A 72,089-nucleotide genomic window follows, 5' to 3' on the forward strand; every position below is an offset into this window, starting at 1 on the left:
TGGGAGTCCCCCTTCTCAGCCATTTGGGGAGCACACTCATATTCCTCGGTCGGGTAATCAGACAGCTCGGCGGCCTGCAGGACGTTCCCGCTGAGGCGGACCGCCTACCTTTCCGCATCCAGTGGGCCGATTCCACATCCACGGCCCCCGCAAGATTCCTGTAGATCTGAGAGATTCGCCGCCAACGGGACGCTTGCGTCATACAGCGTCTGTACTTCCCCGAACATCCCACCGACGACGAGCGAGTCTTCGCCGCCACCTCAGCATACGTGGCTCGATTCTACACACGGGGATTAGCATCGCCGCAACCGTCCCATGCCGCTCCGACTCCCCGCGCTACATCCACCCTCGCCCCCAAAACCGAGAGCTCCATCCAAGCGGCCATGCACGCGGAGCTAAGAGCCATTAGGGAGGAACGGGATATGCTCCGTTGCGAGCTTGTCGACTCCCGTGCAGAGGTCGCGGACTACAGGGAGGTTCAGACACAGCTGACTCGAGCACGCGCCCGGGTCGCACACTTAGATCGGGAGATGGCCCGCTTGAGCGCGGAGTTGGATCGAGTGCACAAGAGGGCGCGCAACCTCGCCCATCCTTAGGATTAGTAGGCGCCCTCATTTTGGCCCTCGCTCGGACCCACGCCACTTTCGAGCGGCCACCAAGCGCAAAGCGATGTCGACTTTACGTTTATGTTCCTTTCTTTTCTTCCGAATGTTCTATTTTGTAAAACCATGGAACTTGGAGCTAATCAATGTAATGACATTAGTGTTTTGAAAGCTCATGCATCTCATACATTTTGTCATTTTACTTAATTCCGCACTTATCATTCGAGTTATCGGTGTCTATCCTTATGCACCCTTGGAATGCAGGTGATTACCACTGGCGTCCCACCGCTACCCGACTCGTCAACGTCTCAGGATGGCAGAAGGAGATCACGTTGATGTTTCGGAAGAGGTCAACCCTTCGGTCCCGACCCTTTCTCAACCACCGCAGACACACGCCCCGCCGCCTCTCACTCCTCCAGGCGTACTCCCGGTGTATTCCAGTGCCCTTCCAACACATCTCCCGCCCCCAGCGTCGTCGGGAGCGCCTCTGCCACCGGCCTCACCAACTTCCACCGCCACGAATGACCAAGCCCGCATCGCGGCCCTCGAGGGTACGGTCAACCAAATGGCCACTAACATGGCAGAGCTGCTCGCTCTGCTCAGAGGACCGAACCGGGTCTCTTCGAGCTCCACACCCCCACCGGGACCGGGGCCAACAGTCGATCCAACCCCGGGGGCTCCACCAACCCAAGCCCCGGAGAATGTCGTGGCTCCCGCACCGCCAACGCTGTATACGTCCACGATTCACCCCTTTACCAGTCAACTCCCGCCGCCACCGGCCCCTTCTGTAGTCCCTCTTCCGCCGGCTACCTTCCTAACCTCGGAGCACATCTTGTCTGCACCTCCACCAGTTTCCATACCGGCTCCGACTATGACCTATGCGGTACCCCCACCGACGGTTTTCCCGACACCCACCGCACCTGCTCCGACGCACCTTCAAGCCACTGAGCTTCCTCCCTATCCACCTCTACAGCCTCACGCCGGCCTCTCCTACCAGGCGCCGCCTCCTATAAACACCGCCTTCCACGAACCGGGTACGCCGACCCACGCGGCCCAATTCGCTTCACCGACACACTTCTTCCCTGAGGCCGACGCCGAACAGGAGCGTTGGTTGAAGCGAATGGAGGAAACGATACGGGCCCTCCAAGCGAACGATGTTCGTCCCGACGCCCGCTATGGCGACTGTAGCCTATTCCCGGGTATGCGCCTACCCCCGAAGTTCAAGGTTCCAGAGTTCAAGACCTATGAAGGCACGACGGATCCACGCCACCACCTCCGCCATTACTGAGGGAAGATGCTGCAGTATTGGGAATACGAGGAATTTGTCATCCACTCCTTCTAGGATAGCCTGTCGGGATCGGCCCTCGATTGGTTCATGTCACTGAAGGCTGAGGACATCCCGACGTGGGAGGATCTCTCCCGGAAGTTCACCGACCAATACCGATATTGCGCGGAGACGCCTCCTACTCTTCTAGAGTTGAGCACGAAAGAAATGGCGCGGGGCCAAAAGTTCGAGGAGTATGCCGCCAAGTGGCGTGCCCAAGCCGCAAAGCACATTCCTCCGATTAACGAGGCGCAGCAGATCCAGTTGTTCCACTCCACGCTGAGAGGAGTGTACTATTCACACCTATTGGCGCACACTTCATCGTTCTCCGACCTCATCGAGGCTGGGAAAAAGCTGGATTTAGGAATCAAACTAGGAAGAATGGAGGACCCCGCTAACAAAGAAGAGGAATCATCAAAGAAGGCTCCCGCAGCGTCGTCGTCGTCCAGCGGAAGGAGAGCGAAAGAGGTTACCGTCAACGCCGTCAATACGGTGCACCAGGCGCCACAACAATATTCGGTGAATCTCACGACCACACCGACCACCGCTCCTGCTTACTTTCCCCCGCCTCCACAGCACCAACTTCAGTCGATCTATTATTCAGCCCCACCGGTCCCGCCACCGACGACCTCACAGTCATACGACCACTTTACGCCTGCCCCCGCTCAACCCTCTCAACCCAGGCCCCCGGTGTCGAGAACTCCTCCGCCGGCGCAACAGAACCCCGCTTCGCAGGGTCAACAGGCCGGCGGCGCACCGAGCCGACCCCGCAAGCAATACTCGCCGCTGCCTGCTCCTCTCTCTCACATATATCGGCAACTCTTGGCGGGAGATCAAATTCAACCGATATCCCCGGGTCCGAACTTCGACCCGTCCGTACAGGACCAATCCAAACGCTGCGAATACCATCAGGGCGCACCGGGGCACACTCTCGACAATTATTGGAGGTTAAGGGACAAAATTCAGAGGAGGATCGACAGCAACCGACTCACTTTCAACGCCGTCAGACCTCCAAACTTGCAGGCCAACCCCCTCCCGGACCATAGGCCGAACTCGGGACCATCCATCAACATGATCTCTGTGTGCGTTTCGGAGAGAGACGAAGAAGTGCAGGAGAACCCCCCTCCCTTTGTAATCAATTACACTCCCGAGGAACTCACGGTCGGGTTCACGGGACACGTGGCCTCACCGGCCCCATTCGTCGTTGACGTCCCCGCTCGGGAGCCTTATTCGGACAGCAAGGTCCCCTGGACCTACGAAGGAAGCATCGGGAGCGTTGAACGGCAATTCAGTGTCATGGGGTTGACACACTCGGGACGGGTATATGAGAACCCAACGGCCAAGGACAAAGGGAAAGCGCCCGCTATTGAAGAAGGGGCGACGCCCGAAAGGTCACCTTTCCCGTCCAAGAAGGTGACCGAGGAGGAAGCCGAAGCTTTCATGAAGATCGTGAAGGCGAGCGAATACAAGGTGGTCGAGCGAATGGCCAAATCCCCGGCCCACATCTCATTGCTTGCCCTCCTCCTCGGCTCGGAACCTCACCGAGAGGCCCTCCTCCGAGTACTGACCGCGACACAAGTGCCGAAGGAAACGCCCCCTAACAGGATAGAGGAGACTATCGGGTCCATCTTCTCCAACACTATCTCGTTCTCGGACGACGAGCTCCCGTCCAAGGGTTGGTCACATTCACGGGCGTTGCACATCGTTTGCAAGTGCAACAATTACATCATCGGTTGGGTCATGATTGACAACGGGTCCGCCCTCAATGTCTGCCCGGTGACCACCCTCAAACAGATGAACGTGGATCTTAACCGAGTCCGCCCAAGCAAGACGGCGGTCCGAGCCTTCGATGGCTCTCGCAGGGAGGTGAACGGGGAGATCGACCTCCTCATAGACGTTGGCCCGTGCTCGTTTAGCATCACGTTCCAGGTGCTCGACATCCCGAACGCGTTCAGCCTGTTGCTTGGGAGGCCTTGGATCCACTCGGCCGGCGCCGTCCCCTCTTCTCTGCACCAACGGCTAAAGTTTATCGTCGAAGAGAAGCTCATCACGGTGAAAAGAGAGGAGGATTACGCCATCTACAAGGAGACGGCGGTGCCCTACATCAGCATTGGAGACGATGAAAACCTCCCGTTCCACTCATTCGAAACCATCTCTGTCATCCGAGACTACGGAGAGAGTGGACCGTCCCGCGCCGACCGCATGATAGGGAAGTTTCTCTTGCGCAACAACTATATTCTCGACACCGGCCTTGGGGCACGCGGACAAGGGATCAACCGCCCCATTGAGATCGAGGAGTACAAACACAGAGGGGGCTCGGCTTTCGCCCCTCCTGTCATGAGATCATTGAGGCCCGCAAAGGCAACCATCTTCATCGCCTCGCCGCATACTACGGGGGGCTCAACAGGGGCACTTCAGTCCCCCCACTATCTCATTTCTTCCCCGGGCCTTCACGCTGTACGGACCCGAATGTTGACTCTCGTCGGGGCCCGCATGCGCGCTTTTGGATTGCGCGGCTTGGGAGTGTCCACCTTCCCGTGGGGACGCGTGACGGACACGCGTGAGAGAAGGAGTCGCCACTTATCATTTTACGACCCGAAGGTCGAGGGCGGATAAGTTACCTCCGGGTCTAGGGGTATGGAACACCTAGTTTGTCGTTAAGGCATTGGTCTGTACGGAACCGGAAAATCCGTGTTCGGGGGTTCATGTTACGTGCGGGCCTATATCCCGCATGCCCTTTCGGTACTCTGGTTTGCTAGGCTTGCATTTTTGTTTTATTTATCGCATGAATTAGGGTGCACTCGACTCACACGTTTTGACACCGTAACTTCGATGAATTAAACGATGTCGGTGGAGAAGCCGAGAGAGAAGTAAACCCGTGTGTCGGGGAATTGATTCACAATCTTACGTTACAGATCATCGAACCATGGAGTTTGAATCCCTACGTGAACCAGAACCGCGAGTTCTTGGATTTACTTGTATCTGGGCAAGCATTAGACCGATTCGATTAATTCGACTCTCGGACTGTTCGCTCACCGACTGGAATTCTTACAGAATAAATGTACAAAATAAAATCCTTACAATGCTCTCGAAAACAATAAATACAAATTACAAAGGGGTCGAATTCCAGTCGTTTCGCATTCGATTATTATTCCACTCTAACTCACCGTGAGTTTAGGGAAAAGACCGAAGAACTGAAATTCAATGGACGCTCTCACTGAATAGGGCGTTGGACCCTGTGAGTGTTAATTAGGGCGTTGAACCCTGTGCTTGATGATTAGGGCGTTGAACCCTAATATTATTCGACCTAGGGATCAGGCTCGACCCGCATGGCAAACAGGTGCGGAAAGATAACACGCAGCAGGTAAATAACAGACAAGGTGTTTGTTATTATCGAGTGTACGTGTTTTAACAAGTTGTTAATCCGGGGTATTTTGGCATGCAAATCCTACCCTATACAAACAAGCACGTGCCAATGTTTTAGCATTCGGGTTTGTTTTGAGAACTCGACAAAGAGAGTCAAATCTCATGTGTGTGGATTGCTTTTACAGTTGTTCTGTATTGTGACACTGAATTTCCATTGAATTAGCCAAACTCGTGTTTTGACTCTAGATTTGGAATCTAGAATTCCTCCTAACCATTATCTAGTGTTTGGTTAGGTCGAGTGAAAGGTTAATCAGCATTTCGCATGTTTTCTGACAGAGATAACCGTTCTAGTTACCCGAGTCTATGTTAGGATAACAGAAACTCATCAGTTAGATAAGAAAATGCTATGCAGATGAACCTGCACCTGAACAGGTAGCCCATTCTTATCCCGTACTGTAGTGTTTCTGTCATGCTAACCCTAAGGGTGTCGCTGAATTGTGAAAAGACGATTTTGCCCTTTATTTGAAGATTGTTTTCAGAAAAGGGGAAATATCGTAGTGCGGGCCACCTCGGCCTGTAGCCGGTGTCGACCAATTCCCTGGATTTTCCAGGGTTGTGCAAGAACCCCGAAAAAGCCAAAGAACCGGTCGATCTGCCCGGAAGTGATCTAGAAAGATCTTTTGTACCCTCACTTGAGTTACCTAGAATCAGGTAAAAACTCAAGTTGAGACACAGAAGCCCTTTTCAAACGTCCATGCTACATCGGACCGCGCGTTTCGGGTTTTGAAATTGATAAGTTTGAAAAGGGCACCAACGTCATTTGACAACTCATCGACGCGAGTTATCAATTAATGGCCAATTCGTGTAAACTTTATCAGTGTGAAGTGGGTTTAATCATGTCAGAGTTCCGATTAACCCGTTTGTGGAATTAATGCTTAAGGGTTGTGCCGAATGCATTAATTGTGAAAACGATTCGCGACTCGACGACCAAGACGATTCCATAAGGATCAAGGATAATTTGGTCCAATGACCGAAACTACCCTCGTAACTGAATGGACCCGAATGAGTCATCGATACCCGAATCCATGCATGCTTTGTTTTGAAAAGACATTTTCATGCGATATTGCGACGATAATGTAAATTGTAAATTACACGAAAGCCGAGAATGGACTCAAAACGGGAAGAGGAAGCCTCATGCAACCCATACGAGTCTAAGAGGCTCTCGGTTACTTCTCCTTGGAGATAGCCGAGAGGTCCCATGGCCCGAATGGGGTTCCACGAGGTTTCCCTGTCTCATTTCGAATCATTTCTCGCATGCTTAAACGACAAACATTATAAATGGCACGATTAAAACGAAAGTCGGTATTGCCATGATTTGAATAACGCATTCGAACATGGAAACATGCACAAACAAGTTATTTAAGGAATCTATAAAACAATACCGACTTCATGCACATGAGAAAATACGATGAAACTCGGGAATCGAACTTGGATCGGGTCAAGAAGATCGTTCCTTGCCTGAAAGGAGCCAGAGAGCATTCGGTCACCTCCCTTGGAGGGAAACCCGTGAGCTCTTTGCCTTTCCTGGGTCGGGATGTTCTTCTCGACTACGATCCAAGTGTTTCCCGACATGCTAGCATATAAATCAAGGATAAATATGCATGATGTAATAAGGAAATTGCATAAAATTAAAGTTCGGAATTAAAATCATGCTTAAAACCCCTTAAAACTCCATAAACACAACAATAATATAAAAGTCCTAGCTCCTCTAAGTCGGGAATGGTCATACCTAGTCCCGAGATGCGGGATGGTACCTTCAAGAGTCGGGTTGAACCGTTGATGGGTCGGGTTTGGGCTGTTTTCCGTTGAACAGACCCGAATGGCACCCAACAGACTCGGATGGAATACTGGACAGACCCGACTGGTACAAGTCGGGTCGGACGTCGCCACGGAGGTTCCCGATGGAATTTTGAGGCAAGGTCGGCGGCCTTGGGTAGCCAAGGGACCCCTCTAGGTGACCGTGATGGTCGTTTGTTCCCAGAGTTGTCGGGTCGACCCGTACAGTCCTGCAAAAATCACCCAAAACAGAGCACGTCTGGAATTTCGGACCCGACTGGCACAAGTCGGGTCGGACGTCGCCACGGAGGCTCCCGATGGAATATTTGAGCAAGGCCAACGGCCCCCGACTGCTAACTCACCTCCGGAGGTGGCTGTGGTGATCGTTTTCCGAAAAGAGTTCTGGATCGACCCGATCTGCAAGAAAACCGAACAGACAGTCAGAAACGCCGGCCCAACTGAGCAGTTTTTGGGTCGGAATTCATAACGGTGGATTCCGATGGAATTTTTGAGCAAGGTCGGTGGCTCCCGACTCCTAACGAACCCCCGGAGGTGTTTGATGGGTTTTGAAAGTTCAGACCGACTCGAAAAGGTGAGAAAACAGGGCTGGAAGTTTTGACCCGGCTGGGCCAAAACTGTGCTCGATTCTGTACTGAGCTGATTCTCTAACTTAGAGGTTTCAAACTTGAAATCTAAGCTCGGAAATGGATAGAGGGGGTCGAAAACATGTTGGATATGAAGTTTGGTGAAGTTTGGATTTAAGTCGGGATGGATTCCGACTTAAGTCTTGTGTGTTTTGCTTGGTTTTTGGGTGGTTCGTGCTTGCTGCGATTTTGCTGAAGTTCTTGGGAGGTTGAGAGCATTTGTTTGAGTGAGAAATGCTAGAGAGAGAGTGCTTGAAGGTCCCCCCTTAAGTTAATGACATTTGGACAATATATAGAAAAGCTTAAATGCAAGATTAGTGAAGAAAAGTGCAATTAGGGCCATGGATTAGTGGAATCCGAATTTCTTAAGGAAATATCAAGCTCAATCCTCATCCATTGCATTAATGGAGAAGAGATAAAAGCATTGATGGCTTGGATGGGAAGTTGGAGTGTTGAATTGAAAAACTTAGATATTTTGCAAAAGGAAGACAAAGGCAAGTTGTCTTCTTGGCTTGAAGAAGAAGATGACAAGAGAGGGGTGGTTCTTCTTGTCTTTGGCAAGGGGAAGAAGGTCCCGTGGGTCCCACACGGGATTGGAGGTGAATCGGGAATGCTCGGATGTCGATCGGTTACGTGTTCGAGTCCCGTGACTTGAAAGAACGTTGTATCGACAATGTGTGCGAGAAAACGATCCCGATAAGCCCAAGATTGTCAATTTTTGTGGAAGAATGCTTCGGGTGCGTACGAGGCTCGGAAGCCGTTTTTGCCCGTTCCGGGTGACCAGAGCGAAGTTAACCGCTTCTAACAGCATATCTTGTATCTGCATCCCACGTTGGTCATTTTGACATGAATTGTCAGACAACGTGAACAATTGACCCTTAAGCCGGTAATGCAAATGTGAAGCCGGAGACGTCCTACGAGTCCGAAGTTGGATTTCTCAGATTGCTGTCTGAGTTGCTTGGGCGTTCCGGAAATCAATGTGATCTCCGTTTGTCAAGACTGGATCTCTAAGGACTTGAAAAGTGTATCTGAGACCTTTAAAGCAATGCTCAGGAGGCCTAGACACATTGTGCAGTTCAGTCCGACGATTTCACATTAAGCCTTGGAGTGTGTACCACTGTGTAGCGTAGGCTTCCGGCGTCAAGTTTCCATAAAAAGGACCTCCGGATATGCCTTTCCACTGAAAATGGCTATTTCTGCTCCGCGGAGGTTACTCGGGAAACTGAGAAGGGTTTTGCTGTCTGTTTTGCCCAATTGTGAATGTCCGCTGGAGTTTTTAGGGCAATGTAGTGTGAACTTCGTTTGCTGTAATTCCATCAGATCAGTCTCCGGTTATGCTCCTCTGAAGAGGGGTTTGCCCGTTTTGTCGCTCGGAAGTCATTTAGGGTGTCTGTATGGCTTCCAAAAGACAATCTGAAGCACTGCTCGTGATCTGTATGATTGTGGGGCATGGCCGCATCTGATATTTGAAATTAACTTTTCTCCGAGAAACCGGCATTTTTAGACTTCCACTGAAAAGTTGTCTGTATACAGAAAGTTATTCTGTATAGAGCAGATGATTTGCGAAATGCGTTTGAAGACACTTTTCATTTGTTTGGCATCGATGTAGATTTTTGAAGTCCAATGTTGGCTATCTTTCGACGGTCGAGCGAACTATCGGAAAATAGGACTGTCCATGTGGTAAACTGGAAATGCCGATTTTGGATATTGCTGAGCTCTCTAGTCACTCTATTACCCTTTGGTGACCCCTGGAGTCCTTCTGTCATATGCATGTGTCATTTGCTCGATTTTGCTAACTTGAGGATGAATAGTGATTTTCTGCTTTGTTAAGTCGTTTTTCTGTATTCTGCTCAAGTCATGGCTTGGATCAGTGCTGATGATGTAATTTAAGTCGGTGAGCCAAAATGGGGTGCTGACAGCTTGCCCCTCTTTGACTGCGTGCTCGAGTAGAGGATGCAGCCAAAGACTTCAGAAGCACCCCAGTTTGATAGCAATGATCGATATGGAAATTCCTATAATGGTCTTCCCCTTCTTGCTTTGGATATATGGGATATTGTGCCTAATTGAAAAATAAAGGAAGTGAGGTGAGATGTGCATAAGTTTGGCAGCAACAAGCATGGTGCATGCATAAAGGAAATTGCAGTTAATGGGAAATTCCTTGTTTAATTAAAAAAACGATATGCCAAGTTTAATGAAAACTGCTGAGCTTAATAAAATGTGTGTTACTTAGGTAAGTGTGGAATCCGAAAGTAATAAATGTAGGGTATATAACCCGAAAACCGTAAATGATGGGTGTGCATCCGAAAAGCAGTAAATGTAGGGTGTATAACCCGAAAGTAGTAAATGTGTGGGTGTGAAACCCGAAAGCAGTAAATGTTGGGTGTGTAACCCGAAAGCAGTAAATGTTGGGTGTGAAACCCGTGTGGGTGTAAAATCCAAAAGCAGTAAATGTTGGGTGTCTAACCCGAAAGCAGTAAATGTTGGATGTAAAACCCGTGTGGGTGTGAAACCCGAAAGCGGTAAATGTTGGGTGTGTAACCCGAAAGCAGTAAATGTTGGGTGTGAAACCCGTAAGCAGTAAATGTTGGGTGTGAAACCCGTGTGGGTGTGAAACCCGAAAGCAGTAAATGTGTGGGTGTGTAACCCGAAAGCAGTAAATGTGTGGGTGTGTAACCCGAAAGCAGTAAATGTGAGGGTGTGTAACCCGAAAGCAGTAAATGTGAGGGTGTGTAACCCGAAAGCAATAAATGTGTGGGTGTGTAACCCGAAAGCAGTAAATGTGTGGGTGTGAAACCCGAAAGCAGTAAATGTGTGGGTGTGAAACCCGAAAGCAGTAAATGTGTGGGTGTGAAACCCGAAAGCAGTAAATGTGTGGGTGTGTAACCCGAAAGCAGTAAATGTGTGGGTGTGAAACCCGAAAGCAGTAAATGTGTGGGTGTGTAACCCGAAAGCAGTAAATGTGTGGGTGTGTAACCCGAAAGCAGTAAATGTGTGGGTGTGTAACCCGAAAGCAGTAAATGTGTGGGTGTGTAACCCGAAAGCAGTAAATGTGTGGGTGTGTAACCCGAAAGCAGTAAACGTGTGGGTGTGTAACCCGAAAGCAGTAAACGTGTGGGTGTGTAACCCGAAAGCAGTAAACGTGTGGGTGTGTAACCCGAAAGCAGTAAACGTGTGGGTGTGTAACCCGAAAGCAGTAAATGTGTGGGTGTGAAACCCGAAAGCAGTAAATGTGTGGGTGTGTAACCCGAAAGCAGTAAATGTGTGGGTGTGAAACCCGAAAGCAGTAAATGTGTGGGTGTGAAACCCGAAAGCAGTAAATGTGTGGGTGTGAAACCCGAAAGCAGTAAATGTGTGGGTGTGTAACCCGAAAGCAGTAAATGTTGGGTGTGTAACCCGAAAGCAGTAAATGTTGGGTGTGTAACTCGAAAGCAGTAAATGTTGGGTGTGAAACCCGTGTGGGTGTGAAACCCGAAAGCAGTAAATGTGTGGGTGTGTAACCCGAAAGCAGTAAATGTGTGGGTGTGTAACCCGAAAGCAATAAATGTGAGGGTGTGTAACCCGAAAGCAGTAAATGTGTGGGTGTGTAACCCGAAAGCAGTAAATGTGTGGGTGTGTAACCCGAAAGCAGTAAATGTGTGGGTGTGTAACCCGAAAGCAGTAAATGTGTGGGTGTGTAACCCCAAAGCAGTAAATGTGTGGGTGTGAAACCCGAAAGCAGTAAATGTGTGGGTGTGTAACCCGAAAGCAGTAAATGTGTGGGTGTGTAACCCGAAAGCAGTAAATGTGTGGGTGTGTAACCCGAAAGCAGTAAATGTGTGGGTGTGAAACCCGAAAGCAGTAAATGTGTGGGTGTGTAACCCGAAAGCAGTAAATGTGTGGGTGTGTAACCCGAAAGCAGTAAATGTGTGGGTGTGTAACCCGAAAGTAGTAAATGTGTGGGTGTGTAACCCGAAAGCAGTAAATGTTGGGTGTGAAACCCGTGTGGGTGTGAAACCCGAAAGCAGTAAATGTGTGGGTGTGTAACCCGAAAGCAGTAAATGTTGGGTGTAAAACCCGTGTGGGTGTGAAACTCGAAAGCTGTAGAACAGTGGTGGTGTGGCTGTGTGGGGCGGATGCTGCCCCGAAAGTGCTGATCCGTCAAAGGCACGTATTGCTGGAATGGTTACGCTTTGCGGAAGACCGATTTTACTGGCTTCGGCAATCGTACTTTGACCTGCTGGAAGTTCGCCAGGATTCGGCATCTTGTCCTGCGAGACTCGAGCTCTTGGGAAGGTGCGCCTACGTATCCCATGTGGTCGGGAATCAGAGTCCGCCGTAGTTCTTGCGATGCTTGTGATACCTGTGATCCTGGCATTACTAGTAAATCATAAGAGAAATACTAATAAGTGATGGATACAGGTAAGCATGAAAATGTTGTTGCAACACGCAGATCTTCAGTTTTGGGTCACCTAAGTGACTCGTGAAGAATTTTGCTTTAACAGTGCGGATGGGTCTCGTTCTCGGAGGCCTAGATGCGAGGCCTCCAGGGGCTCCCGTTAGCTATATATTGGGCATATGGAGACATCCATGACAATGCCCTAGCAGCTCTATCGGTTGTTCGACGTGCCCGTCGATTTTGAACCCTTCTCAATAGGGTACCGTAGGGCGGCTACATTTGCAACTTGTTTGGAGATTTCTAAGACGATTCTCTCGAATTTCCAGGCTTCACTCGAATCCAAATCCTCGACGCTTCGGTTCGAACCTATCCCGAGAGCAACTCGGTGGGCCCCAACCCGTATACTTTGGGGAAGGGCTCCCCGAGGACGGTCAAGTGCCTGAGATAGAAGAGAGTTTGTGTCGCCTCGAAGATCATCAAATCACCTCGGTTGAGCCAACGGAAGAGATCAACGTGGGCACCGAAGAAGAGCCCCGCACCGTGAAGATTGGGACAGCTCTTGGCCCCACGCAGCGAACTCGGATGATCGACTTCCTGAAGGAATATCAAGAGGTCTTCGCCTGGTCTTACGCCGACATGCCTGGCCTAGACCCTTCAATAGTCGAGCATTTTCTCCCACTCGACACCGAGAAATTCCCGCCCAAGCGGCAACAGTTACGACGGCAACGGGCTAGCCTTCTTCTCCGCATCAAGGAGGAAGTCGTCAAACAGATCAACGCAGGGTTCCTAGAGGTCTGTAATTATTCTGAATGGGTGGCGAACATTGTGCCAGTGGAAAAGAAGGATGGAAGGGTCCGAGTCTGCGTCGACTACCGAGATCTCAATAAGGCCAGCCCTAAAGACAACTTCCCCTTGCCGCACATCGACGTCCTAGTCGACAATACGGCGCGCCATGCCCAGTTCTCTTTCATGGACGGCTTCTCCGGGTACAATCAGATCCGGATGGCCGAGAAGGACAAACTCAAGACGACATTCACTACGATGTGGGGAACCTTTTGCTGCTGCATTATGCCTTTCGGCCTCAAGAATGCGGGGGCAACTTATCAGAGGGCCATGGTCACACTATTCCACGACATGATGCACAAGGAAGTCGAGGTGTATGTCGACGACATGATCGCCAAGTCCAAAGAAGGGGAAGATCACCTCGTTAACCTGAAACGCCTTTTCGACTGCCTAAAGGAATATAAACTCCGGCTCAATCGGGCAAAGTGCACGTTCGGTGCCCGGTCAGGAAAATTACTGGGATTCGTGGTCAGTGAGCGCGGTATCGAGGTAGACCCGGATAAAGTCAAGGCGATCAAAGAGCTTCCCCCGCCGTCAACGGTCCGAGAGGTGCGCGGCTTCTTGGGGCGACTGAATTACATTGCACGCTTCATTGCGAACCTAACGGATAAGTGCCAACCGCTCTTTCGCTTGCTCCGCAAAAACGCAGCGATGGAATGGGACCACGAGTGCCAAAGGGCTTTTGACACCATCAAGGCCTATCTAATTCAGCCGCCGATATTGGTACCACCCGTGCCGGGCCGGCCTCTCATTTTGTACCTCACAGTGCGCCAACAGTCCTTGGGGTGCATGCTGGGGCAAGAAGACGAGTCCACGCACACGGAAAGGGCGATATACTACTTGAGCAAAAAGTTCACCGAAAGGGAATCCAATTACCCTGAGATCGAAAAGATGTGTTGCGCGTTAGTATGGGTCATGCAAAGGCTCCGACAGTACACGCTCTACCACACAATTCGCTTATTGTCAAAAGCGGACTCCTTACGGTATTTGCTTGATAGCCCCTCATCCATGAGGAACATCGCAAAATGGCGTTGTCAGTTGACGGAGTACGACATAGAATACGTGCCTCGCACATCAGTCAAGGGGCAAGCAATTGCCGACCATCTAGCAGAATTCCCGGTCGATGACGACACGCCGATCAACATGGACTTCCCGGACGAAGGAATCCTTCAGGTGGATGAAGAGAAAGAGGAACCGACGTGGAAGATGTACTTTGACGGTGCCGTCAATTCCGTGGGGTCAGGTATCGGCGCAGTACTGATATCCCCGGAAGGGCATTATTACCCGGTAGCGGCAAAGATCGATTTCCCGTGCACCAACAATGTGGCCGAGTATGAAGCATGTATCCTTGGCCTGCAAGCGGCGATCGATTTCAAGGTAAAAGAGCTCGAAGTGTTCGGCGATTCTATGCTCACTATCTTCCAGACACTGGGGCAATGGAAGACGAAGGACGCGAAGCTAGTGCCATATCACGAATATCTCGAGAAGTTAGCCGAGAACTTCGAGGACGTTTCGTTCACCTATACCCCGCGCATGACAAATCAATTCGCGGATGCACTTGCAACGCTCGCCTCCATGGTGAGCATCACGAGGGAAAACCTTGTCGAACCCCTCGAGATCGAGATAGCCGAAAGACCGGAATATTGCAACGCGATTGAAGCATCTGAGGCAAGGCCGTGGTACGAAGACATCAAGAACCTTTTGCAAACCGGCCAATACCCCCCATTCGCCGATCGCCGCGATCGGAAGACTCTCAGACGCCTCGCGATACATTATTTCTTGAGCGGCGAGATACTCTACCGCCGTTCCTTCGACTCCACGCTCCTCCGGTGCATCGACGAACACGAATCACGACGTCTCATGGAGGAAGTGCACGGGGGAAACTGTGGGCCCCACATGAATGGCCTTATGCTCGCCAAGAAGATCATGCGCTTGGGCTATTATTGGTCCACCATGGAGACTGACTGCGTGAAGCACGTCAGACACTGCCACCGATGCCAAGTCTACGCCGATTTGGTCAAAGCACCGCCTAACGAACTGCGCCCCATGACTGCGCCATGGCCTTTTTCAATGTGGGGATGGACGTGATTGGCCCGATCAATCCCAAAGCGTCAAACGGGCATATGTTCATTTTGGTGGCGATCGATTACTTCACTAAATGGATCGAGGCCATCACCCTGGCGTCAGTCACCGCAAAGGCCGTGGCCCGCTTTCTCAGACGCGACGTCATCGCCTGGTACGGGGTCCCTGCGACAATCATCACAGACAACGCCAAGAACCTGAACAACAAGGTCATCGACGTGCTCTGTGCACAATTCAAAATCCGATACCGCAACTCCACCCCGTACCGTCCCAAATGAACGGTGCGGTGGAAGCGGCGAATAAGAACATCAAAAAGATCATTGAGAAAATGACGGTGAACTACAAGGATTGGCACGAGATGCTCCCCTATGCACTCCTGGCGTACCGGACATCCATATGGACCTCCACCGGGGCAACCCCGTACTCCCTAGTCCATGGCATGGAGGCCGTCCTCCCAATCGAAGTGGAGATCCCCTCCATGAGGATTCTCGCCGAGGCCGAACTTGCAGAAGCGGAGTGGGCAAAACAGCGATACGAGCAACTGAACCTCATCGATGAAAAGAGGCTGAAAGCGCTATGCCACGGACAGTTCTACCAACAGAGAATGGCTCGAGCCTTTAACACAAGAGTCCGCCACCGCGACTTCAAACCCGGCGACCTTGTTTTGAGGAAAGTCCTACACGTCACGCCGGACTCTCGAGGGAAGTTCTCGTACAAATACGACGGCCCCTTCATCATCAAAGAGGTCTTCTCCGGAGGAGCGGTCATTCTGAGCGACATGGACGGCGCTGAAAACGCCCTCCCCGTCAACGCTGATGCCATCGAGAAGTACTATCCGTGAGCGACTGTATATTCTTTGTCCACCGGGCTCCGTGCCCGTTCCTATTGTAGGACAATTCTGTTTCTGTAAATGAACATCAACTCCCACCATTTGTCCAATATTGAGCTCTCTTGAGAGAAAAAAAATAAATTTTCCCGCTAGGTCGAAAACCTCTTTGAGGCGGCCTAGGCAAAAGCTAGGGAACGAGTGGCACGACTTAAAATCCCGCAAAGGGGAGTCGCGGCAAAAGGAGAGCATAAATCATTTCCTCGCTAGGTCGAAAACCTCTTTGAGGCGACCTAGGCAAAAGTTAGAGGGCCCGAGGGGTGCGGTCTCACCCGAACACGGGAACCGCAGCAAAAGGTGAGCATTCATGTGGGAAAGATTAAATAAAACACCCCGCTAGGTCATCATGCATTTTGCAGCCTAGGCAAAAGTTAGGGGACAATGTCGGCTCGACCACGAAAGAACAGCAACGCTTTCCCTGTGAAGCTACATCGAGTAGTGGTTCGGCACTTTTCAACAGAAGCAAACTCTCTTCGACTCTCCAGGCTCGAGACTCGCCCTGGGATGGGGTCGAATCGACGTATCCTTGATTTGGAGGATCCCAGGAGATCCCTCCCATTACCTTTATGCACATAATTCTACGGTTATCCGTCTCAGAAAAGCTATTCTTCGATAGGGACGCGGCCGCCCTCCAAATGGCCATCAACGTCATGTCCCCATCACATCTTTACATAGATTCCTTTACGCGTCGCAGTCTAAACGATTTCACGCGGCTGACCTCCTTTGTAGGCTTCTCTTTCCCCTGTACAGGTGCGATCAGGAACCCCAGGGGACGCTCCCCGCCGACGGACTCGCGTCTGCCTCACGTGGCGGACCGTGTTCTCGAAGACTTGGAAATCGTCGAGGGATGCGCCGCACCACCCAAACCAATGACGTTCAGAGAAGGACGAGCGATAAGAGATCATCGTTAATCGCCACGCACGGAGTAATCCGCATCCAAACGCCAAGCAAGCCGTCACACAGCGCTTTGCGCAAATTCCAAATTTCAAATTCCTGTCTCGGGTCCATCCCGGCTTTTAAATTTCTGTTCAGGTCTATCCTGGCCCCTCGGGTCCATCCCGGCTTTTAAATTTCTGTTCAGGTCTATCCTGGCCCCTCGGGTCCATCCCGGCTTTTAAATTCCAGTTCAGGTCTATCCTGGCCCCTCGGGTCCATCCCAGCTTTTAAATTCCAGTTCAGGTCTATCTTGGCCCCTCGGGTCCATCCCGGCTTTTAAATTCCAGTTCAGGTCTATCCTGGCCCCTCGGGTCCATCCCGGCTTTTAAATTTCTGTTCAGGTCTATCCTGGCCCCTCGGGTCCATCCCGGCTTTTAAATTCCAGTTCAGGTCTATCCTGGCCCCTCGGGTCCATCCCGGCTTTTAAATTCCAGTTCAGGTCTATCCTGGCCCCTCGGGTCCATCCCGGCTTTTAAATTCCTGTTCAAGTCTGTCCTGGCCCCTCGGGTCCATCCCGGCTTTTAAATTGTTCAGGTCTATCTTGGCCCCTCGGGTCCATCCCGGCTTTTAAATTTTTGTTCAGGTCTATCTTGGCCCCTCGGGTCCATCCCGGCTTTTAAATTCCAATTCAGGTCTATCCTGGCCACTCGGGTCCATCCCGGCTTTTAAATTCATGTTCAGGTCTATCCTGGCCCCTCGGGTCCATCCCGGCTTTTAAATTTCTGTTTAGGTCTATCTTGGCCCCTCGGGTCCATCCCGGCTTTTAAATTCCAGTTCAGGTCTATCCTGGCCCCTCGGGTCCATCCCGGCTTTTAAATTCCAGTTCAGGTCTATCCTGGTCCCTCGGGTCCATCCCGGCTTTTAAATTCCAGTTCAGGTCTATCCTGGCCCCTTCGGGTTCGTCCCGGTCTTAATTTCCAGCAATATCCCTATACATCCAAGCAGGCCGTGAGCAGCCACAGTGAAGCTACAACGGAGCGGTCGCCGGGACCAAAAATGGGATGCTTGTTATGGTCTTTGACTACACCCTCTAACCGAGCATGCAACCAAAGAGGGGCAAGCTGTCAGCACCCCATTTTGGCCTACCGGCTTCTTACACGAGAATCCCCGATCAAAACCCGAGTTACTATTCATGACCCGGCAATCAGAGGCAAATAGGCGAGCACGGAGTCATGAACGATGAGAGAAGAGCACGGTCCACTGAGAAAGGCGGAAGAGAGCAGCTAGAAGAATGAACGGACAAGGAACCCCGAAAGCAGCGGAACTGGCACTGTGGCACTATTCATCACTGAGTCACCGAAGCACCGAAAGGTGCCCAATATGGGGCTCCAAAAATCCCTCTCAGTGCTAAAGTGACCAACGACACGTCCGGGCGCATTTCCGGGGCATCCCGCTTAAGCCGGGACACCCCGACCCCTCACGAACGCCTTTTCTAACAGAGCTCCCGGGGTTCGCTCCACTAACAAGCAAACGGCCCCTCAAAACGGGCCTACAGGCACCCAGGGACCACCAGGGTCGGGGAACAAGTTTCAGACAACCTTTCGGAACTCGGCTCGGTTTCCCGAAGTACGTTTCAGTGGTCACGAACGTCTCCCGGCGAGCCTTCGGGGCATTTCCACGGAAAGCAGAGACCACAGCGATCTCTGAGCACCTCACAATAATCCCCAAGCACCTCAAGGCATTCAGGGCACACTGAGAAAATCCCGGTCAAAATCCCCAGGTCTTCCCGGGCCAACGGTCCCCGACCAAGGACGACGGGCCAACGATCCCCCACGGGGCAAAAGGATCGCCAAAACGAATGCATGGATGCACAAAGAACAATCGGGGATCGAGGGACGCTAAACTCCACTCCGAACGTCCGAACAGGGCAAAACCGACTCCCGAAGCGCCGAGTCGCCCGAACGTTCGTCCACACGACGCATGGCGATATTAGGCTCATTCAAATCCTCGTCATTCAAGCACTCCAAATCCATAAATTAATTGGACATCGGAGATCGGACGAGCGCTCAATCAAGTCTCAAGCATTTTCCGGCTTTTCTCTCAACCGAATGGGACCCACAACTCAGCCAAGCCAAGCCTACAAGCCGCGGCTCAACCCCAAGCCACGGCTCGCCCACAATCAGCCACGGCTCCAATTGGACAGCCCCAAGCCGCGGCTTCTCCCTCCATGGCCGGCGGCTCCAAGCATCCCCCACCACACAATTCAAATTTCCCTCACATCCATCACCTCCCTCCATCCATCCATCACACCCATCACCCCTCTTGCTTCCTCTACACTCTACAAGACACAAACCCCTCCCTAATCTTCCCTCCAATTTTCGGCAGCCCTAGCTTAGGCCACAAAATCGCAATCAACTCCCCTTAATCAAGCCATTAGCACATCCTATAAGTTCCCATTGATCATTAGACTTAATCATTTCTCCATTCTCACTCTCTCTCAAGCCAATCTCTCTCAAGAATCCTCTCAAGCTCCAGCCCTCTCCCTCATTTCCGTTCAGCCCGTGCCAAGGCCAAAACCGACCGAAACCGCTTGAAAACCACCCGGTATTCCGGTAACCACCCGACCCGACTAAAGCCAAAAATCACCAAACTCCCTAGCCTACATATTTTCCACCCCCTAAGTCCATTTCCGGGCTTAGATTTTCGATTTGGAGCTTTCTACACCCCGTTCCAGCCGAAAATATAATCAGGTCCCGAAACCTCCCTAGCCGCGCATACCGAGCAAGTCACGTGCCATTTCTCCTCACGACTTCGGCGAGTCGTGCCATCACGTTCCAAGGGTTCCTCACAACCCTCACCCTCCCCCGTGAAGAGGTGGTCACGGTCCGAGGGCCGACCGACCGTGCACGAGTTCCTTTTCCTCCGGTTCCTCTCTAGCGGGCTATTATTTTTCTTACCGGACTTTATCTCATTATTTCGGGTTTGTCTAGGCTTCGGCACGTTCGGGATCTTTCATGAACGACTAGATCCGTCTCTTAGGAGTCCAACGAGCTTGACCTTGCACCGTGCCGTGCCCGGAGCTCGCGTGCCGACCCATTTTTCCACGGACTGCCGCAGCTGCCAACATTCGGGTCACCCACCCGTAGCCCCCTATCCGAGTCTTGCGACTCCCACGGCCACTTCCCCGACTCCTTTCCTCGTGCATCGAGGCTAGGTAACATCCCTCTACAACTTAGGAGGGCTAGGATCTTCGATCTTTACGTATATGAAGTGTTTATGCACTTTAGAGGTTCGGAATGCATGAAAGGTTGCGTTTTTTTTTTGATCCGGGTCCCCCATGCATTCCCATGCACGTACACGTCTATCATGCTCATTATATTACACATCATGCATATATTCCGGTGGGAAGAGGCTGGAATCGAGGTAGGAGAGGCCCCTTAGCCACGGTGGAGCCATGGGAGCCCACGGTCTAGCCCTCAAGGGAGGACCCGTGAGCCCTTTGACTTAGCCGAGACTAAGAGGGTCTCCTCTCCCTCGAAATTTGGTCGGTTCCCACGTTTTACCGTTGTCTATCATGCGTAATACGTTAACGTGACGGGAAAGGGCTTGAATCGGAAGGCGAGAATCCCCTTAGACTCGAGAGTCCTCTTGGACCACACGGGTCCATGGAAGCTTCTCTCTTGCCGAAGTGGGTCGGTTCCCGTGTTCCTCCGTTTCATTATCACATGGGTCAATGTTATTCTCCATTGCTCCTATGAATGCCGCGTTTGTGTATGTTGGCGTGTTCGTTTGCGTATTTATGATTGCGGCTATTTTGATTCGGTTGAAATTTGTAATGTTATCCTATTTGACGTATTATGCATGTAAGAAATAATTAGGATCGGTGTGGGAGATCGTCCATAACTCGAGTCGGGTTGGGGAGACCACTCGGTTTGTCCCTTCGGGGATTGGCCGAATGCTCCCGGACCTTCTTCGAGTCTAGGGTGATCTCCTAAGCCGTTTCGGGATTGTCTCTTGGAATTGAGTGCGTTGATATTTTTATTTTATCGTTGGTTACGTGAGGATCACATGATGGATGCGACGGTTTTGGATCACTATCCGTTAAATCTATAATACCCACGATATGAGGTAACCTTCATCGAATAATTTCACAAACGGGAAAACGGGACGCGTTACTCGGTTAATTCAATCATTCGGACTAAATAATTGGGTAAATTGATTATTAACTTGTAAACGCATCGATGATTCACGGAACGACGTGAATGCCCTTTTCCCTTAAAAATTCACAATTTCAAAATACCGAGTCGTGTAACACGAATAGAATTGATGTCTAGGGAATACTCATGTGCCATGACTCGAGTCCGGGCCCAATTTGAGGCGGCCCGAGTCGGGGCACGAGAGTCCTTCTTAGACTCCTTTGTGTGACACGATCTCCGATTTATACACGAACATTGCAATTTCATTATCCAAGGGCATAATCGTCATTCCGTGATTCACCGATACCCTAGGCGTTAGGGAGCCGGAAACGCCTCGATCTATGGACTGAAAGGGGCAACCCATCCGGGTACGAGTCTCATTCGTATGGCCCATTCCGTCCATTTTCAGTGTTCCTATCTTCCTATCATAGATTCGGTGGGGAGCATTTTACTTCAGTTACAAAACACGAACAACCGGATTAATCGTACATTTCGACTTAATCAAACACTAGATAACGGATAGGTGGAACGATAGGTTCCATTTTAGAGTCAAGACACGAGTTTGGCTAATTCGGTGAAGCCACAGTGACACTTAACTGAATAAGCGTCTTAAAACGAACACACACATGTAATCGGCTTAGAACCCCATTCTAATCCGCCACTTATGCTTGCCTAGGATAGATACATTGCTTGCTAATCAACCTTGGCTAATAACTGATTAAATCACGTACACTCGGCCTAATACACAATTCGTTTGTATTCACTGACACTTATCAGTTGTTGTCAGTTGCTTTCTGTATTGTGTCAGTTATATCAGTTTTCTTCTGTTTTATTCTTGCTTTTGATGATTTATTGCAGTTCGGGCCCGAACCCATAGGTTACGTGTTGCACGCGGTCCAACGCCCCAAATCACCGAACACGAGGTCCAACGCCTCTTAATTCATCGAGTGCGTGCAACCCGAGTGCGGAATGGGATCTAGCCTCGAGTCACCATCACACGTCAAATATGGCCTATGTGGAAGGCAATTTGGATTGAATGCGTGAAACGTGTTTAGATATCACCCGGGAGCTCGATCGGTCCAACGATTACAGGGGGAACTAATTGGTTCTCCTGCAAACCGTCGGCTCGATTGGACCCGACCCCCGGCTCTTTGAGCCCGCGTTGCCTTAATCTATTTGTCGGTCATTTCAAAACACACGGTGAGCCGGAGCGGAATATTGGCCCAATGCAAACCGATCGGCCCAACTTGATCAGTTCATCGAATTTATGGTGTCAAAACGGGCGAGTCGAGTACAACTCTAAATCACGCGGTAAATAAACAAATGGCAAGCCTAGCAAGCTAGAGTACCGAAAGGGCGTGCGGGATATAGGCCCGCACGTAATGGAACCCCCGAATTCGGAATTTCCGGTTCCGTATGACCATTGCCTTAGCATTTAGGTGTACCCCGTACCCCTAGACCCGGGTAACTTGCCGGCCCTTGACCTTCGAGTCGAAAAATGGCAAGTGGCGACTCCTTCTCACGCGCGTCCGACGCGCGTCCCCGGGAAGGTGGACACTCCCAAGCCGCGTTTGCTTAGGCGCGCGCATGCGTGCCCCAACGAGATTAAATTCGGGTGCGCACAAACGTCACTCGGGAGATCGGTATGATTTGCTTGGTCCGAACCGAAATGATTTCCTAGCCCCTGGGGGTTGTTGGGAGTGGGTGGTGCAAAGCTCGGACTTCAACATTTTCCCAAATGAGCTCTCAGCACAAGATTCCCAGTGAAAGGGGCCCTTTTGTTACCGAAATGGTACTCGGGAAACCTAAATGGATTATACAATGCGATCGGGGTTTATCTCCCAAGCCCTTGAGGTCCCTGGGATTGATTGGAGCAAATTTCGTGCACTAGCGATTTGTTAAAAGAGTCTCCGGCTATGTCTTTCTGTAGAAAAATAGCCTATTTTTCCCGGGTTGGGATCCACTCGGGAGACCAAGATGAACTCCGAAACGCAGTCTGAATCCTGTCCCATGGTCCTGGTGGTCCTTGGGTGTGTGTAGGCCTGTTTCCGGGTGTTGTTTACTTGTCTGTGGATCGAGCGTTCCGGGAGCCTAGTTAGGAAGGCGTCTGCAAATGTTCGGGAGTGCCCTGGCTTAAGCAGGAGGCTTCTGAAATGCGCTTGGAGGTGCCATTGGTCATTTTGGTACCAAGAGGGATTTTTAAAGTCCCATATTGGATATCTTCTGACGCTCCGGTGATCCGGCGATGAATAGTGCCATAGTGCCGACTTTTGTTATTTTGGGGTTCGTTGTTTATCTTCCCTTTTGATTGCCCTTCTGAGCCTTTTGGAGGACCCTGCTTCTCTTCTGTAGTCTATGCTCCCGCGTCCGTGCGTTCGCCTCCAATTGTTGTGTCATGAATAGTAATCTGAGCTTCGGTTGGGAGTCCTTTGTTGGAGCCGGTGGACCAAAATAGGGTGCTGACAGCTTGCCCCTCTTTGGTTGCATGCTCGATTAGAGGATGTAGCCAAAGATTGTAAGAAGCAACCCTTTTTGGGTCTGGCGACTGCTCTAGTACTATCCCCCATGGCCGCTTACACTTTGCTTGGATTTATCGGGATGTTGTGCCTGAAACAAAAATTCACAAGTCGGAGGGACCCGAACAAGAATTTGAATATCGGGATGGACCCGAACAGGAATTTTAAATCGAGATGGACCCGAACAGGAATTTTTAATCGGGATGGACCCGAACAGGAATTTAAACCGGGATGGACCCGAACAGGAATTTTAAACCGGGATGGACCCGAACAGGAATTTTAAACCGGGATGGATCCGAACAGGAATTTAAACAGGGATGGACCCGAACAGGAAATTAAACCGGGATGGACCCGAACAGGAAATTTAAACCGGGATGGACCCGAAACAGGAATTTTAAACCGGGATGGACTGGAACAGAATTTTAAACCGGGATGGACCCGAATAAGAATTTTAAACCGGGATGGACCCGAACAGAAATTTAAACCGGGATGGACCCGAAACAGGAATTTTAAACCGGGATGGACCCGAAACAGGAATTTTAAACCGGGATGGACCCGAAACAGGAATTTAAATCGGGATGGACCAGAAACAGGAATTTTAAACCGGAATGGACCCGAAATAGGAATTTTAAACCAGGATGGACCCGAAACAGGAATTTTAAACCGGGATGGACTCGAAACATGAATTTTAAACCGGGATGGACCCGAACAGGAATTTAAACCGAGATGGACCCGAAACAGAAATTTTAAACCGGGATGGACCCGAAACAGGAATTTAAACCGGGATGGACCCAAACTGGAATTTAAATCGGGATGGACCCGAACATGAATATAAACCGGGATGGACCCGAAACAAGAATTTAAACCGGGATGGGCCCGAAACAAGAATTTTAAACCGGGATGGACCCGAACAGAAATTTGAATCGGGATGGACTCGAAAACAGGAATTTTGAACAGGGATGGACCTGAACATGAATTTTAAACTGGGATGGACCCGAAAACTAGTTTGGGAATTGCGCAAAGCGCCGTGTGGTGTGGTTCGCTTGGCATTGGGCCTGGATTGCATTGTGTGCGACGACCGATAATGATTTCCTATCGCTGCTCGCCCTTCTTTGGACGTTTGTTGTTTGGTAGGGTGGAGCATCCCTGGACAGTCTTCGGCGTATCGAGAGCACGACCTGTCGCGTGAGGTAGATATGAGTCCGTCAGCGGGGAGCATCCTTTGGGATTCCCGATTGCGCCTGTTGGAGGGCATTGACTTGCCGAAGACTGGTCTTGCTGTTAGGGCAGTTGCCTGGTTGTTGGGGATGGCCCAGTCTTGTGATGTAGGACTCGAGCTCTAGGGTGGAGCGCCTACATATCCCGAGGGGTCGGAAATCAGAGTCTGCCATAGTTTTTGTGGCTTGTAATACCTGTGATCCTAACATCATTAGTAAGTCATGGGATTACTAGTGGTGTGTAAGCACAGGTAAAAGGAAGTGTTTGTGATGCATGCTCTTCAGTTTCGGGTCGCCTGGCAACCCGTGGAGAGTTTTTGCTTTGGCAATGCAAATGGGATCCCGTTTTCGAAGGCCTCGATGCGAGGCCTCCAGAGGTCCTGTTGGCCATGCATGGGCATATCGAGACATTCTCAATGATGCCCTAGCGGCTCTGTCGGTTATTCAACACACCTGTCGGCTTAGGACCCTTCGCGTCAGAGTACCGTAAGGCGGCTCCATTTGTGACTCGCATGGGGGATTTCTGTGCAAATTTGGTCAGACCTCGGTCTAGTCATTTCTAGAGTGTTATGACTAGACTCCCGGAAAGAAATGTCTAGGGTTTTGGCTTTATGGTAGCCGATTGAAGGGTGGCCGTGACCCGTTAGAGTTATGTAAATGAAAAAGGGAAAAGAGAAAGCTTGGGGAGCACGTTGCCCCAGGCTAAAAGGATACATGGGTTCACGTCTGTAGTGAGATGTGCCCCCTTCTCTTCCATCCTTCGGTTGGTGTTAGCTGTCTTGAACTGTTTGGATTGCGTGCTTGGTCGCCCGCTGTGCTTGAAGAAGAATCCGCCTTGGACGGTTGAGTTCGGTAGAAGAGCCGATCGGGGATCGTGTTGGAGTAGATAGCCTGGCCATTCCCTTGGGGATCCCTGGTCCGCGCAATGTGCGAGAACCTAGGGTGATTGTTTTGTCTATCTCTCGTTTTACTCTCCTTTTACTACGGTCACCCACCTCGGGGCCATACCTCTCAACCTAAAGGGGATGAACTCTCATTTTGCCACGACTGCCTGCCTTGGGATTTTCCGTCGTGCCTCTCTTTTTCCCTAGCTTTTGCCTAGGTCGCCCCGAGGGGTTTTCGACTTAGCAGGCTCGATTCTTTTGTTTCTCGAGTTTGCAAGGGCAAAGTGTTCGAAGGATTCGACCTCCTAGTGCGTTGCGTTCTGTCTCCATCGAGGAGTTGCGTCTGCCGCTCCCCTTTTTGTCGGGGTTTATCAATCTCTTCTTCGAATTGGCAGTGCCGGAGTTTTATATCTCGACGGTGCCTTCTTTTGTTCATTGGCGGGTTTTTCCCGCTTCTTTTCGCTCTCTCTTCTCTTCTTTGTTGGTGGATTTTTCCCGCGTCTTTTCGCTCAGTTTTTTTTCTTGTAGCTGGGGTTTGTTTTGCGCCCCGTGTCTTTGTTTGAAACTCCTCGACTTTGTATTGCTGAGATGCTTTAGTGTGGTTCGCCTCGTGGAGACTTGTTGCTTGTTGCTGCCCTAGCCCTATTTTGTGAGGGCCAGTTTTTCTTGAAATTTTGACTCTTGTGCACTCGAAAGTCAAACTTTACGTCATTTGTGCTTGCAAACTTTACAAATGGTTTTCCCCTATTGTCTAAAATGAAAACAAAATTACCCTAGGAGTGTGGGTGACCGAAGTTGCTCTGCGTGAATGTTGGACGGGGATGCCCTGGTCTTTGTGATCTGTGTCGGGCGTCTTGTGCGATCGCCGCTCCCGATCGTGCATTGTCGCTCCCGTGGAAGGTGCCCCTTGGATGATAGGCACTCTTGAAGCCGAATGTGTCATGACCCGGGACTTGTTGTTGCATGTTGTCGGTGATGAGTCTTTGCAGTGGGGAAGGCCCAATTTGCCCCGGGGTGTCGCTCGATCTCGGTGGAGGTGCATGCGTCGAGGTTGAATGGTTTGTTTGATTGTCTCTGTCTACATATTCGTCGGAAACCTCTCTCGTCGAAGTATGAGGAAAGGGTCCGAGAGGAATTCTCAGGGAGATGTGAACCTATGTATCGTTCTTCGCTTGTGACCGTCGTGTCCTCGTGAGAGATGACAAAGAAGATGATGCATTAGGTGATTGATCGGTGGAATATGCGATAATAAATGTGGAGTGGACCCATAGGAAAATCCCCTCGTCCAACGTGCGACCCATGGGGTGCCGCTTATGGGGGACACTCAATTCCGAGATCTAGTCATCGCCACCCTGGAGTGGGCAGACCGTGGCTAGGGGCCACATAGGTGTACTTTCCCTGATTGCGGGTTGGCATGCGTAGCCGTCCTAGAAAAGGCTCGAGGAGCCGGATCCCATGAGGACAGACGAATCGAACAATTCCGACAGAATCAACAGGGCATCTTCGAGGCTGTCCTAGTGCCCCTGTGAAGGGTTCGTTCATGCCGGGAGCTCATTTGGGAATTCATATAAATAAGGGTAAATTGCACTGGTGGTCCAAAATGTTTTACAAATGTTACATGATGGTCCAAAAAGTTTTTTTCGTTACATGATGGTACAAAATGTTTCAAAGTTGTTTCATGATGGTACAAACCGTCAATTGGCCCTGACGCCGTTAACATTTTGCTGACATGGCGAGTCCTATGTGTCACTTCTGTTACGTGGAACCAATCATAGTGCGCCACGTCATTTAGGAGAAAATAAAATTTTAAAAAGTCCAAAAAAATACAAAAAATAATTAAAAAATACAAAAAAAGAGTAAAAATTTTCAAAAAAATAAAAAATACATTTTAAAATTTTAAAAATTTTGAAAATTATTTTTTAAAATATAAAAAATTTTAAATTTTTTTAAAAAAATATAAAAAATACAAAAAATAGTAAAAATTTAGAAAAAAAAAAAAAAAAAATTAACTTTAAAATTTTGAAAATTTTGAAAATTTTGAAAATTATTTTGAAAAAATTTAAATTTTTAAAATTATTTTAAAAAATTTAAATTATCTTTTAAAATTTTTTAAAATTTTCTTAAAAATTTTTTAAATATTTTTTTTTTAAATTAAAAGTTTAATATTATTTTAATTTTTTTTAAAATTTAAAATTATTTTTAAAAGTTTTTAAAATTTTAAAATTTTTCGGCCACGTCAGCAAGGAGGTGACACGTAGTAGCCACGTCAGCATCGGCTTGACGGCGTTAAGCTCGAGTTGACGGTTTGTACCATCATGAAACAGCTTTGAAACATTTTGTACCATCATGTAACGAAAAAAACTTTTTGGACCATCATGTAACATTTGTAAAACATTTTGGACCACCAGTGCAATTTACCCTATAAATAAATGTAAAAGAGAGTTTAGGGAAGAGTGCATGTTGCCCTAGTGGCTGGTCGATGGCCATAGCGGAAGGTGGGCAGGGATCCTTCTCTAGTCGGAGATGTGACCGTGCTAGTGACTTTCGCGGTGGGTGGGCAGGGCCATGCTCTGTTAGTCGGAGTTGTTGCCTGTGATCTTTTGCGGAGGGAGGGTTAGGATTCGATGTCGAAGTTCTAAGGTGCTGGACGGGAAGTGTTCATTGTCCTGATTGTGGTCGTTCAAGGTTCAAGTTGCCTTCTTGTCGGTTATTTCCTGCAATGGGAAGAGGAAAAGCAATGAAGGAGTAAGAACTATTCGTAATTTGAATGCAACTGCGTAGGGGAGCGAACTAGCCTGGTAGGCCTCATGCAAGCACACTAAGAGACATGCACAAGGTGTGTCGAGGATGCGTGCATGGGCAAGGTAGGGGTGTGCTCGCACGACGTGGAAAGGGCACGCTCAGTTGTGCTGATGGAAGCACTTGTTGCATGGAGGGACGTGTGCTCAACCATGCTATGACATAATCGATTGCGCGGGATTAATGGGGAGTTAGTGTTGCTTGGATGGTTGGCCCTTGAGCTACTAATCGTCTTGCCGTGGAGGAAGGGTGAGGACCACGAGAGGTCCACCTGCAAAGGCGGTCACAACTTTGTCTACCGTGTGGTAGTGTTAATTGTCGTGTAAAATTGTAAATGGATAGGATGCATGCAATGCGTGAGTTTTCAAAAGCTAATGTTGTCGTTCACATTGACTCGAAAGGTTCAAAGTACAATGCAAAATTTGTAAAATAGAGCCTTAAACTGATTTGCCACCACACTCGGGGTTTGAGCGAGCGCGGCCTCGGAAAGCACCGGTTCTAGGCGAGGGCCTTGCGGAGATATCTATCCTAGAGTGCATGTGTGGGCCTCCTCGAGCCCTCTTCCTAGACCTCTCCACGGTGGCGTTTGCTCAAGCGAGCTCCTGACCACATCTCTGCATCTTGGCACGGGTTTGGGAGAGCTCCCTCTAAGGTGGTTGGCCGGCAAGTCCCTCATCTCTCAGCGACCTCTCGGTGATCGAACCTAGTGTTGATGAGGTCGATCATGTTGTCCTGGAATATACACCATTCGCATTCTGTGGCGAGTCGGTGAGGTCCTCGTGTGTTAGCGGACTCTGTCGAGGCGCGGGCAGGAGGCTGAGCAAGGCGTCCCTTACCAAGACGATAGGAAAATCCGCTTAGGACTCGTCAACATGAATGACATCCTAATTTTTGAAAATTGCATGATGCATGTGTGCGAAGAGAGTAAATGCCCACGGCTTAATAGAAATTACATGTACTCTTGAAATGGAAAAGACTCAAATGGCTCGCAGGCCGACTCGATGGACTGTTATCGGAGTCGGGTTGAAGGCTTGCATGGAGGCATAACACGATGCATGGTTCGGTGCTACAGGGACCGTGCTATCTATGGATGGGGGCTCCCGACTCAAGGGTGTGAATTCCTTGAAATCGAGCGAGGATCTTTGGGGGCTAATTCGGTGGCATAGCCGACTCAATCCGTTCCCTTACTCGGAACCTCTAACAAACCTAGCCTCCTATTTTGGCGCTCGTGGGATTTCGGACGAGGTACCTAGAAAACCGCTAGAATGATGCGATGCAAGTGCGTAAAATAAATGTGCACGAAATAAATGTGATTAACATAAATGTACGGAAAGAGATAAATAAACATGCAAGCAAGCAAACGGATTTGATCCCGAACCCACTAAGTATGTCCCCAGTAGAGTCGCCAAGCTGTGCGCCCCCGAATTTTATCTCGTCGGGGCACGCATGCGCGAAACCTATGCAACGCGGCTTGGGAGTGTCCACCTTCCCGGGGACGCATGACGGACACCCGCGAGAAGGAGTCGCCACTTACTGTTTATGACCCGTAGGTCGAGGGCCGTTGAGTCGCTCGAGTCTAGGGGTACAAGGTACACCTAAATGCTAAGGCAATGGTCATACGGAACCGGAAATTCTGAATTCGGGGGTTCTATTACGTGCGGGCCTATATCCCGCACGCCCTTTTGGTACTGTAGTTTGCTAGGCTTGCCGTTTTGTTTATTTACCGCGTGACTTAGGGTTGCACTTGACTCGCCCGTTTTGACACCGTAAAGTCGATGAATTGATCAAGTTGGGCCAAGGCCCCGAGAGAAAAGTAGGCTTACGTCTCGAGAAATCGGTTCACTATCTTCGCGTTACAGTTCGTCGAACCATGATGGTCGATTCCCTACGCAAACCGAGACCACGAGTGTTCGAGCTTACTCATCTCTTGGTAACAATAGACCAACTTAACCGATTCGACACTCGAACCTCTCGCTCGCCGATCGGGGATCCTTACAAATGAATATACAAATAAAGTTCCTTACAATGTTCTCTCAAAGAAATACAAATTACAATTGAATAAATGAATCCCTGATCAGCTCGCATTGGGTCAATATTCTGCTCCGGCTCACCGTGTGTTTTGAATGACCGATAAATAAATTAAAGCAACACAGGCTCAAAGAGCCGGGTGTCGGGTCCGATCATACCGACGGGTGATAGAAGAATTGATTGATTCTTACTGAAATCGTCGGACCGATCGAGCTCCCGGGTGATATCTAACCGCGATTCACACATCCAATCCAAATCGCCTTCCACATAAGCCATACTTGGAGTGTGATGGTGACTCGAGGCTAGATTTCATTCCGCACTCGGATTGCACGCGCTCAGTGAGTTCGGAGGCGTTGGACCTCGTGTTCGGTGATTTGGGGCGTTGGACCCCGTGTATTAAGTAACCTGAGGGTTCGGACCCGAGCCGTGACAAATCAGCAAAAGCAAATGGAAAATAGAAGAAAACTGATAAAACGGATGAAAAACGGACGAAAACAGACAAATACGGACAATTACAGACAAGTTCTGTATTAGGCCGAATGTACGTGATTTAATCAGTTATTAACCGGGGTTGATTATCAAACAATGTATCTAACTTAGGCAAGCAAAGAGATGGGCTAGGATATGGTTCTAGGCCAATTACATGTGTGAGTTTGTTTTTAAGATTTCATTTCGTGAATGTCACTGCGGCTTCACTGAATATGCCAAACTCGTATTTTGACTCTATATTTGGAACCTAGTGTTCCGCCTAGCCATTATCTATTGTTTGATTAAGTCAAATGCATGATTAATCCGATTTTATATGTTTTGTGACAGAAATAATAATGCTAACTACCAAATTTACGGTAAGAGGATAGAAACACCGAAAGTGGATGAAATGGGCCATGCGAATGAAACTCGCACCCGAACGGGCTGCCCCTTTCTATCCATAGATCGTGGTGTTTCGGTCTCCTTAACGCCTAGGATATCGGCGGATCACGAAATGATGGTTATGCCCTTGGGCAGTAAAATGTGTGAAGTGCACGTGTAAAATGGAGATCGCGTGACACGAAGAGGTCCAAAGAGAACTCACATATTTCGACTTGAGCCACCTCAAATTGGGCCCGGGCTCGAGTCGTAGTACGCGAGTGCTCCCTGGACACTGATTCTATTCGTGTTATGCGTCTCGATTTTATGAAATTGTGGATTTTGAAAAGGGCATTTCCACAGTTTCGTAATCCGTCGATGCGTTTACAAATTGATATTCGATTTGTCCAATTATTTAGGCCAAATGGTTTAATTAGTCAAATGACACGTCCCATTTCCTTGTATGTGGGATTATTTAGTGATTATGTCTTTGAGTCACAAATGTTATGGAGTCGATGGGTGATCGTCCAAAACTAACGCGCCTAACATGGGAGCTAACGCGTAATCAACGATTAAACGGAAAAGAAATTACACTCAATTCCATGAGCCGATTTCGAAGCGACAAAAGAGGCCAACTTAAACTCAAAGAGGGTCACGGGGAATTCGATCATTCCATAATGGAGATGACCGAATATTTCCTTGACTCGATTTGAATTCCGGATGGTCTCTCGTATCGGTTCTAATCGTTTCTTGCATGCATAAAACGTCAAACATGATAATAACACACATTCTATAAAGCCGATGCCGCCATGATATTGGGTGTGCAAACAAGCACGTAATGCAAATACAAATATCGTATTTAAAGGGAATCGATAAAACGACGTCGGCTCATGCAACAACATATGCGTGGAGGGAAGACAATACGGGAACCATCTTATTTCGGGGAGGGAAAGGCCATGGTGGCCTTGGATGAGCCAAGGGGAACTCACAGGTCCCTCCTTTGGGACTAGGCCGTGAGTTTCCATGGTTCAACCATGGCCAAGACGGTCTCTCCCACCTCGACTTTAGCCGTTTCCCGTCATGCTAACGTGTAATATGTGATGAGCGAACATAAAATGCATGAACCAACCAATTTCGGGGAAAGGGAGGTCACGTTGGCCTCGGATGAACCACGGAGGCTCTCGGATCCCTTCCTAGGGGATTAGCCGTGAGCTTCGATGGTTCGAACGAGGCTAAGGTGGTCTCTCTTACCTCGCCTTAGGTTATTTCGTGCCATGATATACATGCTAGAACAATATTCGAGTGTAACAAACGACATAAATATGCATGGAAACGAATAAAGGTTGGAACTTGCATGCAAACGAGTGTTATTCATCTTATCACTCCATAACAAGCAAATATCAAGAACCTAATTTCCCTAAGTTGTAGAGGAGTGTTACCTAGCCTCGGAACAAGAGGAAAGAGTCAGAGAAGTGGCAGAGGGAGTCGGGAGACTCGGCTGGAACGAACAGACCCGACCCGGTGCAATCGGGTCGACTGGCAGACCCGACTGGCAGTCTGGCTTGTCGGGGCTGTACCGGTTGATCGGGATGGAATTTTCGCACGGGGCCAGTTTCGTTTGATTCCCAAGAGACTAAGGATCGTACCTGTGGTGGTTTCGGGAGGAGAGCATGCGTAGATTTTTCGGAAATCAAAAACAAAATCAGGTTAGTAAAAAATGACAGACCCAGTCGGGACGAAACAGACCCGACTGGCACCCGATGAAGAAACGAGTCTACAGGAGGTTCCCGGTGGTCTTTTTGTGCAAGATTGGTGGCATTAGACTCCTAACTGAGTGAAGATCACGGTGATAGGTGCTTCGTAGTGAGATTCAACCTGAGCTAACCTGTACATTCCTTCAAAGTTCGGGTTAGAAAAGAAAACCAGAGGAACAGACCCGACTAGCACCCGATGAACAAACGACTCTACGGGAGGCTCCCGGTGGTCTTTTGATGCAAGGTCGGTGGCATTGGACTCCTAACTGAGTGAGGATCATGCCTGTAGTGGTTTCATGAGGATTGGACATGTCGATTTTCCTGAAAGATGCAAAGAAAACCGGTAAAAAACTGGAAAAATCTGTGAAGGGAGAAAAGAGGGAAAAGGCGGTGGTGCACGGTTGGACGGCTCTCGGCACGCAACCACCTCGTCACGGGGGAGAGTGAGGGTTGTAAGGAACCCTTAAAAAGTGATGGCACGACTCGCCATAGCCGTGAGGTAGTGGAAATGTCGAGGAAGCCCGGGAAGCCGTGAAAATGCCTACGGAACCCGGTTCTGAACAGAGCTGGTTCGGACTGCTGGAAGCTTCGAATCGCAAAACTAACACCGGAAATGGACTCGGGAGGTCAAATACATGTGGGGTATGTAGTTTGTTTGAGGCTCGGATAAGTCGGGAAGGAAGAACTCGCCTAAAAACCAGGAAACTCCCTAGAGACCGGAATCTGGATTGGGCTGAAACGGGACCTAGATGATTTCAAATGGAAAAACTAACACCGTGAATGGACTCGGGAGGTCGAATACATGTGTGATATGAAGTTTGGTCGAAGTTGGTTTAGGTTGGGTGGCAGTCGCCGGAAAACGGTTGAGTTTTCGGGCAATTTTGCCTTGTAACCGGGCTGAGGTGAGACTATGCGATTTTTCTGGAAAATGCTGAACTCTAAGGGGCTTGAGAGGATTTCCTAGAGTGAGAGAGCTTGAGAGAGAATGGATAGTGAGTTGTGATTAAGTTAATGACCCAATGGGCTTATAAAGGTGTCTTTAATGGCTCAATTAGTGAAAACAAAGCACAATTAAGGAGAGGGTTAGGGGGATCCGAATTTTTTAAGATGGATTAAGGAGGGAAAGTTGTCTTGAAAGGTGATGGGAAGTGATGGATGGAAGAGTGGAGTTGATGGGTGTAAGAGATATTTTGAAAGATGGGTGGATGAGGCTCATTTGGCTTGTCTTTAGAGGAGAGCCATGGCTCGCGGCTTGGCTCGGCTCGGCTCGGCCTGGCTAGCTCAAGGGTCCCACTTAATTAGGAAGAAAGCCGAAAGAAGCTCGGGGCTTGATTGATCATGCATTCGATTTCCGTGGTTCGCTTGAACGACGAATTATCGATGTATGCGCGAATACGGTTTTAATGAGCTTAATATTGACATTCTTCGTATGGGTGAATGCTCGGGCGTCTCGGGGACTCGAAAGCCGGTTTTGCTCCGTTTGGATGATCGGGGTGAAGTTGTCCGTTTCTGTCGCTTGTTCGCGCCTCTGCGTGATGTACCGCTCATGTCGGCGTGCTTTGTGCTTTGTGCAGAACGGTTTACTTGTCGGCCCCCGCTGGAGATCGATATTTGGAGGCGTCCTAGGAATCCACGAACGGGGCTTTCTCGGTGTTTCCCGAGTGTTCTGATGTGTTCGGAGACCACTGTGATCTCCGTTTGTAAAAAACGAGTCCTGAAAGCTTGTCGTAAGGCGTTCGTGACCATTGAAACGTCATTCGGGAGATCGGTATGATTTGCTTGGTCCGAACCGAAATGATTTCCTAGCCCCTGGGGGTTGTTGGGAGTGGGTGGTGCAAAGCTCGGACTTCAACATTTTCCCAAATGAGCTCTCAGCACAAGATTCCCCGTGAAAGGGGCCCTTTTGTTACCGGAATGGTACTCGGGAAACCTAAATGGATTATGCAATGCGATCGGGGTTTATCTCCCAAGCCCTTGAGGTCTCTGGGATTGATTGGCGCAAATTTCGTGCACTAGCGATTTGTTAAAAGGGTCTCCAGCTATGTCTTTCTGTAGAAAAATAGCCTATTTTTCCCGGGTCGGGGTCCACTCGGGAGACCAAGATGAACTCCGAAACGCAGTCTGAATCCTGTCCCATGGTCCTGGTGGTCCTTGGGTGTGTGTAGGCCTGTTTCCGGGTGCCGTTTACTTGTCTGTGGATCGGGTGTCCCGGGAGCCCCGTTAGGAAGGCGTCTGCAAATGTTCGGGAGTGCCCCGGCTTAAGCAGGAGGCTTCTGAAATGCGCTCGGAGGTGTCATTGGTCATTTTGATACTAAGAGGGATTTTTAAAGTCCCATATTGGATATCTTCTGACGCTCCGGTGATCCGACGATGAATAGTGCCATAGTGCCCGGCTTCTGTTATTTTGGGTGTTAGCACCCCATTTTGGTCCACCGGCTCTGACAGAGAACTTCCGACCAAAGCCCGGGACACTATTCACGATTGGAAAACCGGAGTCAAACGTGCGGGCACAGAGTCATGAATGACAAGAGAAAAGCAGGGTCCACTAGTAGAGCATGAGAGGGCAATCAGAAGAATAAACAAACGACGAGCCCCGAAGCAACAGTAGCTGGCACTGTGGCACTATTCATCACTGAATCACCGAAGTATCGAAAGGTGCCCAATGTGGGACTCTAAAAATCCCTCTCGGTGCCAAAGTGGCCAATGACACGCCCGGGCGCGTTTCGGAGGCATCCTGCTTAAGCCGGGACGCTCCCGAACTCTCACGGACGCCTTTTCTAACGGGGCTCCCGAGCGCCCGATCCACAGACAAGTAAACGGCACCCGAAAACGGGCCTACACACACCCAGGGACCACCGGGATCACAGAAAAAGCTTCACATGACCTTTCGGAACTCGACTTGGTTTCCCGAGGGACGTTTCAATGGTCACAAACGCCTCCCGGCGAGTCTTCGGGGCACATTCATGGAAAACAGAGATCACAGCGATCCCCGAACACCTCGAGACATTCGGGAAACACAGAGAAAGCCTCGATCACAAGTCCCTAGGTCTCCTCCTGCTAATGGTCTTCGGTCAGGGACGGCGAGCCAACGATCCTGCGCGGGACAAAGAGCTCACCGAAACGGGCACTACAATGCACAAAAGAGCAATTGGAGAACGGGGATGGTCAATTCCACTCTGAATATCCAAACGGGGCAAAACCGACTCTCGAGGCGCCGAGTCACCCGAACATTCGTTCACACGATATATGGCGATATTAGGCTCATTCAAATTCTCTTCGTGCAAACATTCTAAATCTATTAATTAATCAGACATCGGGGATCGGACGCGCGTTCAATCAAGTCTCGAGCTTCTCCCGGCTTTTCTCCTAATCGAATGGGACCCACAGCTCAGCCAAGCCAAGCCACCAAGCCACGGCTCAAACCCAAGATCTCGGCTCAATCTCCAAGCCACGGCTCGACCACCCAAACCTCGGCTAGAACCCAAATTCGGTGGCTCAACCCCCCAAGAAGCTCCCCCCTCCACACATTTCAAATTTATTCTTACACCTATCACTTCCCATCACTTCCCATCACTTCTCCCTTACTTCCCCCACACTCTAAGTGACAGAAACCCCTCCCTAATCCTCTTCAAAAATTCGGCAGCCCCTTAATTCCCCCAAAACCGCAATTAGTTTGCCTCAATCACTCCATTAAGCTCCCATATAAATCTTCTAGCATCATTAGTTCTAATCACTTCTTCATTCCCACTCTCTCTCAAGCCAACTTCTCTCTAGAAAGCTCTCAATCCCCAGCCCTTTCCCTCATCCTCGCACAGCCCATCCCAAGACCGAAACCGGCCGAAACTGACGGAAAACCACCCGGTATTCCGATAACCACCCGACCCGACTTAAGCCAAAAATCACCAAACTCCCTAGCCTACATATTTCCCACCCCCCTAAGTCCATTTCCGGGCTTAGATTTCTCATTTGAGGCCCCCAACACCACGTTCCAGTCGAAAACATCATCAGGTCCCGAAAGTCCCTAGCCGGGTGCACCCGGACCTCTACGTGTGCCATTTCCTCCCATGACTTTGCCGAGTCGTGCCATCACGTTCAAAGGGTCCCTCATAACCCTCACTCTCCCCCGTGAAGAGGTGGTCACGGTCAGAGAGCCATACCACCGTGCACAACCTCCGTTTCATCCGTTTTCTCTTTACTGGGTTCTTTGATTTTTACCAGATTTTCTCTCACTATTTCGGGTTTGTCTAGGCCTTGGCACGTTTGGGACCTTTCACGAACGCCTAGATCTGTCCCTTAAGAGTCCAAGGAGCCCGATCTTGCACCGTGTCGTGGTCGGAGCTAGCGTGCCGACTCCATTTTCTCCAAGCTGCCGCTGCCGCCACCTTACGGGTGCTCACTGCCCGTAGAATCCAGCCGAGTCTTGCGACTCCCAAGGCCACTTCCCCGACTCTTTCCCTCGTGCATCGAGGCTAGGTAACATCCCCCTACGACTTAGAGAAGCTAGGATCCTCGATGTTTGCTTGTATGAAGTGTTAATGTGATTTAAAGAACCCGAATGCATGAAAGTTGATATTTTTCTTCTAGATCCGGGTTTCCCATGCAACCCATGCATTGTTATACGTTTCATTTTCTTTGTTATGCCCATGTGCCGTATAAATATGCATGCATAACGTGAAATGGCCCGAATCGAAGAGGATGAGACCGACATAGACTCAAGAGAGTCATGGAGCCTCTCGGCCGAACCTCATGAGGTTCCGTGAGCCCCCTTTGACTCTCTAGGGTCCATGACCGTCTCATCCTTCGGGATTTAGCCATTCCCACGGTCGTGACGCACCTAATCATGATTACAATGTGATGGCTCGACGGAAAAGGCTCGGAACCTAGGTGTGAGAGATCCAATGGGGTCGGATGTATCAAGGGAGACCCACGGCCGTCCCCTTGCAAAGGGGGTCGAGAGGTCCCTTGAGCCCTCCGAAGCCTTAGATCTCTCCGTTTCATGATGCCGTGCGTTTCCCGTGTTTTACTTTCGAGTTTACCATTAAATGAATCGATGTCGTTTTTATTGATTCCTTGCACATGGTGTTTTGAGTGTCTCACGTGTTTATTTGTGTAAATCGGGATCGTGTTGATATTGATTTAGTGAAATGTGTGTTATTCTCACGTGTATGTTGCTTGATGTATGCAAGGAACAATTAGGAATGACGTGAGAGACCCACCGAGACCCGAGTCGGGTCAAGGAGCATTCGGCCAATCATCCTTTGGGGATGGCTGACTCCTTCGTGACCTCTTTTGGAGTTCCGGTTGGCCTCTCCATCATTCCGAAGTTGATCCTTGGAATTGTTCGTAATTACGCTTCCTTTTAATTGTTGTCTACATGTTAATTACTTGTTAGGCACGTTGGTTTCGGACAATCACTCGTTAAATCCATAATACCCATAATACAAGGTCACCGTCACCGAATAATTTCACAAATGGGAGATACGGGACGTATCATTCGGCTAATTAAATCACTTGGACTAAATAATTGGACAAATTGATTATTAATTCGTAAACGCATCGATGGTTCACGGAACGGCGGGAATGCCCTTTTCCTTAAAAGATCACAATTTCAAAACACCGAGACACGTAACACGAATAGGATCGGTGTCTAGCGAGTACTCGCGTGCTATGACTCGAGTCCGGGCTCAATTTGAGGCAGCTCGAGTCGAGACGCGCGAGTCCTTTTTTAGACCCCTTCGTGTGACGCGATCTTCAATATGCATACGAACATCACAATTTTATTATCCAAGGGCATAACCGTCATTCCGTGATCCACTGATACCCCAGGCATTAGGGAATTGGAAACACCTCGATCTATGGGCGAGAAAGGGCAATCCGTTCGGGTGCGAGTTTCATTCGCACGGCCCATTCCGTTCACTTTCGGTGTTTCTATCTTCCTGTCGTAGATTCGGTGGTGAACATTCTATCTCAGTTACGAAACATGAAGAACCGGATTAACTATGTATTTGACTTAAACAAACATTAGATAATGGATAGGTGGAATACTAGATTCCAATCTAGAGTCAAAACACGAGTTTGGCCAATTCGGTGAAACCGCAATGTCACCTCACTGAATAAGAATTCTAAAACAAATTCACACATGTAATTGACTTAGAACCATATTCTAGCCCCCCATCTATGTTTGCCTAGGTTAGATACATTGTTTGTTAATTAACCCCGGTTAATAACTGATTAAATCACGTACACTAGACTTAATACACCACTTGTCTGTATTCACCGGTATTTGTCAGTTATTGCCTGTTTTTCGTCAGTTTTATCATTTTTCTTCTGTTTTCCATTTGTCTTTACTAGTTTGTTGCGGTTCGGGCCCGAGCCCATAGGTTATGTGTTGCGCGGGGTCCAACGCCCCGAAACCACCGAACACGAGGTCCAACGCCTCCTAACTCACTGTACGCGTGCAACCCGAGTGCGGAATGGGATCTAGCCTCAACTCACCATCATACTCCAAATATGGCCTATGTGGAAGGCAATTTGGATTGGATGTGTGAAACGTGTTTAGATATCACCCGGGAACTCGATCGGTCCAACGGTTACAATGGGAATCAACCGGCTCTCCTGCAGACCGTTGGTTCGATCGGACCCGACCCCCAGCTCCTCGAGCCGCGTTGCCTTAATTTATTTATCCGTTGTTCAAAACACACGGTGAGCCGGAGCGGAATATTGGCCCAATGGAAACCGATCGGGATCCATTTTCTTATTCAGTTGTATTTTGTAATTATTCGAGAGAACATTGCGAGGATTTGTTTGTACATTCATTCATCCATTTGTAAGGATCCCCGATCGGCGAGTGAGAGGTCCGAGTGTCGAACGGTTAAGTTGGTCTATCGTCACCAAGAGATGAGTATGCTCGAATACTCGCGGTCTCGGTTCGCGCAGGGAATCGACCATCACGGTCCGATGAACTGTAACGATAAGATAGTGAACCGATTCCTCGACGCACAAGCCTACTCATCTTTCGGATTCTTGGCCCAACTTAATCAATTCACTGACTTTACGGTGTCAAAACGGGCGAGTCGAGTGCAACTCTAAATCACGCGGTAGATAAACAAAATGGCAAGCCTAGCAAGTTAGAGTACCGAAAGGGCGTGCAGGATATAGGCCCGCACGTAATAGAACCCCCGAATTCGAAATTTTCGGTTCCGTATGACCATTGCCTTAGTATTTAGGTGTACCTTGTACCCCTAGACCCGGATAACTTGCCGGCCCTCGACCTTCGGATCGTAAAATGCAAGTGGCGACTCCTTCTCACGCATGTCCGTCGCGCGTCCCCGGGAAGGTGGATATTCCCAAGCCGCGTTGCATAGGCGCGCGCACGCGCACCCCGAGGAGATGAAATTCAGGTGCGCACATTGGGGTTCGTTGTTTATCTTCCCTTTCGATTGCCCTTCTGAGCCTTTTGGAGGACCCTGCTTCTCTTCTGTAGTCTGTGCTCCCACGTCCGTGCGTTCGCCTCCGATTGTCGGGTCATGAATAGTAATCTGAGCTTCGGCTGGGAGTCCTTTGTTGGAGCCGGTGGACCAAAATAGGGTGCTGATAACGTACACTCGACTTAATATACAACTTATCTGTATTTAACTATACTTGTCGGTTATTGTCTGTTTTCATCAGTTTCATATGTTTTCTTCTGCTTTCCATTTACTCTTGCTAATTTGTTGCGGTTCGGGTCTGAGCCCATAGGTTACGTGTTGCACGGGGTCCAACGCCCCAAATCACCGGACACGAGGTCCAACGCCTCCTAACTCACTGAGCGCGTGCAACCCGAGTGCGGAATGTGATCTAGCCTCGACTCACCGTCACATTCCAAGTATGGCCTATGTGGAAGGCAATTTGGATTGGATGTGTGAAACGTGTTTAGATATCACCCGGGAGCTCGATTGGTCCAACGGTTGCAGTGGGAACTAATCGGTTCTCCTGCAAACCGTCGGTTCGATCGGACCCGACCCCCGGCTCTTTGAGCCTGTGTTGCCTTAATTTATTTATCGGTCATTCAAACACACGGTGAGCTGGAGTGGAATATTGGCTCAATGCAAACCGATCGGGATCCATTTACTTATTCAGTTGTAATTTGTAATTATATGAGAGAACATTGCAAGGATTTTGTTTGTACATTCACTCATTCATTTGTAAGGATCCCCGATCGGCGAGCGAGAGGTCCGAGTGTCGAACCGGTCAAGTTGGTCTATTATTACTAAGAGATGAGTAAGCTCGAATACTCGTGGTCTCGGTTTGTGCAGGGAATCGACCATCACGGTTCGATGAACTGTAACGCTAAGATAGTGAACTGATTCTTCGACGCACAAGTCTACTCATCTTTCGGATTCTTGGCCCTACTCGATTAATTCATCGACTTTACAGTGTCAAAACGGGCGAGTCAAGTGCAACCCTAAATCACGCGGTAAATAAAACAAAACGGCAAGCATAACAAACTAGAGTACCGAAAGGGCGTGCGGGATATAGGCCCGCACGTAATAGAACCCCCGAATTCGGAATTTTTGGCTCCGTATGACCATTGCCTTAGCATTTAGGTGTACCCCGTACCCCTAAACCCGGGCGACTCAACGGCCCTCGACCTATAGGTCGTAAACAGTAAGTGGCGACTCCTTCTCACACGTGTCCGTCACGCGTCCCCGGGAAGGTGGACACTCCCAAGCCGCGTTGCATAGGCTTCGCGCATGCGTGCCCCGACGAGATGAAATTCGAGTGCGCACAGCTTGGCGACTCCACTGAGGACATACTTAGTGGGTTCGGGCTCGATTCCGTTTGGTTTCTTACATGTTTATTTATCGCTTTCTGTACATTTATTTTAGGCATATTTATTTCGCGCATATTTATTTTGCGCACTTGCATCGCATCATTCTAGCAGGTTTCTAGGTACCTCGTCCGAAATCCCACGGGCGCCAAAATAGGAAGCTAGGTTAGTCAGAGGTTCCGAGTAAGGGAACGGATCGAGTCGGCTATGCCACCGAACCGGCCCCCAAAGATCCTCGCTCGATTTCAAGGAATTCACACCCTTGTATCGAGAGCCCCCATCCCTAGTTAGCGGTTCTCCCAGTAGCACCGGAAACCATGCATACACAAGGACCGTCATGCTGGACCAATCTTTGCCTCCATACCGCCAACCAACCCCAAATTTAGGTCGTTGAGTCGGCCCGTAGTTTCTTTTTTTTAGGACGGGCTTTTTTGTTGTTTTCTTTGAGAAAGAGTGATGTATACTGTAAAGAACACAGTTATAGTTTATCTTTCCGCACCGCATGCATTATTTCCAAAACGACTTAGGACATTACATTGGTTTGATTCTTAAGACGTTAAGTCGGCATCTCCTCCATTTAGGTAAGGATGGACCGCTCGGCTCCTGGCCTCAGGCTTGAAGCAATCACACCGCCTAGACAAGAAATCATGCGCATTTGGAGGACACTCCGACCAGTGGATCGCGCCTTCATTCAAGGCATCATCGGAGACGTGGTTATGCTCACTGAAACTCTGGTGGATTGGATCTTCCTAAGGACCGCCGCCGAATTCTAGGACCCTCAACATGCAGTGTTCAACTTCCAAGGAACAGAGTTGACACCCACAATTGAGGAGTATACGGCGCTCATCCAGAGGCCCACGCTTACCACCCAAGGCATCTTTGTGCCTAACCCATTCGTTGTAATTCGAAGCCAACTCTCCGCCCTCCTCAGCATACCCGTCCAAGAGGTCCACCAAGAGCTTCATCAAGGATGGGATCACGGCGTCGTGATCGCATGGCTTTCAGACTGGACGCTTCTTCGTGCATTGACACCCTCGACGGAGTCCTACCAGCGAGACGCATGTCACGGTTCCTACTCTTGATCTTCGGCACCCTCCTGTTCCATACGCGCCATACCTCATTGACGGGGCTATAGCCCAAGTCGTCCTCCAAGCGATGGGAGACCATAGTTATGTGGAGGCTTTACTAGCCGAGACCATTCGGTCTTTAGACTATGTTAGAGAGGTTCGGCGTGGCAGGATGAGAGGATCCCCGCATCTTCTGCAAGTTTGGCTCCTCGCGCATATTCGCCCCTTCTGCTCATCACACCCTTTCTCCTACATTGCGAACAAGCGTTCGCTGATTGAGTGCCTGGTTCCAGTCTTCCCACCTCCCGAGCGCAGTTTCTCAGAATGGAGTTACTTTTGGCGCGAGTTGACACCCGCGCGGTTCCTATGGGTCGCTCGTTGGAATCTCGGCGGCCCCATGATCACGGGGTGTCCCGAAATAGTGGGAGTCCCTCTTCTCAGCCACTTGGGAAGCACCTTCATATTCCCCGGCCGGGTAATCAGACAACTCGGCGGCCTACAGGATATTCCCGCCGAGGTAGACCGCCTACCCAACCACATCCAGTGGGCCGACTCCACATCCACGGCCCCTGCAAGATTCCTACAGATCCGAGAGATTCACCGACAACGGGACGCTAGCACCATACAATGACTCTACTTCCCCGACCATCCCACCGACGAAGAGCGTGCACTCTCCGCCACGTCAGCATACGTGGCTCAGTTTTATTCACAAGCACCGACGTCGCCACAACGGTCCCAGACCGATCCGATCCCACGAGCCGTCCCTACATCCGCCCCGGAAGCCGAGAGCTCCACCCAAGCGGCCATGCGCGCAGAGCTACATTTCATCAGGGAGGAGCGAGATAGACTCCGTTGCGAGCTTGTTGACTCTCGTGCGGAGGTCGCGGATTACAGGGAGCTCCAGACAGAGTTAGCTCGAGCACGCGCCCGGATCGCAACCTTAGACCGGGAGATGGCCCGCCTGAGCGCTACGTTAGACCGAGTGCGGGCAAGGGCGCGCGGAGACCCCCACCCCTAGGATTAGCGGACGCACTCATTTTGCCCTCGCTCGGACCTACTCTACTTTCAGCCGGCCACTGAGCGCAAAGGGATGTCGGCTTACGTTTATGTTCCTTTTTTTCTTCCGTGTGCTGTACTTTATAAAACTATCCCGCTTACACGCTCTTAAAATTTAGGTAATCGTAACTGGCGTCACACCGATACCCAACTCGTCAACGTATCAGGATGACGGAAGAGGACCGAGTCGATATCTCCGAGGAAGTCAACCCACCGGTCCCGGCTCATTCTCAGCCACCCCCGACGCATGCTCCGCCGCCTCCAACTCCCACGGGCGTACCACCGGCGTATTCGGGCACCCCTTCGACGCATTTCCCATCCCCGACGTCCTCGGGGACACCCCTTCCGCGAGTCTCACTGACGTCGTCCACCTCCGACGATCACGCTCGCATCGCGGCACTTGAGGGCACAGTTAACCAACTAGCTGCGAGTATGACCACCAACATGGCTGAACTGTTCGCCCTGCTCAGAGGACCGAACCGCGCATCCTCGAGCTCTACGCCTCCTTCGGGGCAAGGACCGATAATCGATCCGACTTCTTGGATTCCACTAACCCAAGTTCCGGAGGCCCCGGATGCTCCCGCCCCGCCAACAATGCACACGTCCACGGTTCACCTGTTCACCAGCCCTTTTCCGCCGCCACCGGCCCCCACGGCCGTCCCTCTTCCACCGGCGGCATTCTTATCTTCGGAGCAAGCCTTGTCCACGCTACCACCTATCTCCAGGCCGGCCCCAGCAGCAATCTATGCCATCCTTCCGCCGACGGTTTTTCCGGCGTCGAGTGCACCTGCTCCGACTCACCTCCAAGCAACATAGCTTCCTCCATACCCATCTTTACAGCCCCACGTTGGCCTTCCCTACCAGGCATCGCCTCCTATAAATACCACCTTCCTCGAACCAGGCACACCAAGTCACGCGGCCCAGTTCGCTTCACCAACGCATCTTCTTCTCGAGGTTGACGCCGAGCAGGAGCGCAGACTAAAGAGGATGGAAGAAACAATACGAGCCCGGCAGGCAAACGAGACTCGACCCAACGCAAGCAATGGTGACTGTAGTCTTTTCCCGGGTGTCAGCACCCCATTTTGGTCTACCGGCTCCGATAGAGGACTTCCGACCAAAGCTTGGAATACTATTCACGATCGGAAAACCGGAGGCGAACGTGCGGGCACAGAGTCATGAATAACAAGAGAAAAGCAAGGTCCACCAGGAGAGCACGAGAGGGCAATCGGAAGAGTAAACAGACGACGAGCCCCGAAACAACAGGAGCCGACACTGTGGCACTATTCATCACCGAACCACCGAAGCATCGAAAGGTGCCAGTCAGCACCCCATTTTGGCCCACCGGCTTCCCACGGGAGGACTTCCGACCAAAGCTCGGGACACTATTCATCATCCGGCTGTCAGCACCCCATTTTGGCTCACCTTTCCAAACGATGATATCAGCAATGATCCAAGCCACAACCTGAGCAGAATACAGAAAAACGACTTAACAGAGCAGAAAATCACTATTCATCCTCAAGTCGGCAAAATCGGGCATATGACACATGCATATGACAGAAGGACTCCAGGGGTCACCAAAGGGTAATAGAGTGACTAGAGAGCTTAGCAATATCCAAAACCGGCATTTTCAGTATATCACATGGACAGTTCTATTTTCCGATAGTTCGCTCGATCATCGGAAGACAGCCAATATTGGACCCCAAAAATCCACTCCAATGCCAAACAGATGAAAAGTGTCCCCAAAGGCATTTTGCAAATCATCTGCTCTATACAGAACAACTTTCTGTATACAGACAACTTTTCAGTGGAAGTCCAAAAATGCCGGTTTCTCGAAAAAAAGTTAATTCCAAATATCAGATGCGGCCATGCCCCTCAATCATACAAAGCACGAGCAATGCTTCATATTGTCTTTTAGAAGCCATACAGACACTCTGAATGACTTCCGAATGACAAAACGGGCATACCCTTCTTCGGAAGAGCGTAACCGGAGACTGGTCTGATGGAATTACGGTAAACGAAGCTCACACTACATTGCCCTGAAAACTCTAGCGGACATTCGCAATTGGGCAAAATAGACAGCAAAACCCTTCACGGTTTCCCGAGTAACCTCCGAGGGGCACAAAAGGCCATTTTCAGTGAAAATCCATATCCGGAGGTCCTCTTTGGGGAAACTTGACGCCGGATGCTTACCTTACACAATGCTAGCCTTCTCAAGGCTCAATGTGGAATTGTCGGAATGAATCACACAACTCATCTAGACCCCTCGAGCAGTGCTTTAAGGGTCTCAGATGCACTTTTCATATCCTTAAAGGCCCAATCTCAGCAAACAGAGATCGCAGTAATCTCCGGATCACCCAAGAAACTCAGAAAACAATCTGAGAAATCCAGTTTTGGCCTCCTAGGACATCTCCGGCTCCATATTTGTATTTACCGGCTTAAGGGACAAGGGCCCACGTAATTTGACAATTTATGTCAAAATGACCGACGTGGAATGCAGATACAAGATATGCTGTCAGAAGTGAGTAACCTCGCTCTGAATGCATAAAAGGAGCAAAAGCGGCTTCCAAGCCTCATACAGACATTTGGCAATTTCTCACGGAAAATGCCAATCTCGGACTCATTAAATCCATTTCCTCGCGTATATCGATAATTTGACGTTCAATTCAAACCACGAACTTCGAATGCACGATCAATCGAGACCCGAGCTTTTTCCCGGTTTATCCTCTTCGATCGTGGGACCCACGGGCTATTCAAGATGAGTCACCCTTTACTCTAGAAGCTTCTTCTTCTTCTTCAATGCAAGAAGCCAACTTGCACTCTTGCTTGAAAATATCCAAGAGTTTGAAGACAACACTCAAGCCTCCATCAATGCTCATCAATGCTCATCAATGTCTTATCTCTTCTTCATTAATGCAATGGAAGAGGATGAGGCTTGATATTTTCTAAGCATGGGGGTTAAGAGCACTTGCTTTTGCTAATTGTGTCATTAGCTTTGCCTATAAATGGCCCAAAAGTGATTAAGATAATCACTTCTCCTCTTACACACTCTCTCCAACCTTTCTCTTTCAAGAAATCCTCTCAAACTCTATAGCCAAGAACACTCAAGAATCAGAAAACTTCAGCACTTAGAAGGAAGAGAAAAGAAAACCGAAAAGATCAAAAGAGAGCCTTGAGTTCTTAAGTCGGAAGCCGATGTTCATCATCCCGACTTAAGCTCAAAATTTCTCAAACTTCATATCCCACTCATTTTGGACCCATGGAGTTCATTGGTGAAATTGGTTTTTCCATTTGAAGTCTTTAAATTATTGTTTCAGGTCAAATAGTGCATTTCGGGTGAAATCGCTACTCTCGGGTGAATAGTGACCCGCAAGCGCCAGCCGCGCGCATGCCCGCGCATGCCCGCGCGCACGCCCGCGCCCGCCCGCTCGCCTGCCCGCGCGCACGCGCAAGCCCCCGCCCCGCGCACGCCCGCGCGCCTGCCGCGCGCCCGCGCACGCCAGCCGGCCTCCTGTGCACCTAGCTCCCCGAACGTGCATGTCCTTGCACCCGAGCATTCTTTCAAGCGTTCAACCGAGTCACCCGACTCTCGTACACTTCCCCGACTCTTTCCTTGTATCCCGAGGCTAGGTAAATCACTCTTGACTTAGAGGAGTTAGGGCTTTTTACATTATTTCATGGCTATGGAGTAATATGGTGCACAAAGCATGTTCACTTGCAAGACTTCATGTTTATGCACTTTTTACATTATATCATGCATGTTTATCCTCAATTAACATGTTAGCATGTCGGGAAACGTTTGGATCGACCCTCGGAAGACCTTCCCGACCCGAAATAAGCAAAAGAGCTCTCGGGTTTGCCTCAAGAAGAGGTAACCGAGACTTGGCTTGCTTTCCTCGGGTTAAGAACGGCCTTCTTAGCCCGATCCAAGTTCGATTCCCGAGTCTTCTCGTGTTTTCTTACATGCATGAAGTCCGTATTGTTTTATCGATTCCTTAAATAACTTGTTTGTGCATGTTTGCATGTTCGAATGCGTTATTCAAATCATGGCAATACCGATTTTCGTTTAATCGTGTCATTTATCATGTTTGTCGTTTGAGCATGCGAGAAATGATTCGAAACGAGACGGGTAAACCTCGTGGAACCCCATTCGGGCCATGGGACTTCTCGGCTATCTCCAAAGAGAAGTGGCCGAGAGCCTCTTAAACTCGTACGGGTTGCATGAGGCTTCCTCTTCCCGTTTTGAGTCTGTTCTCGGCTTTCGTGTAATTTGCAATTTACATTATCGTCGCAATATCGCATGAAAATGTCTTTTCAAAACAAAGCATGCATGGATTCGAGTATCGATGACTCATTCGGGTCCATTCGGTTATGAGGGTAGTTTCGGTCATTGGACCAAATTATCCTCGATCCTTATGGAATCGTCTTGGTCGTCGAGTCGTGAATTGTTTTCACAATTAATGCATTCGGCATAACCCTTAAGCATCAATTCCACAAACGGGTTAATCGGGACGCTCACATGATTAAACCCACTTTACACTGATAAAGTTTACACGAATTGGCCATTAACTGATAACTCGCATCGATGAGTTGTCAAATGACGTCGGTGCCCTGTTCAAACTTATCAATTTCAAAACCCGAAACGCGTGGTCCGATGTAGCATGGACGTCTGAAAAGGGCTTCTGTGTCTCAACTTGAGTTTTTACCTGATTCCAGGTAACTCAGGTCATGATACAGAAGATCTTTCTAGATCACTTCCGGGCAGACCGACCGGTTCTTTGGCTTTTTCGGGGTTCTTGCATAACCCTGGACAATCCAGGGAATTGGTCGACACCGGCTACAGGCCGAGGTGGCCCGCACTGCGATGTTTCCCCTTTTCTGAAAACAATTTTCAAATAAAGGGCAAAATCGTCATTTCACAATTCAACGACACTCTTAAGGTTAGCATGACAGAAACATTACAGTACGGGATAAGAACGGGCTACCTGTTCAGGTGCAGGTTCATCTGCATAGCCTCTTCTTATCTAACTGATGAGTTTCTGTCATCCTAACATAGACTCGGGTAACTAGAACGGTTATCTCTGTCAGAAAACATGCAAAATGCTGATTAACCTTTCACTCGACCTAACCAAACACTAGATAATGGTTAGGAGGAATTCTAGATTCCAAATCTAGAGTCAAAACACGAGTTTGGCTAATTCAGTGTCACAATACAGAACAACTGTAAAATCAATCAACACACATGAGATTTGACTCTCTTTGTAAGGTTCTCAAAACAAAGCCGAATGCTAAAACATTGGCACGTGCTGGTTTGTCTAGGGTAGGATTTGCATGCCAAAATACCCCGGATTAACAACTTATTAAAACACGTACACTCGATAATAACAAACACTTTGTCTATTATTAAGATGTTGCGTGTTATCTTTCCGCACCTGTTTGCCATGCGGGTCGAGCCTGATCCCTAGGCCGAATAATATTAGGGTTCAACGCCCTAATCATCGAGCACAGGGTTCAACGCCCTAATCAACACTCACAGGGTCCAACGCCCTATTCAGTGAGAGCGTCCATTGAATTTCAGTTCTTCGATCTTTTCCCTAAACTCACGGTGAGTTAGACTGGAATAATAACCGAACGCGAAACGACTGGAATTCGACCCTTTTGTAATTTGTATTTATTGTTTTCGAGAGCATTGTAAGGACTTTTATTTTGTACATTTGTTCTGTAAGAATTCCAGTCGGTGAGCGAACGGTCCGAGAGTCGAATTAATCGAATCGGTCTAATGCTTGCCCAGACACAAGTAAATCCAAAATCTCGCGGTTTTGGTTCACGCAGGGATTCAACCTTCATGGTTCGATGAACTGTAACGCAAGATTGTGAAGCAACTCCCCGACATACGGGTTTACTTCTCTCTCGGCTTCTCAACCGACATCGTTTAATTCACCGAATCTCCGGTGTCAAAACGTGCGAGCCGAGTGCAGCTTAATTCATGCGGTAAATCATAAAACATGCAAGCCTAGCAAACTAGAGTACCGAAAGGGCATGCGGGATATAGGCCCGCACGTAACATGAACCCCCGAACACGGATTTTCCGGTTCCGCACAGATTAATGCCTTAACAACAAACTAGGTGTTCCATACCCCTAGACCCGGGTAACTTATCCGCCCTCGACTTTCAGGTCGTAAAATGATAAGTGGCGACTCCTTCTCTCACGCGTGTCCGTCACGCGTCCCCACGGGAAGGTGGACACTCCCAAGCCGGGCGATCTAAAAGCGCGCAATGCGGGCCCCGACGAGAGTCCACATTCGGGTCCGTACAGCTTGGCGACTCCACTGGGGACATACTTAGTGGGTTCAGGCTCGATCCGTTTGCTTGCTTGCATGTTTATTTATCGCTTTCCGTACATTTAATTTTCTTGCACATTTACTTTTCTGCACTCGCATTGCATCATTCTAGTGGATTTAGGTACCACGCTTGAAATCCCACGAGCGGCAATCTAGGAAGCTAGGTTAGACAGGGGTTCGAAGTAGGGGTACGGCGTGCGGTTCGACTGTCGCTTAGGCCTTGAAAAGAATCCCGCCCGATTTCAAGGAATTGATACCCTTGAGTCGGGGGCCTCCATCCCTAGGTAGCACGGTCCCTGTAGCACTGAACCATGCATCGTGCTATGCTTCCATGCAAGCCTTCTACCCGACTTCGGCAACAGTCTATCGAGTCGGCCTACCAGCCACTTGAGTCTTTTCCATTTCAAGAGCGGTGTACATGTACTTTGTAATTTTATTAAGCCATGGGCATTTATTTTTCGCACTCATGCATCATACAGTTTTCAAAATTAGGGTGTCATTCGCATTGATGAGTCCTAAGCTGATCTTCTTTACATCTTGGTAAGGGATGTCGCATTCGGCTTCCTTTCTGCACCTCGACAGAATCACGCCACCGCTTGAGCAGATCAGTCACATATGGACCAGCTTGCGTCAAATTGACCGAAACTATATCACTTCCTTCGTCGGAGATGTGCCCATGCTCTCCACACGCCGAGTAGATTGGAATTTCCTAGGAGCAGCTGTGACGTTCTGGGATCCAACCCATGCGGTCTTCAACATTCAGGGTACAGAGCTTACGCCTATCATTGAGGAGTATCGGACCCTCATTGGCAGGACTGCTATTTCCCACGGCATTGTGGAGCCTAACCTCCGTACTACTCGATTGGTCTTAGTCTCGCGCCTACTCAGGGTGCACAGATATCAACTGCATGCCGAACTTGCATACTCCGGAGGCATTGAGATAGTAACCACGAAACTTCTCTGCTTTATCGAATCACAAGCACGCGAGGTTCGAGGGGACATTTTTCAAGCAAACTTATGTCATGCAGTTTTGCTCCTTATTTTTGGAACCCTTTTATTCCCTAGCGCAGTCGATCGCATCGACGCAGCTTTGGCTAGCGTCATCCTCCAAGTGGTCGAAGGCCGCGGGTGCGAGGTAGCCCTAGTGGCTGAGACCATTCGGTCGCTTGACCGCATTACGTGAACAGCTAATCGAAGGTTGAGGGGGTCCCCAATCCTTTTGCAAATTTGGCTACAGAGCCACGCAAGCCCCTTTGGCCTCGTGCCCCCAGTCCTATTTTTCAACCACTCGGAGTCGATCATTTCTCGATTACTACCTTTAGTGCACGTGGAAGAACGCAAGGTTGCCGAGTGGATCAAAATTTTTCGTGAAATATCACCCAAGGGCTTTAAGTGGCGTGCCACGTGGATGCCACCCGGACCCATGGCCCTTAGATCCCATGATTTTAACGGAATCCCACTTTTGAGCCATGCGGGGTCCACCACTTACTTCCCGTCGCGAGTAATGAGGCAGTTCGGTAGCCTACAGACAGTCCCCGAGGACACGGCACGGACTAGGTTTGAACACACTTGGCGGGAGGATCAGACGTCCGTATATTGCCAAAGTGATATCCAACAGGTCCTATCCGCATGGCGCACTGCGGTCACAGAGCTACCTTACTTTCCCGAACACCCTACTCAGGATGAACGGGATTTTCAGGCTACGGAAGAGTACATCCTCCGTTTCTACCGACGGAGTTCGTTTGTACACGAAGATTTCACCGGCTCTCCACAACTTGAGGATAGCACACCATATGGGGCACCCTCAACTTCGAGCATCGCCGTCCAAGCGGAACTCACTAGCCTCAGGTCTGAGAGGGACCGCCTTCGTTGGGAGGTCGCCGAGAAAGATGAGCAACTCATCGATCAGCGCCAGCTTCAAAGGGAGCTCGCCCAAGCACGCGCCGAGTTACAGAGACGCGATCAGGAGTTGGCACGTGCGAACGCTACCTTGGAGAGATCCAAGAAGAGGACCCATGGAGGTCCCCACCCATCTTAGGATAGATATCTCCACTAGGCTTTCGCCTGGAATTGGTGTTTTCCGTGGCAATGTTCACTTGTGCCCCGAGCGGGATGGAAGATCGACTTAAGGATTTATTTTCCAAACTGCATTGTATTTTAAACTCTTTGAATCGATGCGAACGACAACATTAGCTTTCAAAACTCATGCATTGCATACATTTGATATATTTATTGTCTTGCGGCTACAACGCATTTCCACACGATAGACAAGTTGTGCCAACCTTTACGAGTAGACCACCCGCGGTCTTCACTTCTCCATAGCGAGATGTACTATGACCAGAAGCCGTCCAGCCCGGCCACCCACCCCGCACGACAGGCGAGTCGTGACAACCTTTGCGGGTAGACCACCCGCGGTCTTCACTTCTCCATAGCGAGATGTGCTATGACCAGAAGCCGTCCATCCCGGCCACCCACCCCACATGACCGGCGAGTCGTGCCAACCTTCGCGGGCAGGCCACCTGCGGCCTTCACTCTTCCTCTATGGCAAGGCGAGCTATGGACCGAGGGCTGACCCACCTTCCAAGGCGAAACTAACCAACAACAACTTCTTACTAAAAGAGAGCATCATCGCATGATTGGACGCACATCTCTCCACATGACCCCACGCATCTACCAACGATTAAGCGTGCCTCATACATGCCCAAGCATGTTCACACTAACTCATGCACGCACGCTCAAAGAATCAATGCATGTCTCTCGGTGTGCTCGCACGACACCTACCAGGCCAGTTCGCTTCCTTACACTCTTGCATTGAAATCCTGAACAGTTCATGCTCCTTCATTATTTTCTTTTCCTATTGCAGGAAATTCTCAACAAGAAGACAGCCTGAATACTGAGCGACCACAATTGAGACAACAAACGTCTCTCATCCGGCTCCTTGGGATTTCAACACTAAGTCCCCATCCTTACTCCACAGAGCAATACCGCAAGCAAATCAGAGTCACCGCCTTACAGCGCCCTGCGCTATTCCCTAGCATTGACCTTTGCTTTCACATTTCTTGCACTTTCCTATCGACCCCGCATTTACTGCATCGGGCTTTGGCCCCGCATCGGGCTTTGGCCCCACTTTTGGGCTTCGGCCACTCATCGGGCTTCGGCCCCACTTTTGGGCTCCGGCCCGGCAGTTACTGCCTTTAGGTTTTGACGCCTCGCATTTACTGCTTTCAGGCTCATCTGAAATCCAAAAATCGACTTGGATTCAAATTCATCCAAGCAATACTCTGAGGAGCAAGTCTAATCCTTCCACTACAAAAACCGAAAGTGACAGCTCCACAAACAGAGCATGACCCAACCCTCAGTCGTAGGAGATACCAGCACGATCATGCCTCCGATCAAAAAAATGGATCTCATCGACCTCCGTTGGGGTCACTGATTGAATACTGGGGCAACACGCGCAATTTTCTTTAAACTCTCTGTTGCTTTCATTCAAATGCATTCCCACAAATGGGCTCTCGACATGAACACATCCTTCAATGGAGCATTAGGACAGTCTTGAAGACGCCCTATTAGTTCTGTTGGACCTGTTCGACTCACCTGTCCTCATGGGACCCGGCTCCTCGAGCCTTCCCTAAGACGGCTGCTCATGCCTACTCGCAATTAGGGAAAACATGCTTATGTGACCTCAGTCATGGTCTAACCACTCCAGAGTGGTGATGACTACATTCCCGGAAACAAATGTCATCCACACGCGACACCCCATGGGTCGCGTGCGGGACAAAAGGGATTTTCCCATGGGTCCACCCCATATTTCTTACCACATATCCCCCCACATAGTCGCCTAACACACCATCTTCTTTGTCATCTTTTGCAGGGACACGCCGGTCACAGGCGAAGAGTGATGCACAAGCTCACGCCTTCCGAGAACTCCTCTCGAGCCTCCTCCCTTATACTTTGACAGGGAAGGGGCTCGGCACGGAGGTACCCCCTACAAAGCTAAAGACAAAAACAACTGAGCGAGCCATATGTCATCAACACAACCATTTCAATTGACATTGACGACATGAGACGGTCAGGGGCGACAGTTGCACAAACCGCCCACCACAAGTCACATCGACGATAAAGACCGGGGCATTTGCGTTCAACACTTGCACCGAGAACACCTCGGACATCATCCACCCACGATAAGCATTTCCAAGCGACGTACACTGGGGCATCCCCGGTTGAAGTTCGCACTAGCACAACTTTTCCAAGCGACGTACACTGGGGCATCCCCGGTTGAAGTTCGCGCCAACATAACCTCGGCAAGCGACATACACTGGGGCCTCCCTGGTTGAAGTTCGCCCCGAGGTCGCCATAGTGGGTCACTCTAGCAAGTGACGTTGGAACGCTCCTGGTCATTTGCGTCAAGACCAGGCCTCCTCCACAACAAGCACCAAGACAACCCCGGCCACTGATTCCCTATGGCAATTTTGTATTTTCCTTCTAGACTATAGGGGAATTCACCTGAAGATTGCAAGGGCAAATGACGCGAAGTTCAACTTTCGAGTGCACGGGAGTCAAACTTCCAAGAAAGCCGGTCCTCACAAAATAGGGCTAGCAACACACAACAAGTCTCCACGAGGCAAAGCACACCAAAGTGGCCTCGGCGATACAAAGTCGAGGAGTTTCAAACAAAGACACGGGGCACAAAACAAACCCCAGCTGCAAAGAAAAAAAACAAAGCGAAAAGAAGTGGGAAAAACCCGCCAATGAAGAGAGAGAGAAAAGACGCGGGAAAAACCCGCCAAAGAACAAAACAAGGCAACGCCGACGTTCACCAAAAGCACCGGCCCCGCCAATTTAAAAGCAGTCAATAAACCCCGAAAAAAAATAAAAAAATAAAAAAATAAAAGGGGGAAGCAGCAGACACAACTCCTCGACTGAGACAGAACACAATGCACTCGGAGGTTGAATCCTTCGAACCCTTCGCCCTTACAAACTCGAGAGATAAAAGAATCGAGCCCGCTAGGTCGAAAACCCCTTTTGGGGCGGCCTAGGCAAAAGTTAGGGCAAAAGAGAGGCACGACCGGAAACCCTCTAGGGCGGTCGTGGCAAAAGGAGAGCTCATCCCCTTTAGGTTGAGAGGTACGGCCCCGAGGTGGGTGACCGTAGCAAAAGGAGAGTTAAACGAGAGATGGATAAAAATGACTCCCTGGTTCCTCACACATCGTGCGAACTAGGGATCCTCAACGGAAGTGGCCAGATTATCTACTCCAACATGATCCTCGATCAGCCCTCTAATACAGCTCAACCGTTCAGCGCGGATTCCTCCTCAAGCACAATGGGCAAACCGAGCGTGCCATCCAAGCAGTTTGGGATAGTCTACACAACAAAAAAACAGAGGAAAAGGGGTACATCTCGCTGCAGGCGTGAACTCGTGTATCCTTTTAGTTTGGGGCAGCGCGTTCCCCCAAGCTTTCTCTTTTCTCTTTGTCTTTGCATAACCCCAATATGGGTCACAGCCACCCTTCAACAGGCTACTACAAAGCCGAAATCCCAGACATTCCTTTCCGAGGTCTAGTCATAGCATTCTGGAAATGGTCACACCGAGTCTGATCAAATCTAAACAGAAATCTCCAAACGAGTTGCAAATGCAGCCGCTCTACGGTACCCTATTGAGAAGGGTTCAAAGCCGACGGGTGCGTCGAACAACCGATAGAGCTGCTAGGGCATTGTCGGGGATGTCTCGATATGCCCAATAATAGCTAATGGGAGCCCATGGAGGCCACGCATCTAGGCCTCCGAGAACGAGACCCATCTGCATTATTAAAGCAAAATTCTTCACGAGTCACTTAGGTGACCCAAAACTGAAGATCTGCGTGTTGCAACAACATTTTCATGCTTACCTGTATCTATCACTTGTTAGTATTTCTCACATGATTTACTAGTAATGTCAGGATCACAGGTACTGCAAACAGCATGAACTACGACAGACTCTGATTCCCGATTCCATGGGATACGTAGGCGCTCTGTCTTAGAGCTCGAGTCTCGGAATACAAGACGCCGACTTTCGGCGAACTTCTTGCAGGTCAAAGCATGACCGCCCAAGCAGCAGAGCTGGCCTCTGGCAAAACATAATCATTCCTCAACAGCAAAGCCCGTTTCCGGCAGCCCAATAGGTAACCGCCTAGCGGCGAGCCCGACTTTCGACAGATCAAACGCATCACTGCCACAGAGGTAAGGCTTCAGTGAAATGACTTCGTCCCAACATCAACGCCTGCCTCCGACAAATCAAAGCTCCTTGGAAGATGTCTCCCCAAGATCGATTCATCTCTACTTCATGTGACGGGTGACAATCTCAACCCAAAAGAAGAATCTTCAAAGCAGCACTCCAGGCACTCAGTTGCATCGCAATCAGTTGGCAAGTAACGAAGCATTCTGCCACCACATCGATTGCAGCACGGACAAGCTCAGTGATAGAGGAATCACAATGATTCCTTCCACACCTCACGCAACACCCCAACGTTTGCATTTACTTTTTGCAATGCATCCCATGCAATTTACTTTTCAGCATTTCGGGTACGTCCCGACTACTTTCCTGCATTTCGGGTACGTCCCGACTACTTTTCCGCACTTCGGGTACGTCCCGACTATTTTCCGCACTTCGGGTACGTCCCGACTACTTTTCCGCACTTCGGGTACGTCCCGACTACTTTCCAGCATTTCGGGTACGTCCCGACTACTTTTCCGCATTTCGGGTACGTCCCGACTACTTTTCCGCATTTCGGGTAGGTCCCGACTATTTTTCCGCATTTCGGGTACGTCCCGACTACTTTTCCGCATTTCGGGTACGTCCCGACTACTTTCCGCATTTCGGGTACGTCCCGACTATTTTCCGCACTTCGGGTACGTCCCGACTACTTTTCCTGCATTTCGGGTACGTCCCGACTATTTTCCGCACTTCGGGTACGTCCCGACTACTTTTCCTGCATTTCGGGTACGTCCCGACTACTTTTCGGCATTTCGGGTACGTCCCGACTATTTTCCGCACTTCGGGTACGTCCCGACTACTTTTCCGCATTTCGGGTACGTCCCGACTACTTTTCTGCACCATGCAAACCGCCGGGCAAAACACCCCGCACCTTGCAAACCGTTCGGGTACGTCCCGACTACTTTTCCGCATTTCGAGTACGTCCCGACTACTTTTCCGCATTTCGGGTACGTCCCGACTACTTTTCCGCATTTCGGGTACGTCCCGACTACTTTTCCGCATTTCGGGTACTTCCCGACTACTTTCTTGCATTTCGGGTGTGTCCCGACTACTTTTCCGCATTTCGGGTACGTCCCGACTACTTTTCCTGCATTTCGGGTAAGTCCCGACTACTTTCCTACACTTCGGGTACGTCCCGACTACTTATCTGTTTAGGGGTCCATCCTCTCAGGTTCATCCTGACTTTTACATTTCTGCATCAGGTATAACATCCCCACATATCCAAAGTAAGAGGGAGAATACTGTTATCGGAAATTCCATGTCAATCATTGCTATCAAATTGGGGCGCTTCTGAAGTCTTTGGCTGCATCCTCTACTCGAGCATGCAGTCAAAGGGGGGCAAGCTGTCAGCACCCCATTTTGGCTCACCTTTCCAAACGATGATATCAGCAATGATCCAAGCCACAACCTGAGCAGAATACAGAAAAACGACTTAACAGAGCAGAAAATCACTATTCATCCTCAAGTCGGCAAAATCGGGCAAATGACACATGCATATGACAGAAGGACTCCAGGGGTCACCAAAGGGTAATAGAGTGACTAGAGAGCTCAGCAATATCCAAAACCGGCATTTTCAGTATATCACACGGACAGTTCTATTTTCCGATAGTTCGCTCGATCATCGGAAGACAGCCAATATTGGACCCCAAAAATCCACTCCAATGCCAAACAGATGAAAAGTGTCCCCAAAGGCATTTTGCAAATCATCTGCTCTATACAGAACAACTTTCTGTATACAGACAACTTTTCAGTGGAAGTCCAAAAATGCCGGTTTCTCGAAGAAAAGTTAATTCCAAATATCAGATGCGGCCATGCCCCTCAATCATACAAAGCACGAGCAATGCTTCATATTGTCTTTTAGAAGCCATACAGACACTCTGAATGACTTCCGAATGACAAAACGGGCATACCCTTCTTCGGAAGAGCGTAACCGGAGACTGGTCTGATGGAATTACGGCAAACGAAGTTCACACTACATTGCCCTGAAAACTCCAGCGGACATTCGCAATTGGGCAAAACAGACAGCAAAACCCTTCACGATTTCCCGAGTAACCTCCGAGGGGCACAAAAGGCCATTTTCAGTGAAAATCCATATCCAGAGGTCCTCTTTGGGGAAACTTGACGCCGGATGCTTACCTTACACAATGCTAGCCTTCTCAAGGCTCAATGTGGAATTGTCGGAATGAATCACACAACTCATCTAGACCCCTCGAGCAGTGCTTTAAGGGTCTCAGATGCACTTTTCATATCCTTAGAGGCCCAATCTCAGCAAACAGAGATCGCAGTAATCTCCGGATCGCCCAAGAAACTCAGAAAGCAATCTGAGAAATCCAGTTTCGGCCTCCTAGGACATCTCCGGCTCCATATTTGTATTTACCGGCTTAAGGGACAAGGGCCCACGTAATTTGACAATTTATGTCAAAATGACCGACGTGGAATGCAGATACAAGATATGCTGTCAGAAGTGGGTAACCTCGGTCTGAATGCATAAAAGGAGCAAAACCGGCTTCCAAGCCTCATGCAGACATTTGGCAATTTCTCACGTAAAATGCCAATCTCGGACTCATTAAATCCATTTCCTCACGAATATCTGTGCGCACCCGAATTTCATCTCGTCGGGGCACGCATGCGCGCGCCTAAGCAAACGCGGCTTGGGAGTGTCCACCTTCCCGGGGACGCGCGACGGACGCACGTGAGAAGGAGTCGCCACTTGCCATTTTACGACCCGAAGGTCGAGGGCCGGCAAGTTACCCGGGTCTAGGGGTACGGGGTACACCTAAATGCTAAGGCAATGGTCGTACGGAACCGAAAATTCCGAATTCGGGGGTTCTATTACGTGCGGGCCTATATCCCGCACGCCCTCTCGGTACTCTAGCTTGCTAGGCTTGCCATTTTGTTTATTTACCGCGTGATTTAGAGTTGCGCTCGACTCGCCCGTTTTGACACCGTAAATTCGATGAATTGATCAAGTTGGACCAAGAGTCCGAAAGATGAGTAGGCTTGTGCATCGAGGAGTCGGTTCACTATCTTAGCGTTACAGTTCATCGAACCGTGATGGTTGATTCCCTGCGTGAACTGAAACCACGAGTATCCAAGCTTACTCACCCTTTGGTGGCGATAGACCAACTTAATCGATCCAGCACTCGGACCTCTCGCTCACCGATCGGGGATCCTTACAAGGAGATGAATGAACATACAAATAGAATCCTCACAATGTTCTCTCGAACAATTACAAAGTATAACCGAATAAGTAAATGGATCCCGATCGGTTTGCATTGGGCCACTATTCCGCTCCTGCTCACCGTGTATTTTGAATAACCGATAAATAAATTAAGGCAACGCGGGCTCAAAGAACCGGGGGTCGGGTCCGATCGAACCGTCGGTTTGCAGAAAAACGACTTGTTTCCACTGTAACCGTTGGATCGATCGAGCTCCCGGGTGATATCTAAACACGTTTCACGCACTCAATCCAAATCCGCCTTCCACATAGGCCGTATTCGGAGTGTGACGGTGAATCGAGGCTAGATCCCATTCCGCACTCGGGTTGCACTCGCTCGGTGAGTTAAGAGGCGTTGGATCTCGTGTTTGGTGATTTGGGGCGTTGGACCCCATGCAACACGTGACCTATGGGTTCGGGCCCGAACCGCAATAAATCATCAAAAGCAAGAATAAAACAAAAAAAAACTGATGTAACTGACACGATACAGAAAGCAACTGACAATTGTCGGTGAATACAGACAAGTGGTGTATTAAGTCGAATGTACGTGATTTAATCAGTTATTACCCGTGGTTGATTGGCAAACAATGCATCTAACCTAGGCAAACGTAGAGGGCGGGCTAGGATAAGGTTCTAAGCCGATTACATGTGTGTGTTTGTTTTATGACTCTTATTCAATTAAGTGTCACTGCGGTTTCACTGAATTAGCCAAACTCGTATTTTGACTCTAGATTGGAATCTAATATTCCACCTATCCATTATCTAATGTTTGTTTAAGTCAAGTACATGATTAATCCGGTTCTTCGTCTTTTTCAACTGAAATAAAAAGGTTCACCACCGAATCTACGATAGGAAGATAGAAACACCGAAAGTGAACGGAATGGGCCGTACGAATGAAACTCGCACCCGAACGGGCCGCCCCTTTCCGTCCATAGATCGAGGTGTTTCCGACTCCCTAAAGCCTAGGATATCGATGAATCACGGAATGACGACTATGCCCTTGAGTGGTAAAACATGTGATGTTCATATATAAATTAAAGATCGTGTGACACGAAGAGGTCTAAAGAGGACTCGCGCATCTCGACTCGAGCCGCCTCAAATTGGGCCCGGACTCGAGTCATAGTACGCGAGTACTTGCTAGACACGATTCTATTCGTGTTACACGTCTCGATGTTTTGAAATTATGAGCTTTTAAGGAAAAGGGCATTTCCGCCGTTCCATGAACCATCGATACGTTTACGAATTAATATTCAATTTGTCCAATTATTTAGTCCAAGTGATTTAATTAATCAAATGATGCGTCCCATTTCTCGTTTGTGGAATGGTTTAGTGATTGAGGAGTTAAACCTTGATTATTATGGGCTAATGAGATGATTGTTCGGGGTTAATGCGCCTAACATGTAAATTAATCGTGAAGCTAATGATTTAAACAAAAAATATAATTGCAATCAATTACAAGAATCGGTTTTAATCGTTTCATGCATGCGTAAGACGCCAAACATAATAAGAACACACATTTACAAAGTCGATGCCACCATGGTCTTGGAATCACAAATAAACATGTAATACAAACACAAACATGATATATAATGGAATCAATAAAATGGCATCGGCACGAAAAATGAGGTAAATCGTAAACGTAATAAACATGAAAACAGAGTTGGATCAGGGTCAAGGGGTCTATTTTGGATCTAGATTCAGTTTGGAGAGGGCTAAATTAGACCCAAAAAAACAGGGTGATATCATTTGTCGAATATACGAAAAGTTCGGTAAATAATTTTTATTTGGAGTTTCAGCGCCCATAAAAATATGAAATTTTGTGTGGAACCTTAAAATAACATCAGGAATGTGTGGCAAAAATTTCAGTTCATTTTGAAGTCGGATGGTTCGCGAGATCTATCAAAATTAGACCGGAAACACCGAAATAACGGGTAAACATTTTTTATCCGGAGATCCAGTGCACAGACAAATCTGAAATTTTGTATGGGGACTTAAAATAACATCAAGTGTCTGTGGTAAAAATTGCAGCTCATTTCGAACTCGGATGGTTCACGAGACATATCAAAATCTGGCCGAGAATACCGAAATAACGGGTAAACATTTTTTATCCAGAGATCCAGCGCCCAAAAAAATCTGAAATTTTATGTGGGGACTTCAAATAACATCAAGAGTCTGTGGTAAAAATTTCAGCTCATTTCAAAGTTGGATGGTTCACGAAGTTGCTCAAGGGCCAAACCCGGGATCTAAGGAAAATCATGCGAAATGAGCCCCCTAACACCCCATATCAAACAAATATCGAAGAACCTAGCTTCTCTAAGTCATAGAGGAGTCTTACCTAGCCTCGGAACACGAGGAAGGAGTCGGAGAAGTGGCCGTGGGAGTCGCAAGACTCGGCTTGAAGTTGCGGATGGAGTGACCCGAGTGTGGGCAGCCGCGGCAGTCACGGGAAAACGGCTTGGCACGCTCGCTCCGATCACGGAACGGTGCAAGGTCGGGCTCGTTGGACTCCTAAGAGGCAGATCTAGGTGGGCACGGAAAGCTCCGAGCGTGCTGAACCCTGAATAAGTCGGAAATGATGAGAGAAATTCCAGTGAAAACACAAAAACCCGGTTAGCGAAAATGGGCAAAACGGAGGTCGTGCACGGTTGGTCGGCCCTCGGATCGTGACCACCTCTTCACGAGAGAGGGTGAGGGTTGTGAGGAACCCTTTAAATGTGATGGCACGACTCTCCGAGGTCGTGGGATGAAATGGCACGCCGTTAGTGTACGGTGCGCACGGTGAGGGTCTCGGGACCCAATTGCAATTTTGGCTGGAACGGGGTCTTGGGGACCTCAAATCGAAAATCCAAGTCCGGAAATGGACTTAGGGGGTAGGAAATATGTAGGCTATGAAGTTTGAGAATTTTTGGGTTAAGTCGGGTCGGGTGGTTACCGGAATACCGGGTGGTTTTCCGGCGATTTTAGCCGGTTTCGGCCTTGGCACGGGCTGAATGAAAGTGAGGGGAGGGGCTGGAGTTTGAGAGGATTTTAGAGAGAGATTGGCTTGAGAGAGAAGGAGAATGAAGAAGTGTTTAAGTTAATGACCAAATGGACTTATAAATGCAAGCTTAATGACAAGATTGAGTGAAGTTAAATGCAATTAAATGGTGCTTAGGGCATCCGAATTTCTTAAGAGGGATTAGGGAGGGGAAGTTGTCTTGAAAAGGTTGATGGGAAGTGATGGATGGAAGAGTGGAGTTGATGGATGGAAGAGTGGAAGTGATAGGAAGTGATGGGTGTAAGAAGGATTTGAAATGTGTGGTGGAGGGAGCTTCTTGGGTTTGAGCCACCAAATTGAGCCGTTTGAGCCGCGGCTTGGGCTGTCAAATCGGAGCCGAGGGTTGAGCCGTGGCTTGGGGTTGAGCCGCGGCTTGACGGCTTGGCTTGGCTGAGCTGTGGGTCCCATCCGATTAGGAGAAAAGCCGGCAAACGCTTGAGACTTGATTGAGCGCGCATCCGACCTCCGATGTTCAATTAATTTGAAGATTTGGAATGCTTGGACTACGAGGATTTGAGCGAGCCCAATATCGCCATGCGTCGCGTGGATGAACGTTCGGGCGACTCGGCGCCTCGGGAGTCGGTTTCGCCCCGTTTGTATTTGTTTTAGCGCCCCTCGACCCCCGATTGACCTTTGTGCATCCTTGCATTTGTTTTGACGATCCTTTTGCCCCGTGGGGGGATCGTTGGCCCGGGAAGGCCTAGGGACTTCGACCAGGATTTTCTCAGTGTGCCCTAAATGCCTTGAGGTGCTTGGAGGTTATCGTGAGGTACTCAGAGATCGTTGTGGTCTCTGCTTTCCGTGGAAATACCCGAAGGTTCACCGGGAGGCGTTCGTGATCACTGAAGCGTACTTCGGGAGATCGAGCCGAGTTCCGGAAGGTTGTCTGAAGCTTGTTCCCCGGCCCTGGTGGTCCCTGGGCGCCTGTACACCCGTTTTGAGGGGCCGTTTGCTTGTCAGTGGAGCGAACCCCGGGAGCTCTGTTAGAAAAGGCGTCTGTGGGGGATCGGGGTGTCCCGGCTTAAGCAGGATGTCCCGGAAATGCGTCCGGACGTGTCATTGGTCATTTTGGCACTGGGAGGGATTTTTGGAGCCCCATATTGGGCACCTTTCGGTGCTTCGGTGACTCAGTGATGAATAGTGCCACAGTGCCAGCTCCGTTGTTTTCGGGGTTCTTTGTCTGTAAATTCTTCCGACTGCTCTCTTCAGCTTTTCTAATGGACCCAGCTCTTCTTCTGTGGTTTATGACTCCGTGCTCGCCTATTTGCCTCCGATTGCCGGGTGATGAATAGTAACCCGGGCCTTGGTCGGAAGTCCTCCCGTGGGAAGCCGGTGGGCCAAAATGGGGTGCTGACAGCTTGCCCCTCTTTGGTTGCGTGCTCGATTAGAGGAGGTAACCAAAGATCATGAGAGGCATCCCTTTTTGGTCCCGGCGACCGCCTTGTTGTCACTCCCTGTAGTGGCTCGCCCCTCCGCATTGGATACTTAGGGAGGATATGCAAAAGTGCCCGAATCTGTCACAAGGTAATCATATGGTTGAGAAGCGGAAATTACGAAATGTAGATGAGGGGCCTAAGCCCACATGACAGTATGTGTAGGGCCAAGGCCCGTGGAAAGCAGTAAAGTGGACGCGAAATCCGGAAAGCAATAAAGTTACTAGGCCGAAGCCCGAGGAAAGCAGTAAAGGTGGACGCGAAGTCCGTGAACGCGAAGTCCGGAAAGCAATAAAGTTACTAGGCCGAAACCCGAGGAAAGCAGTAAAGGTGGACGCGAAGTCCGGAAAGCAGTAAAATGGACGCGAAGTCCGTGGACGCGAAGTCCGGAAAGCGGTAAAATCACTAGGCCGAAGCCCGAGAAAAGCAGTAAAATGGACGCGAAGTCCGTGGACGCGAAGTCCGGAAAGCAGTAAATTCACTAGGCCGAAGCCCGAGGAAAGCAGTAAAATGGACGCGAAGTCCGTGGACGCGAAGTCCGGAAAGCGATAAATTCACTAGGCCGAAGCCCGAGAAAAGCAGTAAAATGGACGCGAAGTTCGTAAAGCGGTAAAGTAAAGGCGGGACTCGGCCCTGCAAAGAGTGAAGACGGGACTCGGCCCTGCAGAATAGTGGATGACGGGACTTGGCCCTGCACGGAAGTGAAGACGGGACTCGGCCCTGCAGAATGCTGATGACGGGACTCGGCCCTGCATAAAAGTAGTGGTGGGACTTGGCCCTGCAGATGGGACTCGGCCCTGCAGAAAAGTAAAGATGGGACTCGGCCCTGCATAAGAGTAAAGGCGGGACTCGGCCCTGCAGAATGCTGATGACGGGACTCGGCCCTGCATAAAAGTGAAGACGGGACTCGGCCCTAAAGGCGGGACTCGGCCCTGCAGAATGCTGATGACGGGACTCGGCCCTGCATAAAAGTGAAGACGGGACTCGGCCCTGCATAAAAGTAAAGGCGGGACTCGGCCCTGCAGAATGCTGATGACGGGACTCGGCCCTGCATAAAAGTGAAGACGGGACTCGGCCCTGCAGAAAAGTGAAGACGGGACTCGGCCCTGCAGAAAAGTAAAGACGGGACTCGGCCCTGCAGATGGGACCCGGCCCTGCAGAAAAGTAAAGATGGGACTTGGCCCTGCAAAAAAAATAAAGACGGGACTCGGCCCTGCAGATGGGACTCGGCCCTGCAGAAAAGTAAAGATGGGACTCGGCCCTGCAAAAAAAATAAAGACGGGACTCGGCCCTGCAGATGGGACTCGGCCCTGCAGAAAAGTAAAGATGGGACTCGGCCCTGCAAAAAAAATAAAGACGGGACTCGGCCCTGCAGATGGGACTCGGCCCTTCAGAAAAGTAAAGATGGGACTCGGCCCTGCAAAAAAATAAAGACGGGACTCGGCCTTGCAGTGAGTGGCGGTGGGTCTTGGCCCTGCAGAAAAGTGAAGTCGGGACTTGGCCCTGCGGAACAGTGAGCACCTGCGTATCCCGTGAGACCGGGAGTCAACGTCTGCGGTGGTCCTAGCTGCTTGGCACCTGTGACCCTAACATCATTAGCAAGTCATAGTGAGTCATTAACGATGTACTGGTGTACCAATGCTTATGAAGATGATGTCATTGTGACACACGACGCTTCAGTTTTGGATTCCCTAGGTGACCCGTAAAGAACTTTGCTTTGGTAAACACGGTTGGATTCCGCTTTCAAAGGCCTCGATGCCTTCAGGGACTCTTGTTGACCATGCGTGGGTATATTAAGACGTCCTCAGTGACGCCCTAGCGACTCCGTCGGTTGTTCGACGCGCTTGTCGGCTTAGGACCCTTCTCGTCAGGGTAGCGCAAGGCAGCTGCGTTTGTGACCCGTATGAGGAGTTCTGCACAAATTTGACCAGACCTCAGTCTAGTCTTCCCAAAGTGTTATGAGTAGGCTCCCGGAAAGGAATGTCTGGGATTTTGGCTTTGTGGTAGTCGATTGAAGGGTGACTGTGACCCATTTTAGAGTTATGTAAATGACAAGGAGAAAAGAGAGAAAGCTTAGAGAGCACGTTGTCCCAAGCTAAAAGGATACACGGGTTCACGCCTGCAGCGAAATGTACCCCCTTTCTTGTCTTTCTGCGGTATGGGCTGTGCCAAACTCCTGGGATGACGTGCTCGGTTGTCCAGTATGCCTGGGAAAGAATCCGCCTTGGAAAGTTGAATTGTGTTGAAGAGCCGATCGGGGTTCGCGTTGGAGTGAATAACCTGGCCATTTCCCTTGGGGATCCCTAGCTCGCGCAGTGTGTGAGAGCCTAGGGTGACTGTTTTGTTCATCTCTCGTTTTGCTCTCCTTTTGCTACGGTCACCCGCCTCGGGGCCGCACCTCTCGACCTAAAGGGGATGAACTCTCCTTTTGCCACGACCGCCCGCCTCGGGATTTTCGGTCATGCCTCTCTTTTGCCCAAGTTTTTGCCTAGGTCGCCCCGAGGGGTTTTCGACCTAGCGGGCTCGATTCTTTTGTCTCTCGAGTTTGCAAAGGCGAAGTGCTCGAATGATTCGACGTTCGAGTGCGTTACGTTCTGTCTCCGTCGAGGAGTTGCGACCGCTGCTTCCCTTTTTGTTGGGATTTGTTCCTTTCTTTTGGATTGGGGGTGCCGGTGCTTTTGGTGAACCTCGGTATTGCCCCATTTTTGTTGGCGGGTTTTTCCCGCTTCTTTTCTCTCTCTCTTCATTGGCGGGTTTATCCCGCTTCTTTTCGCTCTGTTTTTTTCTTGCAGCTGGGGTCTGTATTGTGCCCCTTGCCTTTGTTTGAAACTCCTCGACTTTGTATTGCTGAGATGCTTTAGTGTACTTGACCCAATCCCACTTCATGGGGAACGGTCTTCTCGGAAGCTTGACTCTTAGGCACTCGGAAGTCGAACTTCGTCATTTGCCCTTACAAGTACTATAAGTGAATTTCCCCTATTGTCTAAGAAAAGAAAATGTAGGATTGCTCCGCGAATAAACAACCGATGTTGCCCCTGTACGAATGTCCAAACGGGGATGCCCCAGTCTTCATTTATTAAGTTGGCCCGTGGCAAGCTTCTGGTGCGATATCCCCGATCGTTTCTTGCTGTTCAATACAGTGCGTGCCTCTTGGATGGTGCACGCTATTAAAGTTGTCGGATGTTCAAGGAAGACGGTTTCATCGATGCTGAGTAATTCGCTCAATTGTCTTCGTCTTCAGCTCCGTAGGGGGGTACCTCATGGTCGGACCCTTCCCCGATCGAAGTAAAAGGGTGAAGGGCCCGATAGAGTTCTCGAGGAGGTGTGAACCCGCGCATTGCTCTTTGCCTGTGACCGGCGTGCCCCTGTGAAATACAACAAAGGAAGTGATGTATTAGGCGATTATGCGGTGAAATGTGTGGTAAGAAATGTAAGGTGGACCCATGGGAGGTTCCCTCATCCAGCGCGCGACCCGTGGGTGCCGCGCGTGGGGGACACTAAATTCCGGGAGTCTAATCATCACCACCCTGGGGTGGTCAGACTGTGATTGTGAGCCGTATAGGCGTACTTTCCCTAATTGCGGGTTGGCATTCGCAGCCGTCTTAAGAAAGACTCGAGGAGCCGGGTCCTAAGAGGACTGGCGAGTTGAACAGATCCGACAGAATCAATAGGGCGTCTTCGGGACTGTCCTAGTGCCACTAGAAGGGTTTGTTCACGTCGGGAACCCATTTATGAATGCATATATAGAAGAGAGTTTAAGGAAGAATGCGTGTTGCCCCGGCGGCTGGTCGTTGGCCACAGCGGAGGGTGGGTAGGGATCATTCTCCGGTTGGAGATGTGACCGTGCTAGTGACTCTCGCGGCGGGTGGGCAGGGCCATGCTCTGTTCGTCGGAGTCGTTGCTTGTGATCTTTTGCGGTTGAAGGATTAGACTTGCTCATCGGAGTATCGCTTGGATGAATTTGAATCCAAGTCGATTTTTGACTTTAGATGAGCCTGAAAGCAGTAGATGCGAGGTGTCAAACCCTGAAAGCAGTAAATACTGGGCCGGGGCCCGAAAGCAGTAAATGTAGGACCAAGGCCCGAAAGCAGTAAATGCAAGATCGAGGCCCGATGCGGGGCCGAAGCCCAAAAATGGGGCCGGAGCCCGCTGCAGGGCCGAAACCCAAAAGTAAATGCAGGGCCAGAGGCCGATGTATGGTCGAAGCCTAATGCAGTAAATGCGGGGTCGAAGCCCGATGCAGGGTCGGAGCCCGATGCAGTAAATGCAGGGCCGGAGCCCGATGCAGGGTCGGAGCCCGATGCGGGGCCGAAGCCCAATGCAATAAATGCGAGGCCGGAGCCCGATGTAGGGCTGGAGCCCGATGCGGGGCTGAAGCCCAATGCAGTAAATGCAGGGCCAGAGCCCGATGCGGGGCCGAATCCCGATGCAGTAAATGCGGGGCCGGAGCCCGATGCAGGGCTGGAGCCCGATGCGGGGCCGAAGCCCGATGCAATAAATGCGGGGCCGGAGCCCGATGCAGGGCCGGAGCCCGATGCGAGGCCGAGGCCCGATGCAGTAAATGCGGGGCCGGAGCCCGATGCGGGGCCGAAGCCCGATGCAATAAATGCGGGGCCGGAGCCCGATGCGGGGCCGGAGCCCGATGCGGGGCCGAAGCCCGATGCAATAAATGCGGGGCCGGAGCCCGATGCGGGGCCGAAGCCCGATGCAATAAATGCGGGGCCGGAGCCCGATGCGGGGCCGGAGCCCGATGCGGGGCCGAAGCCCGATGCAATAAATGCGGGGCCGGAGCCCGATGCGGGGCCGAGGCCCGATGCAGTAAATGCGAGGCCGGAGCCCGATGCAGGGCTGGAGCCCGATGCGGGGCCGGAGCCCGATGCAATAAATGCGGGGCTGGAGCCCGATGCAGGGCCGGAGCCCGATGCGGGGCCGAAGCCCGATGCAGTAAATGCGAGGCCGGAGCCCGATGCAGGGCTGGAGCCCGATGCGGGGCCGAAGCTCGATGCAATAAATGCGGGGCCGGAGCCCGATGCAGGGCCGGAGCCCGATGCGGGGCCGAAGCCCGATGTAGTAAATGCGGGGTTGATAGGAAAGTGCAAGAAATGCGAAAGCAAAGGTCAATGCTGAGGAATAGCGTGAGGCGCTGCAATGCGGTGACGCTGATTTGCTTGCGGTCTTGCTTTGTGGAGCAGGGATGAGGACTTAGTGTTGAAATCCCACAGAGCTGGATGGATGTAAGACGTTTGTTGTCTCAATTGTGGTCGATCAGTATTCATGCTGTCTTCTTGTGTAGAATTTTCTACAATGGGAAAGAAAACAATGAAGGAGCAAACTATATTCGCGATTTCAGCATAAGGGCTTAGGGGATTGAACTAGCCTGGTAGGCGTCGTGCGAGCGCGCTGAGGGACATGCACAAGGTGTGTCGAGGATGCGTGCATGGGCAAGGTAGGGGTGTGCTCGCACGACGCGGAAAGAGCACACTGTTGTGCTGGTGGAAGCACTTGTAGCATCGAGGGACGTGTGCTCAACCATGCAATGACGTAATCGATTGCGCGGGATTAATGGGGAGTTAGTGTTGCTTAGATGGTTGGCCCTTGAGCTACTGATCGTCTCGCCGTGGAGGAAGGGTGAGGACCACGAGAGATCCACCTGCAAAGGCGGTCACAACTTTGTCTACCGTGTGGTAGTGTTAATTCTCGTGTAAAATAGTAAATAAATAGGATGCGTGCAATGCGTGAGTTTTCAAAAGCTAATGTTGTCGTTCACATTGACTCGAAAAGTTCAAAGTACAATGCAAATTTTGTAAAATAGAGCCTTAAGCTGATTTGCCACCACACTCGGGGTTTGAGCGAGCGCCGCCTTGGAAAGCACCGGGTCTAGGCGAGGGCCTCGCGGAGATATCTGTCCTAGAGTGCATGTGTGGGTCTTCATGAGGCCCTTTCCTAGACCTCTCCAGGGCGGCGTTCGCTCAAGCGAGCTCCTGACCGCATCTCTGCATCTTGGCACGAGTTTGGGAGAGCTCCCTCTAAGGTGGTTGGCCGGCGAGTTCTTCGTTTCTCAACGACCTCTCGGTGATCGAACCTAGTGTTGATGAGGTCGATCATGTTGTCCCAGAGTATACGCCATCTGCATTTCGTGGCGGGTCGGTGAGGTTCTTGTGTTCTGGTGGACTCTGCCGAGGCGCGGGCAGGAGGCCGAGCGAGGCGTCCCTTACCAAGACAACAGGAAAATCCGCCTAGGACTCGTCAACATGAATGACATCCTATTTTTTGAAAATTGCATGATGCATGTGTGCGAAGAGAGTAAATGCCCACGGCTTAATAGAAATTACATGTACATCGCTCTCGAAATGGAAAAGACTCAAGTGGCACGCAGGCCGACTCGATGGACTGTTGTCGGCGTCGGGTTGAAGGCTTGCATGGAGGCATAGCACGATGCATGGTTCGGTGCTACAAGGACCGTGCTATCTATGGATGGGGGCTCCCGACTCAAGGGTGTGAATTCCTTAAAATCGAGCGAGGATCTTTGGGGGCCGGTTCGGTGGCATAGCCGACTCGATCCGTTCCCTTACTCGGAACCTCTGACTAACCTAGCTTCCTATTTTGGCGCCCGTGGGATTTCGGACAAGGCACCTAAAGCTAGCATGATATGCAATGCATGCGTGAAATAAATGTGCATAAGTAGATAAGCCGTAAACGACGGAAAGCAGTAAATAAACAAGCAAGCAAGCAAACGGGATTGAGCCCGAACCCTCTAGATGTCCCCAGTGGAGTCGCCAAGCTGTGCGCACCCGAATTTCATCTCGTCGGGGCACGCATGCGGGCGCCTAAGCAAACGCGGCTTGGGAGTGTCCACCTTCCCGGGGACGCGCGACGGACGCACGTGAGAAGGAGTCGCCACTTGCCATTTTACGACCCGAAGGTCGAGGGCCGGCAAGTTACCCGGGTCTAGGGGTACGGGGTACACCTAAATGCTAAGGCAATGGTCGTACGGAACCGAAAATTCCGAATTCGGGGGTTCTATTACGTGCGGGCCTATATCCCGCACGCCCTCTCGGTACTCTAGCTTGCTAGGCTTGCCATTTTGTTTATTTACCGCGTGATTTAGAGTTGCGCTCGACTCGCCCGTTTTGACACCGTAAATTCGATGAATTGATCAAGTTGGACCAAGAGTCCGAAAGATGAGTAGGCTTGTGCATCGAGGAGTCGGTTCACTATCTTAGCGTTACAGTTCATCGAACCGTGATGGTTGATTCCCTGCGTGAACTGAAACCACGAGTATCCAAGCTTACTCACCCTTTGGTGGCGATAGACCAACTTAATCGATCCAGCACTCGGACCTCTCGCTCACCGATCGGGGATCCTTACAAGGAGATGAATGAACATACAAATAGAATCCTCACAATGTTCTCTCGAACAATTACAAAGTATAACCGAATAAGTAAATGGATCCCGATCGGTTTGCATTGGGCCACTATTCCGCTCCTGCTCACCGTGTATTTTGAATAACCGATAAATAAATTAAGGCAACGCGGGCTCAAAGAACCGGGGGTCGGGTCCGATCGAACCGTCGGTTTGCAGAAAAACGACTTGTTTCCACTGTAACCGTTGGATCGATCGAGCTCCCGGGTGATATCTAAACACGTTTCACGCACTCAATCCAAATCCGCCTTCCACATAGGCCGTATTCGGAGTGTGACGGTGAATCGAGGCTAGATCCCATTCCGCACTCGGGTTGCACTCGCTCGGTGAGTTAAGAGGCGTTGGATCTCGTGTTTGGTGATTTGGGGCGTTGGACCCCATGCAAC

This window comes from Punica granatum, chromosome 4 (genome assembly GCF_007655135.1).
Source record: "Punica granatum isolate Tunisia-2019 chromosome 4, ASM765513v2, whole genome shotgun sequence".
NCBI lineage: Eukaryota > Viridiplantae > Streptophyta > Magnoliopsida > Myrtales > Lythraceae > Punica > Punica granatum.